This window comes from Herpailurus yagouaroundi, unplaced genomic scaffold, assembly GCF_014898765.1.
Source record: "Herpailurus yagouaroundi ecotype Mexico unplaced genomic scaffold, PumYag 246, whole genome shotgun sequence".
In the NCBI taxonomy this organism is placed as follows: Eukaryota; Metazoa; Chordata; class Mammalia; order Carnivora; family Felidae; genus Herpailurus; species Herpailurus yagouaroundi.
In genome coordinates, this window is record NW_024412463.1 from 5,423,463 (window position 1) to 5,495,551 (window position 72,089).

Consider the following 72,089-nt stretch of genomic DNA (forward strand, 5'->3'; position numbering starts at 1 on the left):
CCTTAGAGATGGATGATCCACATCCGTTGGTGACTAAACAACCCAATCGATTGTAGGATGGGAGGTGGGGGAGATGGGAAAGTGGGGGATGGGCATTGAGGAGGGCACCTGTTGGGATGAGTACTGGGTGTTGTATGGAAACCAATTTGACAATACATTATATAAAAAAAATAAAATGCCATAAATGAAAAAAAAAACCCAACTGAGTTCTGGAGAAGTTGATTTTAGAGGCAGAGAGAGAAGCACAGGTCACAGAAACATCTATAAATCTTTTATAAGACATAAATTTAAATCATAATCTCCCATTTACTTTGTAATCTTGATCACATTAGTTGAACCCGCTAACGTGGAGAATATTTATACCTGCCTCATCCAACTGATAAATGAGGATGAATGACAAAATTCATCTAAAGCATGTAGCACAATATCTAGTACATAGTAAGGACTCAGTGAATGTCCTCCATTAAATACCAACCCTTGGTAAGGAAGAAGTGATTACATTTGTTAACTCCTTCATTTACTCGTTCAACCTCTGTCAAAGATACCACAGAATATTTTTTTGAGTAAATGAATGCCTTAAAAGCAACACGATTGGTGGAGTAATCTCAGACAGATGGTTGGGTCTTACAGAATCTGGAAGGAAATGTTTTTAAGGAAAAGATTTATCCATGTGAAAACCTCAAAAAATATGTAAAAAATGTGAATAATTAGGAAAATAATTCAACATATACTATTTTTAAAATGTAAAGCATTATATGGGTACATAAATTACTAGAAACATGGACATACCCCAATTAAAAATAAAAAAACAAACATCGACTTAGAATTCAGATATAATAGGCTTGTTACAACTTGAATCAACTTGACAAGATTCAGAGCACCTAGGCTTATTTGCCAAACTAATATAGTAGGCTCTCTTAACAGTATTTGCATCAGTAAATGAAGACTTCCTAAAAGAAAATCATTCCTTGGAAAGAAAAATGTATCAGTTAGCTCTTGCTGCATAACAAACCACTCCAGAACTCAGTAAGCTGAAACAGCAAGCATTTTTTTTTCTCAAGTCCCTAGGTTGACTAGGGATGGTTGGTCTGGCATAGTTGTACTCTTTCCTGTGGTTAACTGCAGGTTGGGTTTTCTCAGCATGGCTGGGGTCCTTCACAGGTCTGGAGCCTTGATTAGGAAGAATCAGCAGACTTAACTTTATTCCACATGGTCTCTCATTTCCAGAAGGCTAGATATGTTCATATGATTGTCTTGGGGGTCCAAATAAAAGCAGAAGTATTAAAGATCTCTAGAAGACCAGGGTCAGAACCAGCAGATAGTCATTCCTACCACATTTTATTCATTTAATTGAAGGCAGAATCATCTCAAATTCACGGAGTTGGAAATACATTTCACCCTTGATGGAAGAGCTACAAAGTCACACTGTATAGGGCATAGATACAGGAAGCAGTGGAGAATTGAAAAAAATTTTATGAGAAATTTATCCTTAAACATCCAGCCAAACTAGAGGTGGGACAGCTCATTTGCTCAACCCTACCAGGGGTTGTTAGTTTTCACTCTTGGGGGAAGTTTAATAGGTTAAAAAATTACTAAGACCTCTATATGATTTGGGGTGAAGTAAGTTGATATCTATTTGAGAAAACCTAACTGAAAGGGACAGAGCAGATAGACCTTTCCATCAGTCAATGGAATGTCATGAGGCTCTGATGTACTAAGAATGGCAGAAACACTTGATGCAGGACTTGGCTTCTCCATGGTAGTGGTGCCATGGAGAGAAGGTAGCAGCATGTACAGGTAGTGGCATAAGGAGGTTGTAGGTCCTCTGTGTGTACTGGAGCAGAGGCAGCAGAATGTAAAAGTAACTAACGGGAAGGTGCACAACCCTAGCTATCTAATGGGATGTTTTTGTAAGTATATGTAAGAAGTCCTAGTGGAACCCCAGAAATAATTTTAAGATAAACTATCAAAAATAAAAGAAAAAAACCTGTTGGTCATGTAAGAAATATAAATAGTGATAATATTAACAACAACAAAGACTTCCTCCCTTCCTTCCCTCCCTTCTCTTCCTCCCTCCTGTCCTTTCCTTCCTTTTATTCCTTCCTCCAAACCTACTTTCCTTCCTTCCTTCCTTCCTTCCTTCCTTCCTTCCTTCCTTCCTTCCCCACCTCCCTCCCTCCCTCCCTCCCTCCCTCCCTCCCTCATTTTTTTCCTTCTGTTTTTTGTTTCCTTTAACATCTAGGCACTTGAAACTTAAGATCTTTGAGAGGTGCACAGATAATTTGTGGCTAGATAATTGGGCTAATGAAGAATTGTAATTTTCATTTTGAAGGGTAGAAGAATGAGACATGGGTTGCATTTTTTTTTTTTTTTTTTTTTTTTTTACAAATGAGGATACAAATACGCATAGCTTTGCATTTGGCTGAATGTTAACATGCAGCTTCTTATCTCTGAAAATGTATTCAGGTTAATAAACAATGGCCATCATTGCATGATGGAGAGACTACAGCAAGGGGAACCAATAGTGATGATATTTTTATGGTCAATTGTTCTTAATTTGGGTCTAAAGATCCCAGGGACTTTAATTAATAGGCTTTAGGGATCCATTTCTTTTCATTTTGTATTCGAAGTTTTTGTATGTAAAAATGTGTTGCCTAGGAAGAAGGTTTTATCAGGTTCTCAATAATCTTGATCTAACTTTTAAGCTTTAGATGATTTTTTTTAAATATTAAACAAACAACAACAACAACAACAAAAGATTAAGGACGATTGCTTTAGTGGCTGCTGATAAGTAATCGTGGCATCTTCTACAAGCTATTTACCTGTACATGTTTATGTTTTGATATCTGTGTAATGGATATCTGTGTAACTCATAGAATTGTTAGGAAATGATAAGATGGAATCTATGGAAAAATGTGTAAAATGTAAACTACGTGCAGAAAGGTCTCCTAGGCTCTTTACTTTTTGGTATCAGGACCAAGCAGTCAAACTTTAATTGTATGTCAATCTCCCCTCCAACTAGTTAAGTGCTGATGAGTTTCCAACTCAAAACATTCAGAGCCCAGCAAGCCTGTGGTTTGGAGTGCCTGAAATGTTCAATAATCACAGTATGATTTGATTTCTCCCTACTGGGTCTCTTTAAAGTTAGAAAGGTAAACATCCTGGGCTACTTTTTATCTCAGCTTAAGCCTAATGGGGCCAAAGCCATCTTATTTTTGTATGACATTGATGGCTCGGTGATAAGTTTTATGGTGTTTTATTCTTTTTTTTTTTTTTTAGCAACTGAATTATTTTAATGATTTACACAAGATAACGGCTGTTGATAGACATCCAGATCTTTAGAACAAGGAAATATTCATTCCCATGTCCAGTTTTTGTCTTCCATTGATTGAAAGCTTTTGCCAATGATGAGGTGTCAGAGGCTGAGAAGTGTCAAGGGGGGGTGGGCAGAGAGTAGACAAGCAGGGAGTAGAGATTGAAGCATGAAGTAGACAAATCACCCTTTAGAAAAGAAATTTGTACATAAAAGCAGAGATGATTTGCATGTGTTGTCCGAGACTCTTGGTTGAAATTCAAAGAAACTTAAGCAAAAAAAGGGATTTATGTCACTTAAGCAAAACAAGGGATTTATCAATCCAAATGACCTAACAGTCCAGTGTGACCTAAGCTCAGGTAGGGCTGGTTCCAGGGGATCTAAGGATTTTGAGAGAGTGTATCTCTCTTTCTGTTTCTTGGACTTGCCTCCTTATCTGTGTTCCCTTCATAGGCCAGCTCTCTATACATGGAACTCCCTGGCAGCTGCAGACATATAAATCTTGTAGCTTATAATCCTGATAGAATGTGAGTTCTTCCTGATCGTTTTCTCTGAAGTCCTAGAATTAAGTCTTGTTGGCCTGTCTTGGGTATTATACCCATAAAAGATCCCATGCATATACTTGAGAGATGGAACCACCTGATTAACCAGATGGGGTCCATGTACTCACAACCAGAACTAGGGGGTAAGGTTAACCTATAGAAATTGCATGGTGTCCCATATAGAAATTGAGGTTTTATTCCAAGGCAAACAGGTCAGACAAAAATGAGAATTTGTGTACTGAATTGTGCTTAATAATTAGCCTATATAAATTATCTTGAACTTCTGTTGAATCATCATATATTAAGAATCAGAGGGACTTTTTAAACATTTTTATTTATTTTAAGAGAGAGAAAGGCAGAGAGAGAGGGAGAGAGACCATTCCAAGCATACTCCACACCATCAGCATGGAGCCCGATGCAGGGGCTCAAACTCACAGAACTGTGAGATCATGGCCTGAGCCAAAACCAAGAGCCAGATGCTTAACTGACTGAGCCACCCAGGCATCCAAAGAATCATAGGGACTTTGGATCATCTATATCAAGTTTCTCTTTTCACAGATGTGATTTCAAGAGCACAAAAGACTCCAGAGGTGTGTCTAGAGTTGCCCAGTGAATACGGGAGCCAGGAAAGGAATCCAGGACTTGAAACTTATGCCATATTGTCTACAGATAATGTGCGCATTTGTGGAGATACAGCTCCTCTATTTTATCTTGGAGCAAATGTTTCCCCTTGCTTTTTCTTTCTGTCTTATCTCCCTTCCTCTAATAGGTATTTATCGGAGACCTACTCTAATACATCGTCCACTCCTAATTCTTTTTTGTTTGTTTGTTTTTGAGTTGTCGCACAAAGAAGCTCTTTTTTTTTTTTTTTTTTTTTTGCTGCAGCAAATAAGATCATGGGGAATGGCTTCCAAAGCTGTGACTCCCCGAGAGAAGGTGAATGGATTCCTTTTGCTTAGGGGTAGGATGAATATTTAGATAGGGAAGCCTGGTCATTGTATATAGAGGCGGGCATAAGGCTGTTCATGCACCTCAAGGAACCATGCCTATACATATACCGCGTGTTATGTAAATGAGGCTGAGGGGCCTCCTTGGGCAGAGATTTTAGGATGATACTGTGATCAAGGTGATCGTGGGTCACTCCAGAGGTCACTCCACGGTCCCTCCGCACAGGCATGAGTTGGGTTTAGCTCAAACCGTCTGGGTGGTCTGGGCTGGCAGGTGGGTCTTCTGAGAGCAGTTGCCATGGCCTTTCGTGCACAAAACAAGCTAGATTCATTGCTACTCATAGTCTGAATGCTCGTCAGGGCCAAGGCACAGGTGTACTCCTGCTGACGGATTTGGCCTTGGGTTTAGCAGAAGAGGGGTAGCCGAGCACAAACAAGGCATCAAAGTATGGCAGTGAGGACTGAGGGGAGAGCCCACCCAAAAAGAAGGGGAGACAAAGACCCCCCTACACACACACACACACACACACACACACACACACACACACACACAAACACTCACACTGTCAGTCTCAGAAGCTCCCAGTCTTACTTCCTACTGGAAGTTCTTTTTTTTTTTTTTAATTTTTTTTTCAACGTTTATTTTTTTTTATTTTTGGGACAGAGAGAGACAGAGCATGAACGGGGGAGGGGCAGAGAGAGAGGGAGACACAGAATCGGAAACAGGCTCCAGGCTCCGAGCCATCAGCCCAGAGCCCGACGCGGGGCTCGAACTCCCGGACCACGAGATCATGACCTGGCTGAAGTCGGACGCTTAACCGACTGCGCCACCCAGGCGCCCCAACTTCCTACTGGAAGTTCTGAGGGAAATGAAAGCCTTGGTCGGAGGTGAGCTAAGTTCACCAGAGGAAGAAGTCCCAGGCTCTCCCTGTCAGGAGTCAGGAAAGACCCCTCTTTGAGTTCTGCCTAATTCCTCCACCACCAGCACTGAGAGGAGGCCCCTGTTATCCTGGGCAGCCCAGGTGGCTGTGGCTGGAAACCCACTCCTAACTCTTGATTGAGAATTTGCTGTGTACTTGGTCTTGATTCAACATATATTGGATAAGCAGTTTGCATTCCAAGTGTGCTGCTGGGCTTTGGAAATAAAATTACAGGGAACGCATTCTAGAGGGGGAGAAAGAATTAATCCAATGATTGTAAATTGTGACAAGTGTGTTTAGGCAAATAACAGGTAAGACCTAGTTTAAAGAAAGGAGATATTCAAACCATACCTGAAGGATGAGAGGAACTAGTCAGGTAGAAAGCCAGAGGGGAAGGGGAAGGGATCCAGTATTTCAGGGGAAAAGATTTTCAGAAGGCATGAGCCTAGATTTTCAGGAAACAAGAGTTTGATTAGAACTTAGAGAAGGAGTTAGCCAGTTTTGTAAACATTCATGGTACTGTAGGCTAGCAGGTCTCTGCTGCTGAGCCGTGCTGCTAAAAATGGCCATAGGCAATGTGTAAGGAAATGAGCGTGACTGCATTAGAAAAAACATGTGGTGACAAAAATCCCCTGATCCCGGGGAATAGAGATTGAGAGGGAGAGACAGGAGTCTACGTTGAAGGATAAGCAGGAAACTTGAAGGCTAGAGGGGTATGGTGTCAGTGTAGAACTAGCTTCATGTCTGGAAAGATTCAGGTTTTTGCTATAAAATGTCATGATTTGAAGAGTCTTTTCTTTCTCTTAAAAAAAATTATCATTGACATTCAAATACTGAGTCAAGTTGGAAGCTGTCTCCATGGTGCAGTTTGGGGATGACGGCAGATTCTCTCTTCTCTGGCTTCAGTTGTATTTTCCCATATATCTTCCTTGTTTTGGGTCCTCTCCCTTGACATTCGACTCCACCATTTTTCTGGATTAGATAACAAGAATAGAAAATTATGGGGGCACCAGTGTGGCTCAGTCAGTTAAGTGTCCGACTTCCACTCAGGTCATGATCTCACCGTCCTTGGGTTCAAGACCTGCATCGGGCACTGTGCTGACAGCTCAGAGCCTGGAGCCTGCTTCGGATTCTGGGTCTCCCCTTCTCTCTCTCTCCCTCCCCTGCTCACTCTGTCTGTCAAAACTAAATAAAATGTTGCAAAAAATTTTTTAAAAAGAATAGAAAATTATGTCCAAATGAAGAAAATAACAATGACGACAGTAACAAAAATTTAATCAGAAAATACATGACGGCTCTCAGTAGGTCAAGCACGGTGACTCAGGAAAAGTACCCTGTGTGTCATTTCCTTGGGATTTCCCTGAGGTGAAATGTTAAAGAAATTTAAGCCTGCCTTTTATTTTCCAGTTAGGAAGTTGTCATTTGATTTATATTTCAGTCATATGGTGGTATTTTTCTGACCATGGTAGTATCATGTTGGAAACATCTACTGAATACATCAATTTTTCTGAAATTTTGAGTTTAAGGGAGAATGGTATTCATATTTACTCATGGCACAGGGGAAAGACAACATAAAAGGACCAGGAGAAATTCTGACGAATGGTAATCACAAAAAGAAAGTGGGTTCAAAACAATTAGGGGCCCACAGTTCATTCTGGAGACTTCCCGCAGGAAACAAATGGCTGGTCCACAGCTCCAAGATTCTTCAATCATGTCAAAATATATCCTGATTATCAGTAGCTGAGTTGATTGGTACACTTTGCCACTCTCCTGTTTAGCAGTTTGGGGAGAATATGAAAGCAATATCAATGTAAAACCCTAGTAACATTCATCAGCTGAAAATTGCTCATCAAAAGCATTGTTGTGCTAATGATATTGTTGAAATGGATTTACTTGTCAAAAAGAAGTATCTCCCTCTGAAACTGAAAAGTTGAGCCCTTTGAGGAGAAAGTTTAAGCAGGCAGATGCAGGGGAGCCCGAGCTGTGTGCCCCACTCCCAATATCTGTCATTTTAAAACCCTTCCGGTCCCCTCTGTTCAACCGTGTTGTGTCAAGTTCAAGAGGAATTCTCATTGTTTTCTCTCAGGAACTAAAATATATGATTATAATTCATCTTGAAATATCAATGGGTACTTGATTGATGGCAGTTTGAACCAATGCTGTTTTGGGTTCTGCGGTTTTCACATATTCTGTACCTTAGTGATATTTTAGAGTAACTTTTCCCCTGGGGGAGGGGGCTGGGGGGCTCAGTCGGTTGAGTCATGATCCTGCCGATGGTGCGTTCAAGCCCTGCATCGGGCTTTCTGCTGTCAGCACAGAGCCTGCTTCAGATCCCCTGTCTCCCTCTTTCTCTCTGCCCCTCCCCTGCTTGTGCGCACTCTCTCTCTCTCTCTCAAAAATAAATAAACATTAAAAAATTAAAAAAAATAATAAACTAACTTTTCCCCACCATATACTAAGAATGTATGTTTATTTACCGAGAAAATAAAATGAAACTATTAGGAAAGTGTAAAGCAGTCATAAAACTTTTGTCAGTCAACTGTCGTAACATTTGATGTAGATTTGTCTAGCCTTTTTTCCCCTTTGTGTATATGCACCTTTATGAATATGCATACGCTTTTTCTCACAGGCACATAATACTGGACACACACTTTTACGAACTGTATTAGAAACTATATTTTCAATGAACATTTTATAATATTTCCCTTGTCAATAATAGTAGTATTCTGGTTGATAGATACATCGATGTTTATTTTATGAGAAGTGTTTATTGCTTCCAGTGGTTTGTTATTATGATAGCATTCCAACAAACATAATGCATGTTATTTTTTTTCAATTAATATTATTCTCATTAAGCCAAGAAATGCCCTCTCCCTAAATCTTTAAAGAAAAATTTAAATGTAAATTTAAGAACTTTTTTGAATGAAAATGCACAGTTGATTTGAAAAGCTCTTTATAAAAGAGATATGGGTAAATGACAAAAGAAAATCCAATAAACTTAAATTTACAGTTATTTCTGTCAGTTAATTCCTCAATTTATGTATAATTTCTTATAAAATTTCTTTAAATGTATAATTTCTTATAAAAATTTAATGCATAATTTCTTATAAAATGTATAATTTCTTATTAAGTTTTGCTTGAGGATTTTTCTTCTTGATTGCTTAAAAAAAAGTCACAAGATCATGAAAGCAGAGTCATTGGCATATTTTGAATGTTTGTTAAATTTGTTTTCATGTGTGGAAAGAGCTACATTTTGCTGGCACTCTGGAGAAGGAAGGTGAAAAGTGTATGCTGTAGGCAATTAAAGAATTATGAGGTAGTGTCAGTTTTGCCTTTGTTGACCATGAGAAAATCACGTTATACAGTGCCCAAATCGATTGAGTGGGATAATCATACTGAATGCTAACTTGGAGACATATGGAAAAGATCTAGAAAAAAGATGGGAAAATGTGTGAACAGTTTAGCGGTAGACACATTTTTAAAAGACTCATTTATTTATTGTAAATTTGTTTTAATGTTTATTTTTTGAGCGAGAGAGAGAGAGAGAGAGAGAGAGGCAGACTGCAAGTGGGGGAGGGGCAGAGAGAGAGGGAGTGACACACAGAACCCGAAGCAGGCTCCAGGCTCTGAGCTGTCAGCACAGAGCCCGACGCGGGGCTCGAACCCATGAACCATGAGATCGTGACCTAAGCCGAAGTCAGACGCTTAACCAACGGAACCACCCAGGTGCCCCAAGACTCATGTATTTATTGTAAGTTGAATTTTGATCTTAAGAGAATTAGCTTTTATCATGCAGTTGTAAGAAGTGCTACGGAGGGATCCTAGGTCCTCTGTCCTCACTTTCCCTCAGTGTTGTGCTGCTGTAAAACTGCAGCACAAGAGTAGGGCCAGGGTGTTGCTATTAACACCAATGAGATCCAGGATGCTTCCATTACCATGGGGACCCATCTTGGTGCTGTTTTCTAGCTCCACCCATTTTCCCCCTACCCACATCTCCATCCAGAACCCTTGGCAACGAATAACAAATGTTTTCCATTTCTATAATTAAGGTACATCAAGAATGTTATATAAATAAAATTATATAGTCTGTAATCTTTTGGGACTGGCTTACATCTAGCACGATTCTCTGGAGATTCATCAAGGTTGTTGCATAGGTCGGTATGAGTTCCTTTTTGTTGTTGAGTGGTATTCCATAATATGGCTCTCAGTTTTGTTTAACCATTCGCCTTTGAGGGACATTTGGGTTGTTTAAGTTTTGGAGTCTGACAAATAAACCATCTTTAAAACATGGATCTTTGGATTTCTGTATTGACATAAACTTCCATTTCCCTGGGATAAATGTCCAGGAGTACAAGTGTTGAGTCATATACTGATTGCGTGTTTCTTTGTTTAAGTAACTGACAAACCATAAGCCACTTTTCCAGAGTGGTGGTCCATTTTTACAATCTTACAATAATAATAATTTTACATGATACGTGAGAGGTTCATTTTTTGGTCAATGGATGCCCAATTGCCCTAGCACCATTTGTTGGACACATAATCTTCGCTTCATCATATTGCTTTTGTAACTTTGCAAAATATCAGTCGAACATATTTCTGCATTCTCTATTCTGTTCCACTGATCCGTGTGTCTCCCCTCAGCCAAAACACACAGTCTTGATTCCTGTGGCTACAAATAAGTTTTGAAATTGGATAGATTCACTCTTCCCACTTTTTCTTCGCTTTCAAAATTGCTTTGCTATTCTTGTCCCTTTGTCTTTCCAAATAAACCTCACAATTGTATATATCTATAAAAAATTCTTGCTGGTATTTTGATAGGAATTATTTAAAATTTGCAAATGAATTTAGGAGAATGGACATCTTTACTCTGTTGAGTCTTCAAATCCATGAGCCTATGTATTTCTTTAGATGTTCTTTAGATTGTATTTGGTATTGCATTCTTAATTTTGATGGTCATGAGTTCATTTACAATATATAGAAATTTGTTTTATACTTACGTTGTATCTGCAACCTTGCTGAACTCACTTATTAATTATAAGGTTTTTTTTGTTTTTTTTGTTTTTTTTTTGTTTTTTTTTTGGAGATTCCTTGCGATTTTCTATGTGGGTATCTGTCACCTGTGTATAGGGACAGTTTTACCTCTTCCTTTCTGATCTTGTGTACATTTTATTTCACTTTCTTCCCTCATTGTGATGGCTAAAACTTCCAGAACTATGTTGAATAGTAGCGGTGAGAGTGGGCATCCTTGCCTGTGATCTAACAGGAAATGCTTTAAATTTTTCACCATTAAGGATGTTATCTGTGGATTTTTTTTTTTACATTTTATTTATTTTTGAGAGAGAGAGAGACAGAGCACAAGTAGGGGAGAGGCAGAGAGAGAGGGAGACACAGAATCCAAAGCAGGCTCCAGGCTCTGAGCTGTCAGCACAGAGCCTGACGTGGGGCTTGAACTCACAAACCATGAGATCATGACCTGAGCCGATGTCTGACGCTCAACCAACTGAGCCACCCAGGGGCCCTCTTATCTGTGGATTTTAAGATGCTTGTTATCAAGTTGAAGAAAGTGTCATCTATTTCTATTCATCTCGTGAACTTTTATCAAAAATGGATGCTAAATTTTGTCAAATGCTTTGTATTGATTGATATGATCATGTGCTTTTTCTTCTTTAATCCATTAGTACAATGAATTGCATTGAATAATTTTTTTTAATATTAAACTAGACTTGCCTCTTAAACACCTCTTTTTGTCATAGTTTGATGTATATTTTATATATACTTATATACTATTACATATATTTTATATATTTATATACTATATATATATGATATATAGTAGATATATATTAAAGGATATATCATATATAATATATTTAAGAATATATGTGAAATATATATTTAAGAACATATATATTCTTAAAACTGTATGGACATGTGATTTATTTACAAAAAAATAGCAGTAAAACTTCTTTAGGGTGGGCGGTGGGGGTCTGTGCATGGAGAACTTCTAACCTTGCTTCCTACCTGTCTGGTAGGAGATTCTTCTTGTCAGTGTAACTTTGATTAACCTGACAGTATATAGCACTGTTGATGTATTCACAGTATCACCATCATCATCATTACTATTATTGCCATTGTTACCATCATCTTCAAGGTCATCTACCATAGATGTGAGTTCAAATCCAGACATCCATGCATTGATCCTAGCCTTCTCCATTGAGCAGCGGGTCACTGACATCACCAAGAGTACTCCCCATGGCCATGTCTTGCCTCTCAAGTCTGCAGATACAGAAGTGATTGTGGTTTCTGATGTCTGCCCCCAAATTTTCTGTTCCTCAAACATTATGTTCTTCCATAATATGTCATCATTTCACAAGTTAACCATTTAACTAATTATTATTATAATTTCACATCTCATTTCAGGTGATCATTTTTCGTAAGAAAACTTTACAATATTATGATGACTTCTTTTTAAAAATTTTTTAAAGTTTATTTTGAGAGAGAGAGAGAGATAGAATGAGTGGGGTGGGGGCAGAGAGAGAGAGGGGAAGGAGAGAATTCCAAGCACTGGTAGCGCAGAGCCTGATGCAGGGGTCGAACTCACAAACCATGAGATCATGACCTGAGCCGATATAAAGAGTTGGATGCTTAACTGACTGAGCTACGCAGGCACCCCTCTTATGATGACTTCTTTGGAAATTTGATGTGTATGTGATGCAGAGAAAAAGAATAACAAAGCTCAAGTATGGTACTTGCATAGGAAAACTGAGTCGGGGGGGTGGTGGTAGTGAGGGGCATGTGCTTCTACTTAAGCAATAGGATCCTTCCCACCAACCTCATCTTTACTGAGACATGACTTTGTATCTTGGTAAAATTACATAGTCCTGGGGCATGCACATTCAGGTCATTTATGAATGATTGAGATTGAAAACATCATAGTCATTGCTACCTAATTTGTACTGAATATAATTGGAAAAAAAATACTCAATTCCTTAATCACTTTAGAACTTAGTGTTTTTCCTACTAAATTATTTCAGAAAAATTATGGAAGCAAGACTTGGAATTTATATTGAAATTCTTTATTCCCAGGGCTCTTGTATACCAAGAGATGTTCACGATCTTTTATTAAACGAGAAAAGGGCAAACTACTGACATCTTAGCAATCACTAGCTTCTTTCGGACAAAACTTTGGGAAAAAAATGATACTGACTCTTAAAATGTTCATGGTATATAAAGCATTTTCATTGCAATGAATAACTGTCTGTTAGGGCCTTGGAACTTAATTAAATGCCATGAATTATAACTGTCTTCACTGGCCATAAAGGTGTTTTTCCTTGAGATCTGTGGCTGTCTCTTTGCCATATTTTACTGTGTAAATTTGAATGCACATTTTTGTAAATTAGGGTCACAATTATTTATATGGCTGAATTTCAATGATTGGGCATTGCCTGCACTATTTTAAGTACAGCTGTATGTGAAACTGGGCATTTAATAGCAGTCTAAAAACTGTCAGATGATTTTTTTTTTTTTTTTGCATTGCTAGGTATTACCACCACATACCATTTATTTGAATTACCTCCTCAAAGATAGGTTCCAAAGTGGAAGGTTTGAAAAATCACCTGTTTTTTTGTAATTACCTTCGGATTTGGGGGAAGTATTCCATACAGTCTGTCTCTTTTTTATACCTCGAGTTGTTTCAATCAACCCGGCTGCCAACCGTGTTTCACCTGAGAACACAGATTGTTCTGGGCAGTTCTCATTGACATTAATGTTAGTTTAAAAGCTGCCCTTAGGTACTGCTTGGAAAATTTAGGGACTCTGTTCTCTGCCAGAGCAATATTTCTTCAGGATGAAATCGAAATATGGTCTGATACTGAGAAGGACATTTCAGTTTAAAGCCTGTGGAAAATTTTGTGGACAAGACTTTAAACAGTAGTTTATTTTCAGATCAGCTGCAGAAGGGGCGTGGTTTTGCCACCCAAAGTTGACGGGCACTGAATGTTTATACACGAGTCACACCATAGTAAAAGAAAGTTAAAAAGGTAAATAGATGAGCTCCTGAACTGTGACCTGTGGTACAAATCCAGATTACCGCCTGGTTTTGTATGGCTCATAAGCTCAGGATAGGTGGTTTTTTTCCATTTTCAAAGACTGAAAGTTAAAAACATAATGATGTGAAAATTATATGATATTTCCATTTCAGTATTCATGAATAAAGGTTTACAGTAACATAGCAGTCGCTGGCTACTTTTTGTTGCAACAGCGAATCGGCAGTTGCAAAAAAGACCACATGGCCCACAAATCATAAAATATTGACAATCTGACCTTTTACAGAAAAAGTTGGCCATAATTACACGTAAGATCCTCATGCTGTTTGCATCCTGTAAGCAACTTTGTGTATTCTGAAATATTTTGCAACTAGTTGCAATTTTTTATGTGACTATCTTTGTATTTATATATATTTTAATATTAATATTGGTCATTAAAGATTTGAAATAATCTTAATTTCTCTTTATATGGTCAACGTTTAAAAATGTCTATGAATATGGTCTTTTATTTTTATGAGAAAATATTATGACAAACATTCTCTATCATAAAATTGATATATTATTAAACTATAGAAAATACAGGTGGTAAAATAAGAAACAAAGAAGTCATTCAGTCTCCCAACTTAGAGGTAACAATTGCTACATGTACACACCTAAGTTTTAGAAAGGAATAAACAAATACGCATATATTGTCTTTAAAAAGGCAATATATATTCTTTAAAAAATGGAATAACCAGGGGCTTCTGGGTGTTTCAGTCAGTTGAGCATCAGGCTTCCGCCTGATGATCTCATCGGTCATGAGTTCAAGCCCCGCGTTGGGCTCTGTGCTGCCAGTACAGAGCCTGCTCCCGCTTCAGATACTCCGTTCTCCTCTCCGCTCTCTGCCCCTCTTCTGCTCGTGCTCTCTCTCTCAAAAATCAATAAACATTTAAAAAATGGAATAACAATTAGGTACTTTTGTAATCTCTCTAAAAACAGTCATGTTACAAGTTATACGTTTCCATTGTAGGAAACTCAGAATATAAAAATGGCAATGCCATTTACTGGATGGCCTCCAGTCAGAGATCAGCAATAGTAAGTTTTTAGTGTATTATTTTGTCATCTATCCCATTGATAAGTTATCTTTATTTTGTCAATGCACATCTTTGGGGCGCCTGGGTGGCTCAGTCGGTTGAGCGTCCGACTTTGGCTCAGGTCATGATCTCACGGTCTGTGAGTTCGAGCCCCGCGTTGGGCTCTGTGCTGACAGCTCTGAGCCCGGAGCCTGCTTTGGATTCTGTGTCTCTCTCTCTGTCTGCCCCTCCCCAACTTGCACTCTGTCTCTCTCTCTCTCAGAATAAATAAATAAGCTTTAAAAAAAAATAGAGGGGAACCTAGATGGCACAATTGGTTAAGCGCCTGACTTTGGCTCAGGTCATGATCTCATGGTTCATGGGTTCGAGCCCTGCATGGGGCTGTATGCTGACAGCTCAGAACCTGGAACCTGCTTCGGATTCTGTGTCTCCCTCTCTGTCTCCCCCTCCCCCGCTCATGCTCTGTCTCTCTCTGTCAAAAATAAATAAACATTAAAAAAAATTTTATATTGTAAATGCACATTTTAAAATATCTGTTTTCACAATTACGCTGTCAGGTTTACATCTCCTTGATAACATTTTTCATTTAACATTCCATTATTAGCATCTTTCCACATGAATAAACATTTTTATATCATTTTAATATTCACATAAGGATATAAATGTTCTTTAGCAAAGCGTGGACATCTTTTTATGTGAATAACTGTAAATAAGAAAAGAGCGACCTAATTGTTTACCCATATATGTTCTGACACCATATAGTGCAATGACTTTTAGTTAATATTCTATTTTAGATGAATATTGATTGACATGGTTGATGCCGTACTTCCCCCTTGCTAGCTACCATCCTTTTCCAGCTATTCTGAAGACTGACTTCTTATTGGGCTTTCAATTTGTCCATAAAACCATATGACTAGTATGTTACCATCAAGACTGATACACACATATACACATGTGTGAGCATTTCCGTGTGTGTGTGTGTGTGTGTGTGTGTGTGTGTGTGTGTGTGTTTTATGTAAAGCGATATGGATATCTGGCTAGATGAATGGATGGAATATGGAAAGGCAAACAGAATGATAGCTAGCCATCTATCCACATAGCCAGCTTGCCTGAAAGCTCGAAGGAAATACATCGGACACTAACAATGATCGTCCTTAGTTGGCAGGATTTTATAGGACATCTTTTTTCTTTTTTCTTTTTTTTTTTTTTAATTTTTTTTTTCAACATTTATTTATTTTTGGGACAGAGAGAGGCAGAGCATGAACGGGGGAGGGGCAGAGAGAGAGGGAGACACAGAATCCGAAACAGGCTCCAGGCTCTGAGCTGTCAGCCCAGAGCCCGACGCGGGGCTCGAACTCACGGACCGTGAGATCGTGACCTGGCTGAAGTCGGACGCTTAACCGACTGCGCCACCCAGGCACCCCATATAGGACATCTTTTTAATGGATTTTCTAATTTTGTTCTCAACATTATTTGAAAAATGGCAGAAAACAGTATAGTAAAAAAAGACCTATGTGGTTTTATACTTATATCTTAGAGAGTTTGGGGAGTTTAGTCGCCCATGTGCTCAGTATTAGACATCCTTGACAAATCCAGCTTTCTTCAAATGTAGCTTTTAAACTCAATTTGTTAAAGCACCACAATGCCAACGAGGTACTGTCACAGGTCCCATCTGTCTGTGGTCCCGGTTGTTTGAATCCACATGTGTGAATAGTGCTCTTTCCTTACTGAGCTCTGCCATTGGGCACTTTGCCATTGGACGCCATTTCCTATTGGGGACTTTACTCGGTCCGTGTATCCAATGGTGACCTAGAGATACGTGGCCTTTGCTGTCCTTTGTGAAAGAATAAAAACTGGGTGTGGGATAAAGAATAGCAGGGGAGGTGCACCGATCAAGGTACCTGGGGAAGGAATTTTTCAGAAAAGACTGAGCTGAGTGGAGACAAGAGAGGGAGTCAGCAAGGTTGAGAGAGATTCAGGTGGAGGAAGTGATTTTTCTGACAGGAAGAACCAGTGTGTTTGAAGAACAGAGAACAGAGGGAAAAGCAACGGTGCCAGGAACTTGCAGAGTGATGGAGAGGGTTTCAGGGGAGTCTCCGGATCTTTTAAACCCCAGAGAGGACTGACCCCTGCACTCGGTGAAGTGGGAGGAGCATGGCTGTCCTCAGGGGACTGTGATAGGACCCAAAGGGACACGGACACACGTAAGGTCGTGAAGTTTCTTCACAAGTAGTGGAAGTGGAACTTCAGAGCCGCATGAAGCAGGAGTGACTGCTGAATGTCCCTCCTGTGGAGGAATGGCTTCTCAGATCCCCATTTCCCATGGTGAGGAGCACTGCCCCGGACCAGAGAGCCACTGTTCTAGACGGGTGAGTTGTATCTTCCTGGCCCTCAGCAGCTTGCCTGGGTGGCGGTTTTCTTTCTAACAACTGTGCCACTTGAACTATCTTGACGGGAGTCTCTCATAGTCCCAGTGTGGAGGAGACATTCTAAGCTCAACCACTACTACTAGCCTTTTCTGATTGTAAAGGCAATAAATATCCTTTGAATCAAGTTTGAAACAGGGAAAAGCAAATATCATCTGCATTCCCTTCTCAAAGATATCGTTAACTGTAAAATATACATCCTGCTCCTGCCCTTTTTGGCTATTCTTCTTCTTATCAAACCAGGCTTATGATTTAACTACTACTGTAAAACCTGCTTTACTCTTTACTCTGTAACCTACATGTGGACCAGCCATTTTGTGCCTGTCTTTAAACTAGATTCAGCATGTTACTGCATCTGTCACATAACTGCGCACATGTGTGCGTGCACACGCACACACACACACACGCACACACTTAAATGCGTGCACACACACACGCACACAAATGCATGCACATACACACATACCTGACTTTACTCAGTGATACAGACCTTTATTTTACTTTTTTATGTTTATTTATTTTTGAGACAGAGAGAGACAAAGCATGAGCAGATGGGGGGTAGAGAGAGGGAGACACAGAATCCAAAGCAGGCTCCAGGCTCTGAGCAGTCAGCACAGAGCCCGACATGGGGCTCAAACCCACGAACCGTGAGATCATGACCTGAGTCAAAGTCGGACGCTTAACTGACTGAGCCACCCAGGTGCCCCCAGATCTTTACTGATGATCCTCAGGGAAATAAAAAGGGAGATTTTGTTGCACTTATCACAAGACTTAATGTTCAATATTTTAATAATTTCTTTCCCTGGACAAAAGGCAATGTTCCTGATAACTTTCTGGTCTTTGTTTCCCTCTTGCCTTTGCCTCTTCCACTTTTCCCCTGCTTCTCTCCTCTAGCATCTTCTTAAAAGTATAAAACAGCATTTACAAACCTCCTCAGGTTTGCCCAGTCCTTGGAATTTTGACAAGAGTTGAAAAGATGTATTTTGTGAAATCTCCCTATCTTTCAAACAGGTGTGGGTCAGACCATTCCTACGATCTGTATTCTAGACTTTATATAGTTTTGTTACTGAATCATTGCTTTTCTTTATGTTTCCCTTCATCTTTTTAAAAAAATTTTTTAATGTTTTTTTTTAATTTATTTTTGAGAGAGAGAGAGAGAGAGAGCATGAACAGAGGAGGGCGAGCGAGAGACAGAAACAAAGAATCCGAAGCAGGCTCCAAGCTCTGAGCTGTCAGCACAGAGCTCGACGTGAGGCTCGAACTCATGAACCATGAGATCATGACCTGAGCCGAAGTTGGACGCTCAACTGACTGAGCCACCCGGGCACACCTGCCCCTCTTCATCTTAAATTCATGTTATATGTTTTTGAAAATCTTGCTTCTAACCTTTAATATCCTCATGTTGTTCATTTCAATATCTTTATTCTTCTCTGCTTTATGAGCTACCTTTTGAGCTTTTTCTCTTAGGAATTGAATGACTTATAGATTTTAATCTCTTGTTTTTGGTGCCATGTAGCCTGTCTACTCTCATGTAGTTGAGCTTTTGCAGAATGTCACGTAAATGGAACTCTACAGTTGTGTAGCCTTTGAACACTGGCCTCATTCACTTACCCATATGCATTTAAGATTAATGCCTGGCTTTGTGTGGCTTTATTGCCGAGAAGTGCATTATGTGGGTCTACCACAGTCTGTTTATCCGTTCACCTGGAACAGGACCTCTGCCCCTTTTTTTTGGACATTTTTTTTTCTTTTAAGGAATGTTTTCTGACTGCTGTTTAAATGGAAACTTTCCACGATAGAAAAAATAAATGGAATTTCTGTCTTTAGTTTCACCACTTGTTTCAAAACTGAATTAATAATTATCTCAAATTTCTTCTGCTTATAAAGTAACTCTTATTTGGATGACCCTTTCTTTGAACTCTCTTTTGAGATACCAGCAAGTTTTCATTTGCCTAATGATTTTTTATGTCTATAATTCAGCAATGTGTTGTAACTTTACAGACTGATGCAGCTGTTGCCACCACCGAAATTTAGATTTCCATCTCCCCCCCAAAAGGTCCTCAGACTCATTTGCAGCCAGTCCCCTGATCCGTGCCAAACTCCAGCCTGAGTCAGCCACGGATGTATATCATCCCGGTAGATTTGCCTTTTTTGGTCATTTCATATAAATGAGATCATAAAGTATATAGGTTCCCACACCCCCGACCCTAGTTTCTTTTACCTCTTTTTGAGGCTCATCTCTGTTGCAGTAGATGTTAGCAGTTTGTTCCTTTCTGTTTCTTGATAGGATTCCATTGTATGGATATACCACATTTTGTTTTTGCATTCACCAGTTGATACTTGGACTGTTTCCACTTTGGGAATATAAATAAATAATGCTGCTATGAGCATTTATATATAAGATTTGCATGATGATCTTTTTTTTTCTTCTTCAATTTTTTTTTTTTTAAATTTTAGAGACAGAGTAAGCATGAGTGGGGGAAGGGAAGAGAGAGAGAGAGAGAGAGAGAGAGAGAGAGAGAGAGAGAGAGAGACAGAGAGAAGCTTAAGGAGGCTCCACACTCAGCACAGAGCTGATACAGGGCTCGATCCCACAGCCCTGGACTCATGACCTGAGCTGAAATCAAGAGTCAGACACTCAACCAACTGGGCCACCCTGGTGTCCTTTTGTCTTCATTTCATGTCTGCATTCCTGGCCAAGGTGTATGCATTTCCAGCATTGGCTATGGAGAGGAAGTCTCCACGATTACGTGGACTTTATCTTCATTTTCTTAGGCTTAATTTTTTAGGACTTTTTTTTAGGAAAGTGGGAAAGTTTTTATTTATTTACTGTATTTTCCCCTGTTGAATTGCAAACAGCCTGGGAAGAGTGTAGGAGCAAAGGTGAGGGCACAGCCAGCAGCGGACTTTGAAGCTTTTACAATTCAGAAAAGTGCCTTTTAATATTTAATGTTATAGGTTGTCCTCCCAACCCTATTTGCAAAACACATCCCATCTAACCACTTCTCTCCATCTGTCACACCCGTCCAAGCCAGCAGCAGCTTTTGCTTCGGCCATTGCAAAGGCTGCTTCTTGGCTCCCTGCCCCTGTTCACAGCGTAGGTGGGATGATCTCTTAAAAACATCAATGAGATTAATTTTACCCATAAACTTGAAATCTCCTAGTGGCTTCCCATTGTATTTGACATAAAATCTAATTTTTTTTTTTTTTTTTTTTTTTTTACCATAGCTTATGAGACCCTTTGTGGTGTGGCTCTTAATGATCTCAGTAGCCTTATCACCTACCAATCTCTTTTGCTTCCTGTTCTGAGTCTAGAGAGGCTTTCTTTCCCAGACTTGTTCTTACCTCCTTACTCAGGAAATGCCCCTACTGCCTAAAAGACCTTCTGCTGCCCCCCCCCCCCCCCCAAGGTACTACTGCTTGTCCCATTTTATTTTATTTTTTTATTTTTTTAATGTTTATTTTTTTATTTTGAGAGAGAGATAGAGAGAGAGAGAGGCAGAGAGACAAGAAGAGAGAGAATCTCAAGCAGGCTCTGCACTGTCAGTGCAGAGCCGGAGATCCCATAAACTGTGAGATCAGGACCTGAACTGAAACCAAGAGCTGGATGTGAACCCACTGAGCCACCCAGGCACCCCCTGCTTATCCCTTTTTAAAGTACACTTTTCAACTTAAACATCTTCCTCTGGCCATGTTTGTCCCCATCACTGTCAAGTTCAAGTTCATCTCCGTTTCGCGTAGCTCATCCATTTTTTAATTTATTGCTCTTCTTATGGTTTAGACTGGAATCTATGAAAGGAAGGACCTCACCCTTCTCATTCTTGATTCCATTCCTGGTGCCTAGAACCATGTTTGGCCTCCAATAAATATTTGCTGATTGAATAGCTGTTTGCTGGGGCCTGGTAACCTCAAGGACACACAGTCACAGCTGAGTTGCCTTTGTAAGTTTAATTGGATTTTCCCCATCAATGCACACCGAGAGTCAGCACTGTCATAGCCCTCCTGTTCAAGGCAGCTGACCTCACCTGATTTAGCCTGCACCTCCAGAGCTGAGGAGATGACCACGGAAGCCCCATGACCATGACCCCGTTCCTCCAGGTTTTACCCCTGAAGTTAGGGGGCATTGGTAGGATCTTCATTCTCATGATTTGCTTGTCTGGGTCATGTTGGGTCATTGTTTCTTAATGCAGGCACAGCTGTAGATCTCACAGATTAAGTCTTCTCACGTAGGAACTGATCCTTCAGTGGTGCTCACTGAAGTTACAGGGTTTTTCCTATTTTGGTGTTTGTTGTTCTTTATAATAGGAGCCCGGCAACATCAATGTGCATGTGTAAGGATGCATGTGTGGTCACTCTTATGCTTAAAAATGTCAGATAGTGGGGCAGAGAGAACTCTAGATGGCCCCAATGACCTTTGCTCCCCCGTGTTATTGCCCTGATTCCTTTTGTTATATGATAAAAGGGATTTTGCAAGTGCAATTAACAACCCAGTAGAGGTTATGAGAGGGAGATTACTGATGCAGGCTCAGTCTAATCACATAAACCCCACAAAAGCAGACTTTTCCACTGGCAGCAGAAGAGAAAATCAGAGAGATTCATAACATGAGAGGGATCTGACATGGGAGAGAGAGTACCCACTACCGAGATGGAGGAGCCCAGAGGACAAGGACCTAGGAATGGCCCCTGAGAGCCGAGAATGGTTCCCCACCAATAACCAGTAAGAAAACAGGGCCTTTGGTCCTACAACCAAAAGGAACTGGATTCTGCCAATAACCTGAATAAACGTGGAAGGAGATTCTTCCCCGGAACATCCAGAAAAGAACACAACTCTGCTGATCCTTTCATTTTGACCTTGTGAGACCCGCCAAGGCCACCCGGGCTTCTGACCTACAGAGCTACGAAACGATGAGTGGATATTGTTTCAAGCCACAAAACGTGTGGTCGCTTTTCACGCGGCGGCAGAACACGAATGCAGATACGCTTTTTTGAGTCATTGTCTTACCCAGATAAAATATGTTTATCTTTACCGCAGTTCAGTCATGTGTATTCTTCAGGGGAAGTGATGCTTTGTTTCTCCAAGTGTTTTAGAAAAAGTAAACTTCCATTTCTCACAGTAATTATTAGGTGTAACTGCCCAGATGAACTTTCTGTCAGCCGTCTACTTTTTGAAACTACTGTTGCGGTGGTGTGAAATCTTTGCAGACCAGGGGCCACTATTAAATTGATGATGCTCATCGGACGGTACTTGGCTGTAAGAATGAACACAGAGATGTGTTGCCTGCTTGTGAAATACCCACGTCTTCTGAAATTCAGTCTCATGTCCTGCTCAGGCCCCAGGGTAGCTTTGGGTTTTACATTTATCTTTCAAGAGTTACACTTTCTGGGGCGCCTGGGTGGCTCAGTCGGTTAAGCGTCTGACTTCGGCTTAGGTCATGATCTCACTGTTCGTGGGTTCGAGCCCCACGTCAGACTCTGCACTCATATTGCAGAGCCTGGAGCCTGCTTCGGATTCTGTGCGTCTCTGTCTGCCCCTAACCCACTCATATTCTCTCTCTTTCTCTCTCTCTCTCTCTCTCAAAAATATATAAACATTCAATTTTTTTTTTTTAAAGAGTTACACTTTCTGTTGTTCTTCTGAGTCATGCGTCGTTCATTTCTGACAAGCGTGTCTTTGGATTGTGCTTCTGGTCTTGTCCGCAATTACACTGAGGTGCCAGGATAAAGGGTCAGGAGATGCTCGCCCTTCAGTGTAGCACTGCTTTCATTTTATTGAACCAAAGATTGCTTCAAAGTTTTCTAGACAGAGGGAAGTTCAGTGGCTATATTGCCGCCACAAAGAGAGAAGATCGTGGTGTATAATTCCTGTTACTATACGTAATCCAGTCTCCGTTTGGTGCTCTGGGAATCTTAAAGCAAAACAAGATGCCTGAGATCGAAGTAAAAATTCTTGGTCACTGACGAGCTGTGCATTGTAGGTCAATTATTTATGCTCTGTGATTTAGTTTTTTCATTTATAAAATGACGTAGCTATGCATTAATTACCTAGAAATCTGGTGCCTCTTAAATTTTTCATTCATGTAAAGCTTCTCAAAGTGTGATCCCTAGACCAAAAGCAGAAGTATTACCTGGGAACTTGTTGGAAATACAAATTCTCAGACTTAATAAATCAGGAACTCTGTGGTGGGATCCAGCCATCTGTGTCTTACCAAGAGCTCAGCGACTCCGTGTGAAAATATGAGAACCATACTAGTGTGTCCATACTAATGTACAATATAATGTTAACATTGAACCTGGCATATATTTTAAGAAACATTAGTTGACTTATGTAATGTGTGTATGAATGAAAGCAGCATTGTATACGAATGGTAGAAATTAACTGGGGTGCTGGGACGTAGCACAAAGGAGTTCTATGAAACTTGTAATCTGTTTCAAAAATCCATGGAGAAGTTGTTTGGCATTTTTGCTTGTTTTAATATAAAAATACTTCTAAAATTACTTTTAAAATGCACAAAAGAAAAAGATTTCCTATTCTAAGTCATTTAGTGGAATTAAGAAAAATGAAAGCTCCAGAAAGAAATGCTATGCTGTTCCTAAAGCATTCCTGGCCCGCCTCTGGTAACTCTCAGAGTACCTTGAGTTTGAGGTGCGTGGGCCTGTGCTTAGTGGAATCATTTGGGGCTAAGTTTGGTTTCTCTTCTGAGTAATTATGCTGTTTATGTCTCATCTGCTTTATAAGTTCTTATTTCAAAGCTTTCATTGGTCAATGGCTAGACATTGCCGCAGTGTTCTTTTTGTATTGGTGCCTTCAGGCTTACTGTGGGAAGCTATATTCTGGTATACTCTGGCTGCCACTTTCTCTTTGGTCTCTGTTGAGTCTCTCTCTCTCTCTCTGTCTCTCTCTCTCTCTCTCTCTCTCTATGTGTGTGTATATATATATATATATATATACCCACACATATAACACATAGATATATGCATATATATATACATATACATAGGTATATATGTACATATATACAGAGGTATATACATATATATATATATATATATATATATATATATACATATGTGTTATGTGTGTGTGTATATATAAATTAGAGGGTGTCAATTTCATAGCATGCTTATTACTTGGGAAGCCATTTCAGTTGGTCCTTCATGTCTAGTAACCCACTGGAGTCTTGTCAAAGAAATCTGCTTAGGTTTAAACTTAAAAAAAATTTTTTTAATGTTTATTTTTGAGACAGAGAGAGACAGAGCATGAGCAGGAGAGGGGCAGAGAGAGAGGGAGACACAGAATCTGAAGCAGGCTCCAGGCTCTGAGCTGTCAGCGCAGAGCCCGACGCGGGGCTCGAACTCACAGACCGCAAGATCATGACCTGAGCTGAAGTCGGATGCTTAACTAACTGAGCCACCTAAGGGTCCCACAATATTTATTTATTTTTGAGAGAGAGGGAGAGAGAGAGAGACAGAGAGAGACAGAGACACAGAATTGCTTAGGTTTAAATTTTTGAGGCAAGACCATTATCCTTTGAACCAGAGTCCTAGGGTTATGAAGGATTAGTAGGAAAATTAAGGCAGGGCTGTAGATTTTGTTTGTGTTCTATAGTTTCTTCTACATTTCCCCCCTTATATATCATAGACTTTAGTATCAGAAAGCCATGGATTTGAATCCTGGCTTGACCGCTTACTAGCTATATAACCTTGGCCATGTTACAGAAGTTCTTTCAGCCCCAATTTTTTTCATCTGCAAAATGTGGCTAAAGACACTTATGCAACTAGGTAGCGTATGAAGATACCTGGTATCTGGTAGATGTTCAGTAAATTTCAGCTAACACTGCAGGCAACAGGTAATGAAACTGGCCAGATATTAGCCAGGTGACGTCACTGTTCACACGCAGTGAGGCAGGAGAAAAATGGAGGCATGGTGGTACATTTCCAGACACTCCCACCCACTCACTTATCTCCTTACATTGCTCCTCCTATTATTTCTTAGACGTGCCAGCATCCTTCCCACAAGTGATCTCTAGTTTTTATGTCTTCCTGGTGTACTTCCCTCCTAAATTCCTCATCATTGAAGTACTTCATTTAGGTCCTTGCTTGACTGCTGCCTCATCAGAAGGCCCTTCCCTGAACCGTTCCTACACAATGGCTCTTTTACCCAAGTCTCTCCTTGTCACTTACTCTGCCTTATTTTGCCCTATTGGACTCACATCCAGATTTATGTATTGATCTGTTTACTTTTACTCACTTTTGTTGTTGTTGTTGTTGATTTTTGTTTCCCTTAGGACATGATAACGTGTTCCATGAAGACAAGGGACTTGGCTGTTTTTTTACTGCATTATTCCCCATCAACCAAACCAGGGCCAAATAGAAAATAATAATTTAATTCAATTTTTAAGTGAATAAAGTATTTGATGAATGAATGGATGAATGTGATTTATTCAATATACCATGGCACTTGAGGTAGAAGGGAGATAAATAAGGCACCTGTTAGGATCTCTAAACCCCCCAAAATATTCTAACTACAGATCGTGCTTAGTATATGAAAGCATGCATATTATGGAGTCTAAATCTGAGGCCACTTAATATAGAAATAAATTTCTATTTTTTCCAGATAGTAGCTTATTTTAAAAAGTATTTTTAATCATTTGGAAGCTGAAAACAGGTAAAATGTGGGATTGTGAAAAAGAATTTCAATTTTAAAAATTCTGTTGAAACTTTCAAGGAAGGAAAAAAACTTTCAACAAAAAATACTCCAAGATTGGCAATAGTTGTACCGAGATGAAGCTCCCTACATATCTGCAGATTTCTTAAGCATTTACTCAATTCATTCACTGCTATTGGCTATCCAGGCAAGTGACTTTGTTCACATTGTTGTGGAGGTTGGATCTCCACCATAGGTGACCTTGTTCCAAGGTTGATAATGGTCTCTTAATGACTCTTTAGGTCTTTTTCAAAGTTCTGGGAGCTTATGGGATCATTATACCAGGTGATTTTGTTAATTGGGAATTATCTGGAAGGATTGTTAATAGTATAGGCCATTAGTAAATCTGCCAGATGACACAGGGAGTGTTTCTTTATTCTGTTTTTTTTTTTTTCTTTATTTTTCCATTTGGCTTTGACCTTAACTGCGGGTCAGCTTGTTAATGTTTGGAGTTGCAGTTTCAGAGGTAGTTTTTAGTTGACAGGGGCAAGTAGGGTGGTTGGATATGGTACAAATAAATACTCCATTAGAGCTCAAGCCATGCTTCCACAGTGTGCTAAGGCTGGATGGAAATTTATCAGTCATCTGCTGGAATGATACAGTTGCTTGCAACCCCTTCCCAGCTACTCAGGGCAGGGGAAACAGATAAATTCTTCCTGAATAGCAAGAGTGTACACATGATGGGCAGTTCCTTTAATGAAGATAGGTCTGCATAATTATATTTGGAAAGACCCAAGAGTGAATCATGAAAGAGGATAAAAGCGTATTTCATAGGACGCTGTATAACTTTGGCTTCAAATTCTAGGTCTAACATTTAATAACTTTATAGCCCATGGAAAATCCCTTACAACATCATGGTGCCTCCATTTCTTCATCTGTAAAATGAGAACAATGATAGTATCTACTTTGGAGAGTTGTGAGAATTGAATATGTGCCTATATGTAGAATATTTAGCACAACACATCTCATGCAAGTGTTCTGTAAGTTGAATTAGTTATCTATTACTGCTTAACAAATCACCTCAAAATTCAGTGTCTTGAAACAGCAGTAAATGCATATGTTTTTAATCTCACAGTGCCTGAAAGTCAGAAGCCCAAGAGGGGCTCAGGTGGTTGGTTTTGGCTCAGGACATCTCATGAGGCTGCAGTCAAGATGCCAACTGGGGCTGGAGTCATCTGAAGTGAACCTTGGGTCTCTAGGATCTGCTTTCAATATGGCGCCCTCACACACAGGGCTGTCCACTGGTGCAGGCTATTGTCAGGGGTTCTCAGTGCCCCATTTTGTGGCTCTATCCACACAGCTGCTTAAATGCCCTCACATAATGGCAGCTAGTTTCCTTCAGAAAGAAACTATCCTTTCCTTCAGAAAGGTAACAGGAAAGAAATGACAATGGCATTTATGACAGAAATCACACCATTACCTCAACCACATTCTTTTGGCCGCACAGACCAAACCTAATTCAGTGTGAAAGGGCGCTATACAGAGACATGAAGGCCGGAAGACATGGATCTTTGGAAGTCATCTTGGAAACTGGCTACACTAACAAAGTGTTGACTATTATATTTTTTTTCTAAGAACTAAAAAATAATGAATCCAGTTGAGTTGGAACATAGCATGTGAAGAAAGCAGAGATGGGGTTAGAGGCAGATATGGGTCAGATCCCTGAGAATCTTGTTAGCTGTGTCAAGGAGTTTAGACTCTTAGTCTAAGAGCAATGGGAGAACATTTAGGAGTTTTAGCTGGAGGATGAAGGTCAGACTTGGTTTCTGTAAAGGTTTCAGATTTACACTCTGACTGCTGGGTAGAGAATGGACTAAAAATCATGAGCAGTCCTGACGGTTTGGAATGGAGAGAAATGGAAATTGAGTGAATTATAATGAAATGTGGGTAGTGGAGTCAGAAGATGTCAGTGTGTGATTGAATGTGAGGTGTCAATCTAAGGGTGATAATGGTTCTCAGAATTCTTGTTTGGCATTTGGGGGTGTAAGAGTTTTGTGAATGGAGAGTAACAACAGGTGTGAGAATAAAAGATGAATATTTCGGCTTGGATACTGTTAAATTTGAGGAGAAATGGAAAGATGTCTAAATGAGAAGGTACTCTGTTGATACGAATAATCAGGTGTACAAATACAGGTCTTCAGTGGTTTCCTTACCAAGAATAGCCTCCAAGGTTGAGTAATAAAATTAAATTTGCAATGACACCGAAGTCTTTGCAAAACGAAAATGTAAATCCTGTCCTCACTGGTTTTGGAAAGCACTTTGGATATCTGCTTCTTTTCATGGTTTCTGGTTCCAGGAAGGTAGGGAGGGCATCCATTTAACCCTTAAGTCTAGGGGTGCCTCCCCAAGGAGACCTACATTAAAAGAAGCATGTCTTGCCTCAAACCCTGTGACCACGAAGACAAGGTCAGAAACTCTGCCATGAGGCATCAAGAAGGGTAGGACACGGCTGGTGACTTCTTCTGTGCCAGGAAGGTCACGGGGGTGCGGCAAGTTGCCCCTACCATCTGGCTGTGGCCTCAGCGGGGTAGGAATGAGGGATCTCACAGCTGGGGCGATGAGACAGCCAAGCAAGTGATCTTGCTGCGTGGACAGAATGTGTGAAAGATTTCACTGGTGCATCTCCCTGACAGTTCCTGGCGTTAAAAGACACAGTTTGCTATACTCAGCTGTTTGAAGAAAAACAAAAAACCAACACTCAGTTGTGGGCATTCTTATTTTCCCCAACAGGACAGCATTCCCCTGCTGTAGAAGTGAAGAGTACCTTCACCTCTCTGTTTTTGAGACCTGGGAGATGGTTTCCTAGGTGAAGATTTCAATGGTGTGGCAGGATAGCTTATCAGAGGGAATATAAAAAGAGCCACACGCTGTAAATCTTTCCTGGATATGAATAAATAGGATAGAAGAGAACTAGGTTCCATTGGGTTTCTAGGGACAAAAAATTGAGCAAGTATTTATTAATGTGCTCTGTGCCCTGCAAAGCCAGACGGACTCTTCACAGTGGTGAGGGGAATACGTGAAAGATACAAGGAACGAGTGGTCTGTTTTTCTGTTTCTACTATTTCTAATATCACTGAATAGATTTCTATTTGGCCCTTTCTGTTATTTCTGTTACTGCAACCACAGCTGCGCCTTCTTCAATCACTAACACCATTATCACCCCTGCGATTACTTGCATTTCCTTTCTCCTAGAGTTTTGTAGAGATTCAAGTGTTCAGTAAATAGTAACAGCTATTATTTCTACTGTGATCATGACAGTAATGGCAATTAGTACTGTATTTGTTTTACTAATTATTGCTGCTACTTATTTAGTATATTCTGTGTGCCATCCATTGTACACAGACTTTTGTGCATTTTTCTTATTTCATTCTCATTTTTACTATGTGCCTCTGGTTGTACTAACATCCACACTTTCTAGGTGGAATGTTCTAGCATAAAAAAAGTTGAACATTTAAAATCAAAGGTTGAGGGGTGCCTAGGTGGCTGAGGTCGATTAAGCGACTGACTCTTGATTTTGGTTCATGTCGTGATCTTATAGTTCATGAGTTCGAGTCTCACGTAGGGCAGTGGGCTGACAGCACAGAGCCTGCATGGGATTCTCTCTCTCCCTCTCTCTCTGCCCCTTCCCTCCTCTCTGTCTCTTTAAATAAACAAATAAACATTAAAAATTGTTTAAAATAAAATAAAATAAAAAGCTGAACATTTTCCCCTAGTGGTAAAAGCAACGAACCCAGCCCGTGGTGCATTCATTAAACATATCTGTAAGAAATATTTGCCAATTGACTGATTAACTTTAAAACTTCTACTTTATATCTAGGCTTCTAGACAGAATGGGAGTTCTTTAGCCAGAATTATTCCATGGATATTTTATTTGGTCTTCACAAGCTTGTTTTTTTTTTTTTTTTAATTAAATTAGGGGACATCATTTTAAATTGGGAGAATTCATAACACATATATACACAATCTGAATTTATGGCTTCTTTTGAAAAAAACAGTAAGAAGCGGCCACTCTGGTTCACATTTTGGTGTGGAAATAGCTGCCTTGTGTGGAGAAGCAGCCCGTTCAATCATCGGAGGCTGTAGTCGCTGCCCATCCTGCTTCACCTACTCAACGCCTGTGGTCATTTCCGTTTGAAGCCTCTGAAGCAATGCCCTGAAGGGACACACTGTAGAGGCCCACAGGTTTGGTCAGGAGGTGATGACTCAGAAATGAAGCAGCCGGAATATAACAGATCAGGGCAGGACGCAATAGTGTGAGACTGTGGTATAGACAATAGGTGATACAGAAATTTGAGCATGGAGGTAGACCTTTGTCCTGAGTAAGCCGGGACAGCTTTGTGACAGCGCTTGAACTTGAGCCATGATTAAAGAACAGGCAGCCTTTGCAAAAGCAGAGAGGAGAAAAAAGTTGTTTTGTATGATACCTACAAATAATAAAATGCACAACTTCTAGCCAAAGTACTCTACTGGGGCCTCGTATTCACCAGAATTGTATTGGCTTTTTAAACTCTTGAAATGACCTGAGAGTAGAGAAGTGAAGCCAGGAATGACCCTAGTCCCTGGAGTTACCTTTGGGATTAATTATCACTGCAGAGATTCCAGAAGAATCTCTGTGGTACCACTTCCTGCCTCACAGAACTGATTGCACTCACTGGGCCGCGCTCTCTCTTCCTCTCCCTCCAGATGCTCCCAGAAGGAGAGGCAGGCAGGCAGCAAGGTAGATATTGGGAAGTCCAAGGACCTCCCAAGGACATACCAGTGATCATCAGCTCCATACATGGCCTGGGATGGTCACAAAACCCCTCAGGCCTCCCAGACAGCAGTCTCTCTGGGCTCTTGGCATCAAAGCCATAATTGTCCAGCCCAACTTCCCAGGGTCACAGAAATCCTTGATTTGCCTATCCCCCTAGTTGTATGGTTACTGGGCTTAGAGGTACCAATGCCAAGTCTACCAACTTAAGTCTGTTTCTCTTAGCCAGAGTATTTTCCGCCCCTATACTACACCAATGCAGTGTGAATAGTGCATGCTAATTAAAGTATGTATTCTGGCATCAGATAGACTTATATTTGAGTCCCTTGCGTGATCTTGGGCTCATTTCCTAACCATCTAATTTGTGGTTTCCTTGTCTGTAAAGTGGGGAATATAATTGCTAGGGGATTTAAATCAGATCAGGCGTGGAAGGCATCCAGCGCGGTGCCTAGCGCGTATTGGGCACTCTCCATTCATCATTTCCCTATTCTTGTTATCATTGCCACGAGGAGGTAATACGAGGCAAGAGAAAAATAAGGAGTAACATGAGAGTTCCAGTGGAGCTTGGTGGCTGGCTTGCTTTCTCACGGATAATTATAAGTCATGGGCATGGATGAGTGGTCCAAGGAGACTCCGATGCCAGAGGTTGGGGAAGAAGTTGTATGTGCGCCTCTTGGAGAAGTGTGAGAGGTAACATTCCATTCTGTGCTTCAGCGAGTCACAGGTAAAAGTGCTGGTGACAAGTGCAAATGGTTTGCTCAGCACCTGGAAAGCACAGGGTGTGAACTTGTTCCACAGCTAGGTGCAGGCTCCTAGGGGTGAGCAGAAGTGTGAATGAAACAAGAGACCGATTAATTCAGTGGCAGCGGGAGCAATGGAAGGCTAATTGCATTCCTGGAAGAGTCACATTCCGACCACCTTCTTGCTGCCTGTCCTCCCTTATAGCACTCAGCTGCTTCCCATGCACCCCAAAGGCTCCTAGCAGCAGATAGCACTCTTGAGTCACTCAGTATCCCCCGTGGCATGTAGACCAGCCTGGTAATCATTTCTAACACAGTGCCTCATTAAGTCAGCCTGGCCGAATTTGGGTGCTTGGAATCATGGTAGATTCACTGACACTCCAAAAGGCTTGGGGCTGTCCCTCAAAGCAGGCTTCATTAGCAGTATGGAAAACCAGAGAATCCTTCCCGGGCTCTACTCCTCGACAGTCAGGTGGTGACTAGAGTCACCACAGACCCTTGAATAGTCTGCACACTTTACAACCCTGGCAAGTGGTTCAGTTTGTACAATTGTTGGAGGAGTCAGGGAGAGGGGAGAAAAAGAACTTCAGATTTTTCTTTTCTTGTCTTTTACAGATTCAAACCACCTCTCCCTGGGTTTGACAGTCTCTAGCAGCAGAATTCATCACAATGCTGGTTTCTGTTGTACTCCCACAATAATAGGTTTTGCCTGCATCACTGTGAAGCACTCAACTTTCAGGATGGGTAGGGATATAGCCATCAAATACTCTATTCTCTTATTTCACTGATGAACAATCAGAAGCTCAGAATGGCTAGGTGAGATTAGGAAAACCAGAGTTCAGTTGACATATTACTGTTTCTGTCTCCTTCCTAACAGAATAGTCCCTCGGTTTTTCTTTTTAGGAAATAGTCTTCCCAGTTCTCAGCACATACGGTTTGGGTGAGGCTGACCAGAGTATCTCTGGCCCAGCCAACAAATGCCACGGTCCAGTGGTTGACATGGAACCCAGGTTAGATGTGTGCTGTGACCACAACGAGGCTGACAACATTTAATTTGCGGAATTGACTTAGAGTAGGGAAGGAGAGCTCTCGTTCCCATTGGGGTGGTTGAGATGGTAGGGGACAATCCTGGAACTGCTGGAGACTATTTGCTAATGACAAAGGAGAACCCACGTACCGATGAAGCCAACACAGCCATCAACAGAGAGGAGAAATGAACAAATATCGATTTCTAATGGCATTGTTGAGGCCTTGGATCAGTTTACTGGAATTTTCAGTTGCCCAACACAGTACAATCTCTCTCTCTCTCTCTCTCTCTCTCTTTCTCTCTCTCTCTCTCTCTTTTAGTTCAAGCAGTTTTTAGTTCAGCTTCTTCACTGGTAAACTCGGGCTGCATTAGAACCTGCTAGATAGCAGATCATCTGAGGCCTGGACCAGGGCCCTTTCTATTTTGTCATGAAGAATAAAGGAAAAGAATAAACAGTGGCGATTATCAAAGAGCATGAATAAGTTCAACTATTTTAATTATGAACAAGAGGCTGAACTTGTACAATCTTTTTTAAAGTATATATTTCTTTTTTAAAGTTTTTATTTATTTATTTTTGAGAGAGAGAGAGCACATGTGTGAGCAGGGGAGGGGCAGAGAGAGAGGGAGAAAGAGAGAATCCCAAGCAGGCTTCACACTGTCAGCACAGAGCCTGACGTGGGGCTCAATCTCGTGAGATCATGACATGAGTCAAAACCAAGAGTTGGATGCCTAACCAGCTAAGCCACCCAGGCATCCCTGAGCTTGTAGAATCTTAATCAGAGATGTCCCTAATAGAGTCAGACGTTAGGAAACACCAGTTAGCAGTAACATTATGCCGAAGCATAATCCCCAACCAAAAGTGAGTGGGTGTGTAAAATGCATCTTCTCTTCAAGTTGGCCTCTGCCTCACTGATGTGACCTTGAAATGCATTGTCTTCCTTTGTGTTCTGCTTATCTATTTCTGCACAACAAACAGTGGGTAGTTTGGTTTCTACCACCAAACAGTGGGTTAAAAACAGTAGTAATCATTTATTTTGCTCACAAATCTGGGGGTCGATTGAGCTCAGGTAGGCCTGGGGACTCTCATGTGGTTGCAGTCAGATGTTGGTTGATTGGGCAAGCCGCTTTACTCAGTCTCCCAATTTCAAATGTCAGTCTCATGCAGAAACACCCTCTCCCACCCACCCCCCCCACAGTTATGTTTGATCAAATATCTGAGCACCCTGTGGCCCCATCAAGTTGACACGTAAAGTTAACCATCGCATGGAGTAAAATGTAATGGCAGATAGGAATGCAACAGAATCAACCACTAGACTGGATTCACCAGCATGAACTTTGAGAGTTTCTAAAGGTCTAAATGGTTTTGAACAAATTCTGCATAAAGTTTTCATGTTGTTTACTCTTCTCAAATGTAAGCATGTGCATATTAAATTGGGTGTGTGTGTGTGTGTGTGTGTGTGTGTGTGTGTGTGTGTGTCCTTAATAGGCCACTTGAAGTGTTTTTTTACATTCTGAATATAAAAAACAATTTCCAATACATACAAAGATAGAATAGGATAATAAATCCCCTCATATCCATTACCCAGCTTCAGTCATTATCAGTATTTTTCAATCGTGGGTTTATCTACCCACCACACTTATAGTTTTTGCCACCTTACTTTAAATCAAATCTTACACATCGTGTCGTTTGGCACACAAGCTCTCCAGGATGCATTTCGAACTGACAAAGGTACTTTATTTTCCCTACATAACCCCATTCCCTTATCACATCTAACATGTATAATAAATCCCTAATATCATCTAATATTAAGAGGGTTTGAAAAGTGATTTTGATTACACAATATTTTTATCTCATCTTAGCTAATCATCTTGCCCAATACCCAGGTGTATGTGAGATGATCAAAATCTAGTAAGGCAAATAAGAGTGACACAGACGAAAGCACTCAGCAGGAAAATGTGACCACAGAGAGGTGCATGTTGGGCTGCGTGGTCGAGGCTGGAAGCAGTTGAAGCATCCAGGGAAGTGAGAAAGCAGAGTGGGCTGCCTTGGTGGGTACGGCAGTGTCCTGTCAACCTGTCATCCATAGCTCCTGCTGTGCTCCCCGGTAGCGGGAGCAGAGATGATCACATTCACAACAGAATCCTAGAAAGCGATGGTTTCTTTTTTCACGGGGAGCGTGATGGCTTTATAGATGAAACAAGGTGCCTGCCAAAGGAAATAGCATTTTTGCTTCTAATTGAAACAGCTTAATAACATAAGGGATGGTGCACAAAACTCTTTAAAATTCTGGGCTGATGCAGACTTGTGCTGGGTCGCTGCCAACCCACCACACCTGCAGCATTTCCCCACTAATATTTCAAAGTGTCAGCCTAAGTGGCCCGAGAGCCGCCTAAAGAACTACGGTAATTGATGAGCTATGCTTAGACCAGCTGAGATAATAGGGCGCCAAGAAGCAGGGGAAAATGTCAACAGCTGGGGTTCATGCTACTAATTTTGTTTTCTTAAAGCTAAACTTGATGGAATGACAAATCCTACCAAGAGCTAATCTGGAATTATACAATTACCAGTTCTTTTATTTATTTTGGAATTCATGCGTTCAGTCATGAAATGCATTGCAAATAGGCATCAGAGGTCACGGATGTGTTCTCCCCCTGCACCTGTGGTGGGTGTCGTGAGTGCTGCCCTCTTTCCGGTGAGCCTGACCACGGACACTGCATCCTTCTCAACACCAAGCTCCAGGCACAGAACATGGTTAGCATGTGATACAGAGTCCATTCCCTTTTATTCTAGCATGATCTCAGTACTCAGGCTCTCTGGGAAGGCAAAACAACGTGCTGACCACTCTATGTGACTGTGCTGTCTCACGGTAAACAGGCTAGCAAAGGCACAGAACTCTGATCAGGGCCGAGACCATACTGTCTTGTTATAGGATACGCTCCCGAAGGCGGGTTTGTGCAAGCACGCCGTGAATGCCCCTGTTAATCACGAGCTTGAGAATGTGCAGACCCCACCCTCCCTCTATATTCCCATCAAGCAGAATGTGTAGGAGAATGTGTAGTTCAGCGTTGGAGGTCAGGGACTCTGCGGGTGGCCAATCTGGAGCATCTCCTTTTGTAACAAAGAATGTCTGGATGGCAGGCCTGATCTCCTTGGAACGCAGCCTGTGCAGGGGAGAGAGGCTATGGATAGTTGCTAGGCTCAGTTGCTATGCCATAAAAGCTCACTGCATGTAGATCTCAGCAGCAGGTGCTTTGGCCAGTCGGCTGCTCCTGGACTCCCTGTACGTAGGTTCTCCCAATAAACCTATGTCTCCATCACTGTGTCCAAGTCTTTGGCCTCACCAGGCCCTCATCCACCCTTGGCTTAGAGTCTGCTGGGATACAGCAACACACTCATTCGCCACTATAGTTTTAGTATGAGGAGTAAGGGAGCTACTCAAAAAATATATATATATATATTTTTTTTAATTTTTTTAACGTTTATTTATTATTGAGAGATAGAGAGACACAGAGCGTGAGCAGGGGAGGGGTAGAGAGAGGCGGAGACACAGAATCCGAAGCAGGCTCCAGGCTCTGAACTTTCGGCACCGAGCCCGACACGGGGCTCGAACTCCCCAACCGCGAGATCATGACCTGAGCCAAAGTCGGCCGCTTAACCGACTGAGCCACCCAGGTGCCCCTCAAAATACATGTATTTAAAAACTTCAATGAGTAGTTGAACAAATGGAATCAAACGTGGAGACTGATGCGTATGCAAAATAAGAATAACAATAGCAATGATAGCGTAAAATATTAATAGGGCAGCCGACACTGAGTGAATCTTCTTGTGCCAGACCCTGAGCCGGTCATGGATATTCTCTTGCTTATTACTCACAGCAGCCTTTGGTGACAGTTCCTGTTATTGGCTGCATGTTTCCACTGGAGAAACTGAAGCTTACAGAAGTGCAGCCAGTTGCCCAAAGAGCAGGGAGGCAAGCTGAAGTCACTGCCTGGATTCTTCTCTTAGCCACTGCAACATGCTGATTCTCGTGAAGACAAAAGCTCGGCCAATTTTAAGCGCTTAGTATCCCCTCTTGACATCTTTGTAAAACAGATCTTATAGGGTCATTCATTTTTTTCCTGGGTGTAAGAGCATTTGATGTAATTTCACTACTTATTTCAAGGTTTGTGTAATTTCACAAACCTTCGTTTGCGAGCATAATTCACTCTGGAATCACGCTTGTAATCCAAAGCACTTACATATCAAAGCAAATTTCCCCATAAGAAATAACGGAAACTCAGATGATTCGTTCCACAACCCAAAACTGTTCATATAAAAATGATTCCGATACTGTAATATAATACAAAATGATAAAGAAAATGCAAAATATAAAGAAAAATAAATCTGTGCTTCCCTTTGAAAACCTTCGTGGCTGGTGTGAGAGAGACAAGAGAGAAAGAGGGTTAGTGTGTAGGACGACTTTCACGGAATTACTGCTATCTGTGGGCTCATTGGAATCTTTTTCTGCATGGGGGCCATTGTATACACTTGCACGGATGTAGTCTACAGTATAGTATTAATAAACTCTTGTCATGTACTGTATGCAATGTGACTGGCAATAAGGCAGCAGAGGAAAGGGTCTCTAGGTCTGTAGGCAGCCTGACCTAGAATGAAGCAAAGCATTCCTAGGCTGACTCTTGTCTGGAAGAGCAGAGGACTGTCCACAGGTGCTTGGAAGTGACAAAAAATACGCCAGTGCCAGTTGTGGGCATCTTCCAATGTTCTGAAAAATCACTGATTTCTGCCAAACACCGTGGCCTGAGACTGATCACCCAAGCATGGGAGATGGTCATCCACAATCCTGCAGTGAGAAAGACAGAGAGAGAGAGAGAGAGAGAGAGAGAGAGAGAGAGAAGAACCATTGGCTTAGTTGTGGTCATGTGACATTCGCCATCATGTACTACTCGTATTGGCAGACATCGCTCTTTTTTCAAGTTAAAATTTATTAGAAATGTTTGCTCATCCCGCAGAACACTCACAGAACAAGTTACTCACCATCCAAGGTTTTACTGTATTTTTAATTCAGGGGAGAAGTAGAATTCTACCACAAGAAATAATAGCAGTTATGTCCCAGGAAGAATCTTTAGAGAAACTAGGATCAGGAAGAGAAAGGAGGGAACCAGATCCGGAAATAACTTGTCAGATAACAACAGAGCTTCATTTTATGGCTATTCCCGCCAGAGCCCTCTGTGTTTGCTTGAATTACTAATACAAATAGAAACACTTCAAGGGTGGGGTGCTTGAACCTTTAAACTCCATAGGACCCTGGGATTTCAGATCTTTTATTAAATTTAACTGAACAGTTTTAACACTGGCTGTTTGTTTCTGTTTTGTCTTTGAAAACATATGTATACATATGTATACAAACATGTGTATATGCATATGCATGTATATACATATATATGCATTGTGTATCCCGTACCGTGTGTGTGTTTGTGTGTATAAAAAAAATTAAAATTAGGCATATTTCCTTTGGCAAGACTTGGGTACAATTATAAAAGAATTATAAAAGGAGGTGGTGTTTTTGTAACTTTATTTATCTTGAGACACAGAGAGAGAGAGAAAACTTGCGAATGGGGGAGGGGCATAGAGAGAGAAGGAGGTGAGAATCCCAAGCGGCCTCTGGACTGCCAGTGTGGACCCCGATGTGGGGCTCAAACTCTTGAACCATGAGATCATGACCTGAGCCAAAGTTGGATGCTTAATGGACTGAGCCACCCAGGTACCCCAAAAGGAGGATTTTTTTTTTTTATTGAAGTATGGTTGCCATACAACATTACATAAGTTTCAGGTGTCCAACATAGCGATTCAATAAATCTATCATGTTAGGTTGTGCTCGCCCCAAATGTAGTGAATACCATCTGTCACCATACAACACTATTGACTATATTCCCTATCTTGTATCTATAAAAGGAGTTTTTCATGCCTTTGTTAATGTATTTAAGTTTACGAGATCAGTAGGTATTAAGTGACGTCTTTTATACAGTAACAGTCAAGACAGCTGTCCTGTTTGCATTTCATTGCCCCTGAATGATGATGTAATGGCACAGCCTACCATAGATTGTTAACTTCTGTGTACCTACTGGTCGATCTACCTACTTCCCTTGCTTTTGGTGAGAAAACGTGCTCACCTCTTCCTATGTAGTCCTGTATTAGTGGTTGCATTGGCAAGATGGATTCCACATAGTCTCTCTTAGTTCTATATCCTAACACAATAAACCTCTTTGATTAGGGAAAATGCTCTGTAACAATTTTTGTCTAGTGAGACTTATCAAAAGTTCTTTCTCCCTTTCATATTTGAAACTATGGCATAATGATCCTATAGAACTTCTGGAAGGCAAGTTCCTAAGTGACGCTACCCCCAATCAGTTTGGATCAGGGTGGCTTTGACTGAGCCCCAGCGACAGTGAAGGATAATGAGATTGCTCAGATGAATTTGTCTTGGGGAATGGGGGATGTCTAGGCCAAGGGTATGGGCTAAATATAAGAATGTCATGTTTTCAGGAGGATAACTGGCTTCAGCACAGCATGTGACTGATTCTAGAAAAAAAATATCTAACTATAAAGCAGTAGTTATATGATGAGAAGCAATGGTTGAGCTTTGGGGTGTAACTAAATCAAAAGGACCACCTGACAATAAAAATAAAAGTAAAGCCTGGGAATAAAAAATAAAAGCTTTCCATAATTGCTCATTAGTGCCATGAACTGTTTTTGTGGGTTCTTTGGAACTTTCTACATAGATGATAATACTTCTCTCTTGTTGCTCTCCTGTTGTTGTTTTTTTTTTTAATTTCAATTTTGTTTTTTAAATTTACATCCAAATTAGCGTATAGTGCAACAATGATTTCAGGAGATTTCTTAATGCCCCTTACCCATTTAGCCCATTCCCCTTCCCACAACCCTTCCAGTAACCCTCTGTTTGTTCTCCATATTTAAGAGTCTCTTATGTTTTGTCCGCCCTGTTTTTATATTCTTTTTGCTTCCCTTCCCTTGAGTTCATCTGTTCTGTGTCTTAAAGTCCTCATATGAGTGAAGTCATATGATATTTGTCTTTCTCTGACTAATTTTGCATAATACTCTCTAGTTCCATCCATGTCATTGCAAATGACAAGATTTCATTCTTGTTGATGGGTTGAGTAATAAATACTCCATTATATTTATGTGTATGTATATATATGTATATGTGTACATATGTATATACATACACATATGTATACATACATACATACACACATATACATATACACACATATACATATTTATACATATACATACATACACACACAATATCTTCTTTATCCATTCATCAGTCTATAGATATTTGGGCTCTCTCCAGAGCTTGGCTATTGTTGATAATGCTGCTATAAACATTGAGGTGCATGTACCCCTTGGAATCTGTATTTTATATCCTTTGGGTAAATACCTAATGGTGCAATTTCTGGGTCTTAGGGTAGTTCTATTTTTAGATTCTTGAGGAACCTCCATACTGTTCTCCAGAGTGGCTGTACCAGTTGGCATTCTCACCAACAGTGCAAGAGAGTTCCCCTTTCTCCGCATCCTCACCAACACCTGTTGTTTCTTGTGTTGTGAATTTTAGCCATTCTGACAGGTGTGAGGTGCTATCTCATTGTGGTTTTGATTTGTATTTCCCTGATTATGAGTGACGTTGAACATCTTTTCATGTGTCCGTTAGCCATCTGGATGTCTTCTTTGGAAAGTGTCTATTCATGTCTTCTGCACATTTCTTAACTGGCTTATTTGCTTTGTGGGATGTTGAGGTTGATGAGTTCTTTATAGATTTTGGATACTAACCCTTTATCTGATATGTCATTTGCAAATACCTTCTCCCATTCTGTAGGCTGTGTTTTAGTTTTGTTAATTGTTTCCCTCCCTGTGCAGCAGTTTTTTATCTTGACGAAGTCCCAATAGTCCATGTCTGCTTTAGTTTCCCTTGCCTTTGGCAATGTGTCTAGTAAGAGCTGCTCTGGCTGAGGTCAAAGAGGTTTCTGCCTGTGTTCTCCTCTAGGATTTTGATGATTTCCTGTCTCACGTTTAGGTCTTTCATCCATTTTGAATTTATTTTTGTGTATGGTATAAGAAAGTGGTCCAGTTTTATTCTTCTGCATGTTATCATCCAGTTTTCCCAACACCATTTGTTGAAGAGACTGTGTTTGCCCCATTGGATATTCTTTACTGCTTTGTCAAAGATGAGTTGACCATATAGTTGTGGGTCCATTTCTGGGCTTTCTTTTCTATCCCACTGATCTTTGTCTGCTTTTGTGCCAGTACCACACTGTCTTGATAACTACAGCTTTGTAATATAGCTTGAAATACGGAATCATGATGCATCCAGTTTTGTTTTTCAGAATTGTTTTGGCTTCTCGGGGTCTTTTGTGCTTCCATATAAGTTTTACAATTATTTTTTGTAGCTCTGCAAAAAATACTGGTAGTATTTTGATAGGTATTTAGATTAAAACATTTGTTTTAAATGTGTAGATTGCTTTGGATAGTATAGACATGTTACCAATATTTTTTCTTCCAGTCCACGAGCACAGGATGTTTTTCCCATTCTTTGTGTCCTTTTCAATTTCTCTCATAAGTGTTCTATAGTTTCCAGAGTATAGGTCTTTCCTAAGTATCTTCTTGGTTTTGATACATTTGCAAATGGGATCAATTCCTTAATTTCTTTTTCCGCTGCTTCTTTATTGGTGTATAGAAATGCAATAGATATGTGCTCACTGATTTTGTATCCTGTGACTGCTGAATTCTTGTATAGTTCTAGCAATTTTTGGTGGTGTCTTTTGGGTTTTATCCATATAGTGTTATGTCATCTGCAAATAGTGAAAGTTTGACTTCTTCTTTGCCAATTTGGATGCCTTTTATTTCTTTTTATTGTCTGATTGTTAAGACTAAGGCTTCCACTACTATGTTAAATAGTAATGGTGTAAATGGACATCCTTGTCTTGTTCCTGACCGTAGGGAAAAGGCTGTCAGTTTTTCCATTGGGGATGATATTAGCTGTGGGTCTTTCCTATATGGCCTTAATGATGTTGAGATATATTCCATATATCCCTACTTTGTTGAGGGCTTTTATCAAGAATGGATGCTATATTTTGTCAAAATGTTTTTTTCTGCATCTATTGACAAGATCAGATGGTTCTTATCCTTTCTTTTATTAATGTGGTGTATCACATTGATTGATTTGTAAATATTGAACCAGCACTGCAATCCAGGAATAAATCCCACTTGATCATGGTGAATAATTATTTTGATGTACTATTGAATTCAATTTGCTAATGTTGAGAATTTTTGCATCCAGGTTCATCAGGGAAATTGGTCTATAATTCCCCTTTTTAGTGGGATTTTGTCTAGTAATGCTGGCTCTGTAGAATGCATTAGGAAGTTTTCCTTCCATTTCTATTTTTTTGGAACAGTTTGAGAAGAATAGGTATTAACTCTTCTTTGAATGTTTGGTAGAATTGCCCTGGGAAGCCATCTGTCCCAGAGCTCTCATTTGTTGGGAGATTTTTGATAACTGATTCAATTTCTTTCCTGGTTATGGGTCTGATCAAATTTTCTATTTCTTTCTGTTTCCGTTTTGGTAGTTTGTGAGTTTCTAGGAATTTGTCCATTTCTTCCAGATTCCCAAGTTTGTTGGCATATAACTTTTCATAGTATTCTCTTATAATTGTTTGTATTTCTGTAGTGTTGGTTATGATCTCTCCTCTTTAATTTGTGATTTTATACATTTGAATCATTTCTCTTTTATTTTTAATAAGTCTGGCTAGGGGTTTGTAATTCTTTCAAAGAACCAGCTCTTAGTTTGGTTGATCTGTTCTGGTGTGTGTGCGTGCGTGTGTGTGTGCGTGCGTGTGTGTGTGTGTGTGTGTGTGTGTTTTCTTCTATATCATTTATTTCTGCTCTAATGTTTATTATTTCCCTCCTTCTGCTAGTTTTAGGCTTTATTTGATGTTCCTTGTCTAGCTGCTTTAGGTGTAGTTAGGTTGTGTACTCGGGACCTTTCTTGCCTCTTGAGATTGGCCTGAAATGCAATATACTTCCCTCTTAGAACTGCCTTTGCTGCATCCCAAAGGTTTTAGACTGTCATGTTTTCATTTTTATTTGCTTCCTTGTATTTTTTACTTCTTCTTTAATTTCCTGGTTAATCCATTCTTTCTTTAGTAAAAAATTTAGTAAAAATTAAATTTTTTTTTGTTGTTGACTTCAAGTTTCATGTGTTTATGATCTGAAAATATGTATGCTGTGATCTCAGCCTTTTTGTACTTGTTGAGGGCTGATTTGTGACCCAGTATGTGATCTGTTCAGGAGAATGTTCCATGTGCACTCAAAAAGAATGTGTATTCTGCTGCTTTAGGATGAAATGTTCTGAATATATCTGTTAGGTCCATCTGGTCCAGTGTGTTATTCAAAACCATTGTTTCCTTGTTGATTTTCTGCTTAGATTATCTGTTCATTGTTGTAAGTGGGGTGTTAAAGGCCCCTACTAGTATTGTATTAGTATCAATGAGTTTCTTTACATTTGTTATTAATCAATTTATATGTTTGGGTGTTTTCATGTTTGGGGCATAAATATTTACAATTGTTAGATCTTTTTTTTTTAAGTTTATTTATTTTGACATAGAGAACAGAGGAGGGGCAGAGAGAGAGCATCCCAAGCAGGCTCTGCCCCAGCCATGCAGAGTCCAACATTGGGCTTAAACTCATAAGCCGTGAGATCATGACCTCAGCTGAAACCAAGAGTTAGACACTTACCCGACTGAGCCATCCACATGCCCCTGCAACTGTTAGATCTTCTTGATGAATAGACCCCTTAATGATGATATAATGCTCTTCTTCATCTCTTATTACAGTCTTTGTTTTAAAATCTACTTTGTCTGATAGAAGTATGGCTATTCCAGCTTTCTTTTGATGTCTATTAGCATGATAGAATGTTCTCCAGCCCCTTACTTTCAGTCTGCAGGTGTCTTTAGGTCTAAAATGAGTCTCTTATAGGCAGCCTATAAGTGGATCTTGTTTTTTATCCATTCTGATACCCTATAGCTTTTGATTGGAGCTTTTAGTTATGGCAAATACTTTTTTATGTTCTCTTTAAGTTCATGAAGATATTTACCCCTGGCTATCTTCTGGCAAACTTCTTGATTTTGCCTTTCACATTTATATCTGTAATCCTTTCACATTTATATCTGTAATAGTATCTATATTAGAAGAAAAAAAAGAAGCTAGATACACTTGTATTTCCAAAAAAAAAAAAAAGTCTCGTTTTCCCATGTTGACTTATTTAAAAGAAAATCAAAAGCTTCTTTACTCTGTTACTTTTGTCCATACAGGTATGTGTCTTCTTCTGGATTCTCTATTTCCTTGTTTCATTTGTCTGTTCTTAAGCTGCCACACTTTCTTAATGACTATAGCTCTGGAGTAAATCTGTTGATATGGTAGCATAAATTCTCTTGCTTTGGTATAGCTTTCCAGAATCATGTTGAATAATTTTGATCCTTTCTTTTCCCTGTAAATGACAGAATCAGTTTGTAACTTTCTCCAGAAAAAGACCTGGTGGCATTTTTTTGGGATTGCGACAGAAAATTATTCATAAATTCTAATCTACGTCTATAAGGATTAACAAGGACATTGCACTACATGAGGATCAAAACTTGAGACTGCAATGAGCACGTAAGTCTAGGTGAGGTGTCAGAAAACATCAAGTCAATGAAGTAGGAAATAAATAAGAAGCTAAAAAACAAAAAGAGAAAACAAAGGAAGGAAAAATGAGTTGTAAGAGGATGAATTCAAGAGTGACAAAATACATTGAAATGTTTTATTAAAAAATCAGAGCTGATAGGAATTACGGAGTAAAAAAGCAGAAGAAAGGCTTTCCTAAACCACTTGAAAGATCCAGTAGACAATAAATGAATTTGTAAGTCATTTGAAAAAAATGTAACAAACAAGGATAATTTCGAGAATAATACCAAATTTCCACTCCATCCTTTGTAAGAATCCTTGGATAGTAAAAAAAAAAAACAAAAACAAAACAAAAAAAATAAACTTTTCATAATATAGATTCAAAGGAAACTTCTATAGGTGCACAAAATAAGTTCTCTTTAGGCCGCCTTTACTAGTCTAATGCAATATAAATTAGGTAGAGAGTAATTATGTAAACAATATATCCAACCAAAAAGGAAAAGAAAACATTGTTCTCAACAGTTTCTGGGTTCAAGAGTAAATTTCTGACATAATTATCAACTCTTAGGAAAGTAATGTTCATGAAAACAGTATGTATATTAACATGTTGAGTATAGTAAAAATTGTGGTCACAGGAAAATGTATGCCCTTAAGCATGTGTATTTCTATACAAGTAACAATTACAATGAATAGACTCAGAATAAAAATGCCAAGAGAATCCTGAAGAAATAACATTGACATTTAAAATGAGAAACTAGTGATGAGGTTCATATATTAAAAAAAATATTCAGTACATGAGAAAGAGAGATAAAAGTGAAAACAAATGTTTAGGTATGCTAAGATGGGTATGATAATTTTAAAATATGTGACAAATCGATTTAGTACAGTATAAAATTGTGATTAAATATCTGTAAATCTTTCTATAAGAAATGTAAAAACATCAACAAAAAGATTATTTTTCTTAAATGACTTATCCCTAGTACTAAAAGAAATAACTCAAAATATTCGCAAACTTAATGGACATTTATGGAAGATACTCAAATTATCAGGCTTCGGCTATTCTCCAGGACCACATGATTTTATAGTTGCATTTAAAAATCTTTCAAGGATCACATAATTCATAAACAATTCTCTAAAACACAGATAAAAGAGGAAGTTTTTTGTGGGCATTAAGCAGGTTAAGTAACTCACTGAATCTTAAGTGTATAGTAATATCCTAAGTAAAACATTATAAATAAAACATTAACATTGTTCAGTGTAGAAGATGATATTCAAAGCAGAATATCTTTTGTATCTAATTCAGATGCTGTGGAATTTTAATTATTAAACTTATTAGCAGAACTTTGGTACTTCTAGGAAAATAGAGTGCATAGATTGTATGAAATCGTTACATTTAAGAGTGGTGAGACCTAATTACCTTTATTCTTCTGATATCGAACTGTTGTTACCACTGTTCGCTTCTGGATTTGACTTTCTATAATCCAAGTGTTCCTTGGTTTCTTCTTGAGTATGGCTAGTTAAATAAATGGCCAAATATTCAGATAACTTAATGATGTACATTAAGTGTCATCAGTTATATGGATTTTGATCAGGGACTTCCAAGGACTGTTTCTCTGGGCTTTCTAATGAGGAGAGTACACATGTCCCTTCATACCATGTCTGCAAAGACTGATATTTCACTTTCTCCTTGACTCCACCCTGTATGGATAACACTCTAGTCCTATTCTAACCCACACAGAGAAGGTCCTGGCTTTGTGGGATCTGAACCTTACACAGTTTGAGTGTCCTTCTTTAAGAAAAAGAGCACAACATGACAAATTTAGGCATAGGAACAAATGTTTATTTATAGTAATAAAATAGATAACCTTGAGTTAGAATTGTAAAAAGCTGATAAATGTTACAAACATCCCGAATAGTTTTGGCTTGTATCAGATTGGGTTTCTTGGAAACAGACCTCAAGATTAGGGTTTTCCTGTAAGGGATTTAAAGAAGGTATTACCTCCAGGAAAGAGGAGGAGGCCAAGAATGTGTGGATTTCAGGCAGAGTCCCCAGAAGATACATGCCCTGACCTCACAGGTTTCCTGCCCAGAAACCTAGGGATCTGGGTGCTCCTCCCCCTACCCAGGCCAGTCAGAAATTGGTTGAATTTTTAGACCAGGCAACTCTGGCTCTCCACACCAAAGAGAAGAGATGCACAAAGTGGCACGATGGGATCTGAAGAAATTGGAGAGGGGGTTTGACATGATTTGCCACTTGGTCCCCTATATTGTCAGCTTTGTTTCTTCTCCACTACCCAAAGTGTGTGTGGGGGGGGGGGTACTGTAAACATGGTACCTCTGTACCACATGGGACGACACAGTTTTGGGAAGGGATGTTCCTGAAAGCCATTCATGGACTTAGACTTAGCGATGCTATAACCACTGGTGGGAGTGGCCGCACACCAAACGAATGTCTCCCCCTAAAACCAAACCAAGCGCATTCCTGGGTACACTTTCACTTACATGGGGGTCCGCAAGAGAAAGCGACTTCAGGTATACCCTACACAAGTGTAGACGTGATGAAGGGAAGTCGGAATAGAAAATGATGGGAATCTTCATGGATTTTAGTTAAAAGAGCTAAATTATTTCTACAAATTTTACAAAAGATGTGATTATGAGGGTGCTTTTCTAGGACCCCATCACCCCGCCCCCAGATTCTTAGGAGGGGCCCATAAATACAAGGTGTCCTGAAGCTTAATCTTCACTAACTTCATCATGTATCTGTCTCCCTATGATTTCATGGTAGGTGAAATCTACTTTTTATGGACCACCCAGGAATTTTTTTTCTAACTTTTAGTGGAACCAAAGAGTTTTATTTGACTGGTGTGAGATTAATAAGAAAGGAAAGTGCTGAGGAAGATCACACCTCGACACTAGACACTCAGCTCTCCCCCTGGTCCTGACTACGTCATGAACATTTTTTGTTGTTCCCTTGTAACTAACTATGACCCAAATTCCAGGAATCTTCTTGGCCTGCTGGCCTCTGTCAACTCAAGTTTATATCTGATAAATCCTAAAGGTGAATTGTTTTCTGATCTGATGTTTAAGGCACATCTTTGATCTAATTATGTATATTAATGTATAATATCCTATTATAAACAACCTCTGCTCTCTTGTGATGAAGATGTGACTCAGAACCTGAACTATAAAACATTCTCCCACATCCCTTCTGCTTGAGAAAAAGCTCGGAGGTGACTGGATGACAGGAACCAGAGTGTTTCCATTACGTACTACAACCACAATCTGACATTTGGACCTCCGACCGCTCACCCAGTAGATCCTAAATATGTAATTTGTATAATTTATATATAAATTTGTATACTTTCCTAACCTGGCTCACTATTACTCATTCTTCAGAACTCAAAAACTTGCATTTCTCTCTCTAGGAAACTTTCTTTGATTGTTTAGGTGAGGTGAACAGTGTATATACCCACACATCACATATACTTACACATCTCGCATGTATATACTTACACATATACACTTACACACCACCCATTCTTTGATTGTCTGTTCGTGTGTTGAAATTGAGCTCCTTGAAGCCAAGACTGCATTTTTTTAAATGTTTATTTATTTGTGAGAGAGTGTGAGTGGGTGAGGGGCAGAGAGTGGAGGACAGAGGGTCTAAAGCCGGCTCCTCACTGACAGCAGTGAGGCCGATGTGGGGCTTAAATTCCTGAACTGCGAGATCATGACCTGAGTCAAAGTCAGATGCTCAACCAACTGAGCCACCCACGTGCCCCAAGACTGCATTTTATTTAGGTCTGTCTCTGTACTCAGCACGGTGTTACACACAAAGTAAGATCTAGGGGCACCTGGGTGGCTCAGTCAGTTAAGTGTCTCACTTTGGCTCAGGTCATGATCTCACGGTTTGTGGGTTCGAGCCCCGCATTGGGCTCTGCGGACAGCTCAGAGCCTGGAGCCTGCTTTGGATTCTGTGTCTCCCCCTCTCTCTGTGCCTCCCTGCTCATGCTCTCTCTCTCTCTCTCTCTCTCTTTCAAAACTAAACATTAAAAAATTTTAAAAAGTAAGATCTCCAAATGTTTAAGAATTGACTGATGAATTAATGCAGGAGTTTTTGACTGGTAGAGATTTTTATCCTTTAGGAAACATTTGGCAACATCTGAAGCCCCTTTTGGTTGTTAAAACCAGGCCTGATCCTGGAATGTGGTGGGGAGAGGCCAGAGATGCTGCCGGAGAACTTACGATGCATGCGGGACAGCACCCCAACAAAGGCTGAAAAACCTTGGGTGAAGTGAATGAGTGAATGTCCTTCACACTCAATAATAAATCAAATGTGTTTTTATGTCATGAAGGAAAATTGTGAAAGGCAGCTTTCATACCCAGACCCCAAGATTACAATTTGTCTCACCCTTTTTACTCCTAAACAAACTCTTCATTTGTTCTTTAAGAAAGAAAACTCAGAGTGATTTCATAATTTTGGAATATTCAGCATCAATACAAGTCTTCATAATCATTTCAAGTAAACTGAAGCATAAAGGAGAGAGTGGCCATGTTTGCCCAAATCCTTTTTATCAGCCTTGTCTACTGTGTTAGAATTGGGGATGCCAATATCTGTTGAATAAGACCATTGTGTCTCATTTTAACACATGCGCAAGTGATGCTACTTATACTCATTTTCTACAACCAAATCCAGGATCAAACTCTTAACTGGTGACTCATGAGAAGAAGTGTGCACATGACACGGCATTAAATCTGTTGCGATGGCCATGTAAGAGTAGAAAGTCTCTTCATTTGGACTCCCGTCCATTCCTTTACTTTGGACTTACTCAATATGTGCGCTTTGCTAATTGGTCTCCTACTGTCTTTACCTCATTTCAGCTGGTAGGAAGACAAATACAGAGCCTTTATTCTTGAATTAATGAAAACAATGCCTCCCGACAAAGTCTTTTGGTTTAAATTGCAAATGCAGAAAGAAAATATGATACAACATGCATCTAATGTAGCTAAAATTAGCCACCCATTTCAAGTCACGTTACAGAATAAATTAATTAGAGTTCAGTGCATGCCTGTGTCCATGTTGTTATTAATTACCCAGTGGTCCTTCTACAACTGTTTGTACTTTAGATATAATTGAAAAATTCTTTTAACATTCTTGGAACACAAAGTGGTTTCCTTTAAAAAGAACACGGAAGAAAAAAACTCAAGAGCTTTTACTTAGCATCATAGAGAAATACATAGCAATTTCATAACCAAGGAAAAAAAAATGACCACGAATATGGTCTCTAGAATAACCAATATAATGTGTGTGTACATGTGTTCCTCTTCTGTAGCTAATAGATATATACATAGATGGATAGAGATGAATCTGAATAAAATCTATGTGTGTATATACAAATATATATTCTAGAGAACACACACATACATACTCCATAAGCACACACAGGTAGTATATTCAGTTTATTCTCCTGGTCATTAAGCTAATTCATGCTCACTGTAAAAATTTTAAAAACACCAAACGAAACTATGCAAAACATAAAAAAAAAGGCACATGAAATTAATCTAACCACTGAGCAAAGATCGTTGTTGGCCATTCGTTATATTTCCTTAGTATTTATTCTGTGTACTTATTTCTCCAGTAAAATGCACATACGCATTTATGTTTATTTTGTGTTACAAGAAACATACTCTATATGCAATTTATTATGCTGACTTTTCCCACTTATTATATTATGAGCAACTTGTCAATTCATTAATTTTTTAACATGATTTTTAGTACATACATAATGTTACATGCTATGGCTATCCTCTAGTACAGACCTTTGTGCTGGAAACTTAGCAATTTTTTTCATGTTTTATCATTGGAAATAGCACTATAGTTATGAATATACATAAAATTTCTTATTTTTTAACGTTTATTTATTTTTGGGAGAGAGAGAGAGATAGAGCGCTAGCAAGGGAGGGGCAGAGAGAGAGGGAGACACAGAATCTGAAGCAGGTTCCAGGCTCTGAGCTGTCAGCACAGAGCCCAACACAGGGCTCGAACCCATGAGCCATGAGATCGTGACCTGAGCTGAAGTTGGACACTCAAACTATTGAGCCGCCCAGGGGCCCCCATAAAATTGCTTTACATGTAAATCCATTTTGAAATTGGGATTGTACTAAAGGTTTTATCCTGATTTTTATGAGAATGCATTGTGTTATATACATTATGCCAATTCATAAAATGTTATTTAAAATTTGGCATTTAATGACCACATAATATTTCTTGATATGAATGCACAAAAGTTACATTAAATATTCATATATTTGAAAATTTATATTTTTTATGATTTATTGATAATATAAATAAGGTAACTATGGAAAATATTATACATGATGCCCTTTGTATTTCTTTGATTATTGTCTTAGGACAGAGTTAAAAAAGTGACATTACTGGCCAAAGGTATAATCATGCATAAGGCTCTTTGTATATGTCAGATAATTTCCCACTAACTAGGGCATTTTTTAATTTTCATCATTAGCACTTAAAACATTTATCTATACTACTGAAAACTCTGCATTTAATACCATAAAATAAACTGACAGTTTGATAAAGTATAATGTTGTTGTGTTTACCTTACATCATTTCTTTGATTACCAATGAAAATTTGATGTTTTTACCTTTAAAAAACAATTTTCCTTTTTTTTTGGTTGGGATTAGACAGTATATATGCTAAATTCCTTTTATTAGTGGAAAACTTATTCTTAGATATTTCTGAAAATCTTGGATTTAATTTGTTTCTATTAATATATTAAGGGTTTTCTTCCTGGAGGGATTGGAGTGATATTTATTTACTCTGTTTTACTATTTCTTTCTCTTAACTCACGTGTGTACGAGGAAAACTTTGTCCAGACTCAGTGTTTAGCAACAGACAAGGTGACTGGATTACCCGTGACTCAATTCACTCCCTGTCAACCATGCAGGATTTACAGAACAGTTTCCTAGAAATTCTAGGCACCATAGTTTCGGCTGTATCCAAGCAAAACATCAGCAGAATAGCATCTAGTATTCATCTAGAATGGGTAATAGCATTGTTGCTTCAGGTGCTACCCTGCTTTTCTCAGAAATTCAAGTGTTAGAAGCAGCTAGACAGACAACACTTAAAAAGTGGCATGGAGGGGCTCCTGGGTGGCTCACTCAGCTAAGTGTCCAACTTCGGCTCAGGTCATGATCTCACAGTTCTTGGGTTCAAGCCCCGCGTCGGGCTCTATGTTGGCAGCTCGGGGCCTGGAGCCTGCTTCGGATTCTGTGACTCCCTGTGTCTCTGCCCCTCCCCCGCTCATGCTCGGTCTCTGTCTCTCTCTCAAAAATAAATAAACATTAAAAAAATATTTTTTTAAGTGGCATGGAATTTGTTTCTCTCTGTAATCATCATGGTGGTTTGCCTGTTTGGGAAATAATTATCAGCATTTCCACAGGTATGTCTACAGCCATTCTGTTGGACTGAACAAATTCCATCAACTCTTTAACCTTTTCAAGTAGTATGAATGGGTCCTTGTAGTGGAAGAATTGAAAATTCCAATTACTTATAGGAGTTACAGAGGAAAACTACAAAACATCATGGAATTGAATATTTCCTAATGCAGTGTTTCTCAAAGGTGGGCCTTTTGTCCCTCTAGCCCAGTAAAAAGGAAAAACTCATGATACGCTTAACTGTATGATTGCATTTACATAACATTCCTGAAATGAAAAAAAAAATAGGAATACATTAGTGATTGCCAGAGGTTAGCAGGGATCAAGGGTGGGGTAGGAGTAGGGAGAAGTAGGTAAAGGGATCCAAGGGTGACATTAGGGGACACTGGTCTCAGAACTGTTCCATAATTATCATATAATTGCTGTCATTATAATTTTGTCTCAAAATATAAACAAAACGTCCTATTTTTTCCATTATCAAAATTATTAAAAAATATTTAGGCAGGATCTTGATAAATTTTAGTCCCTTTTTTTTCTAATTTTCTTATTTTGAGGAAGAGAGCATACGCATGTGATCAAGTACAGAGGCATAGAGAGAGAGGGAGAGAGAATCCCAAGCAGGCTCTGTGCTGCCAGTGCAAATCTACACAGGGGGCTCCATCTCACGAACCCAAGCGTGAGATCAGGACCTGAGCCAAAATCAAGAGTTGGCCACTTAACCAACCGAGCCACCCAGGTGCCCCTTGATAAATTTTAGTCCTAATTCATGATGTGAAGTACCTATCAAATTGTTCTGTTATTATACACTGAAAATGTGGTTCCTAGGGGCACCTGGGTGGCTCAGTCAGTTGAGCGTCTGACTGTGGCTCAGGTCGTGTGATCTCGCAGTTCATGAGTCCAAGCCCTGCATCCAGCTCACTGCTGTCAGCCTGTCAGCACAGAGCCCGCTCTGGATACTCTGTCCCCCTCTCTGTGCCCCTCCCCTGCTTGCAGTCTCTCAAAAATAAATACTAAAAGAAAAAAAAAAAAGAAAACGTGGTTCCTATTATCCATGGACTTATTTTAAAGGTGAATTCTGGTAATTATCATAGGATAGCAAAGACCTCCTTAAACAGAACGCAAAGGCCTTTGACAGTGTGTCTCTTTAATGTCCTGTGGTTCTCTGGGGGGGTCATTAGAGTGGGCTGGGTGGGGGCCCAGGGAACCAGTCTGGGGAGGGCAGTCAAGGCCTGGTGTCCTGCTTGGGGCCAACTCTGGACTTCCGAATAAACCGCAGGCATGGGGGAGGGGGGAGATAGAGCATCTACCTACCAAATCTGTTCTTTTTCAAAGAAAAGGCTTGTTGCAGGGCCAGCTACCTGTCATTTTGTCAGTTCAGTCCCATAAGTTAGATAAACTAGTAAGCAATCCTCCAGGATTCTGGTAATATGCTGGCTGTCAGTCTTGGGCTTTGGTATTATCCTTTCTGTGGCTTCAAAGAGTTTGTAAGGGGAAACTGGGAGAGGTTCGGTGATGGACTGATGGCCAAAGAATGTATCAGAAGTCAGAAAGCCGCTCATTGCCTTTCAGATTTTACATGATGCCTTTTTTCCTTTTAAATTTAAATCCAAGTTAGTTTCCATACAGTGTAGTCTTGGTTTCAGGAGTAGAACCCAGGGATTCATCACTTACATATGACACCTAGTGCTCATCCCAACACGTGCCCTTACTAATGCCCATCCCCCATTTCGCCCATCCCCCCCACCCAACAGCCCTCCAACAACCCTCAGTTTGTTCTCTGTATTTAAGAATGTCTCATGGTTTGCCTCTCTCTCTGTTTTTATCTTCTTTTTCCTTCCCTTCCCCTATGTTCATCTGTTGTGTTTCTTAAATTCCACATATGAGTGAAATCATATATTTGTCTTTCTCTGACTTATTTCGCTTAGCGTAATACCTTCTAGTTCCACACATTGTGGCAAATGGCAAGATTTCATCACCAAGCAGTATTCCATTGTGTGTGTACAGACACACACACACACACACACACACACACATATGGCACATCTTCTTTATCCATTCATCACTCAATGGACATTTGGAAGGAAAGAATATCCAATGGACAAAAGACAGTCTCTTCAACAAATCGTGCTGGGAAAACTGGACAGCGACATGCAAGACAATGAACCTGGACCACTTTCTTACACCAGACACAAAAACAAATTCAAAATGGATGAAAGACCTCAACGTGATACCAGAAACCATCAAAATCCTTTGGGAGAAAACAGGCAGCAACCTCTTTGACCTTGGCTGCAGCAACTCCTTGCTTGACATGTCTCTGAAGGCAAGGGAAACAAAAGCAAAACTGAACTTTTGGGGCCTCGTTAAGATAAAAAGCTTCTGCACGGTAAAGGAAACAGTCAACAAAACTATATGGCAACCAACAGAATGAGAGAAGATATTTGCAAATGATGTATCAGATAAAGGTTAGTATCCAAAATCTATAAAGAACTTACCAACTCAGTGCCCAAAAACAAAGTAAGCCAGTGAAGAAATGGGCAAAAGACATAAACAGACAATTTTCCAAAGAAGGCATCCAGATGGCCAACAGGCACGTGAAAAAACATGCTCAACATCATGCATCATCAGGGAAATACAAATCAAAACCACAATGAGATACCACCTCACACCTGTCAGAATGGCTAAAATTAACAACTCATGATGCCTTTTGATCAAGAGAATATTTTTGTCTTTGGTGCCGTAAGTTATGCTGATTTTCCCTTGTGATTCTTTGTTATTTTTATGAAAATCACACTGATGTTGCTATAGAGCTTCTAAAACACTAAGATTATACTTATTTTTATATTTAACATACCTATGTTTCAACTGGCCATGTTGTGTTTATTTGGTGAAGAATTGACATGAAACTTCATTTGAGCCTCTCCTCCCCCCTTTTTTGTCAAAATTTACTTGACGTCTCTGCAATATATGGAGTCTTTATTTTTAACTGATCTGTGATGCCAAAATATTATTATTATTATTATTATTATTATTTAATGTTTATTTATTTCTGAGACAGAGAGAGACAGAGCATGAGTGAGGGAGGGGCAGAGAGAGAGGGAGACACAGAATCCGAAGCAGGCTCCAGGCTCCGAGCTGTCAGCACAGAGCCTCACACGGGGCTCGAACTCATGAACTGTGAGATCATGACCTGAGCTGAAACCAAGGGTCGGATGCTTAGCTGACTAAGTCTCCCAGACACGCCTCCTTGAATATTCTTATTCATTTACTCTGATAAACTTACGAGTTACCGTAAGAATATTCCACTCAGTTTTTAATTGGATCATATTAAACCCACACACTGATTTAGAAAGAACCATTATTTTTTGCAACATTCCGCCTTCATATTCAGGACTATCATATATTTCTCCATTTATTCAAGTTTTCTTTTATGACCCTCAGTAAAGTTTTATGATTTCTTCAGAGCAATATGGAAATTACTTGTTATGGTTATTCCTAGGAAATTGTTGTTATTTGCTGGCTATTTTAAATAGAGTCCAAGTGTATCATCCCAAAGGTTATTGATTTAAATATGTGATATATATAAGAATACATTTAATTTTCCATTTATACTGATGATGAGTGAGAGGCCTAAATTGCATTGAGAATATTGCAGTTTGGACAGTTTGAAGAAGTTCCTGACTATAGTGTTGATTACACAGCACCCATCAATAGCAGCCTTCAGTCAATTCACTGAGTGAAAATAGTTACCTTTGAGTGCATCAGATGGAACATTTCTCATTAGTATATATTGTTATTTAAAATGTATTTCTAGTTAAACACTTTCGACTCTATTTATGTTTCTCTATGGACGGGGTCCCAAAGGGAGTATATTTATACTCGTATTGTTGAGTCTATACATTATAAAGAAAAAGCACCAAAATTTCCTGGAATCAGGGAAATTCAATACATAATTGGCTCAGGATGCCACTTTGCAGTTTCTGAATTTATCCCAAGTTTCTTTCTTTCTAGCTCATGTTGACTAACTGAACCTTGGACTCTAGGGTTTATGATGCCAAAAAGGAACCTTTGTAGACCAGGCTTTTCGATGTATTATCTTTTTGTCTTGGAAATCTCAAAGTATCAGGATGATGTGCAGGGACTTACCTAAGAGAATATTAATTGTAGATGGCTCCCAAGGAAATAAATTATCAATTGTATCTGAATATCTCTGTTCTTCCTCTAAAATAGCAATAATGTACCTCAAGTTTCAGTGTGATCTGATAGGATGCTATAAACGCAGCCGACACTTGTCAAGAGGCTTGTGGCATCTTTCAAAATCACAGATCTTAACAAAGGCTTTGTCAGGACCCAAGGTAAGTAAATTTGTTTCAAGTATCAAAGAGAATTACATTTCCTTTTGTCTCTGTAGAGTCAAGCTAAAAACAAAGGGAGAATTAACTTGGGGAGTTAATTACTTCATACTGAGTTTGGATAAAAATCCTAACAGTATTGGCCTAAATACTTTTTTTGGTAACCATGTAAGGACATTAAGCTAATTGTAACCAAAGTGAAAAATCAAATTTAAAATTAGCAGTGAAATGTGAATCATCACATCAAGGAATTCTTTATGTTCGAAGCAGACGCCAAACTTGAAAACTATACTATTTTAATAGAAACATTAAAGATTTCACTTGAGGGACACCATCCTGAAGATAAAACTTTCCTTCTTCTCCAAGAGCAGAGCCGATTTGTCTTGAAGAGGGCACAGGGGGTCATCCTGTATACTCTTCTTCCTCTCCTCTACTGCGGCTATTAGATATTGCCATATTGCAGCAAAGGGCGAGGAAAGAGGAAATGACTAAACGTTCCTCCAGCTCCCCCCTGGGTTGGTTTTTCCAGCTTCTTGGCCTTGTAAGGAACTGTCCACGTGGACCTCTGTGCTTTATCCTTTTGTTACAGGTTGAATTGTGCCCCCCCCAAATGTATTGTTGAAGTCCTAACCTTCATCACCTCATAATGTGACCTTAATTAAAAATAGGCCCTTAGAGAAGTAGTCAAGTTAAAAATAAGATTATTAGGTGGTCCCTAATGCAACATGACTGGTGTCCTTATAAAAGGGGGACATTTGGACACAGAGGCAGAACTGCACAGAAGGAAGATGATGTGAAGACAGGAGAATACTGTGTAAAAGTGAGGATGGATATTAGAGTGATGCATATACAAGCCAAGGACTTAACAAAATTTGCCAACAAATCACCAGAAGTTAGGAGAGGGGTGTGGAGCAGATTCTTTCTCATAGCATGCAAAGCCACCAACCTGTGGACAGCTTGACATTGGACTTCTGGCCTCCAGGACTGTGAGATAATAAATTCCCATTGTTTGAGCCACACGATTTGTGGGACTTCGTTAAGGCAACCCCAGGAAACTAAGATACCACCCAAAATGCTAGCTGTTTTGCAAGGGTGGGTCTTTTGAAAGCCCTGCAGAAAGTCCTCATGCTTGTTCTGTGATGTGAACATTCTGGCCTAAGTGTGACCTCTTTGACCGTTCCCTAACCCTTGTAGGATAGCTCCCATCTTCTGAGGTTCCTCGTCTGGGTGATGGCCCTATTGGTAGGGTGCCAGAAAGATGGTCCAAGCCCAAAGATCTTCGTCAGTCAATGCTCACTCTTCCCTTGGAAAATTCCTACCACATAAGATACTGAGAATGTAGTTTCTTCACTAGTAAGCATCCATCCATCCATCCATCCATGCAAGCAGGGAGTAAAATGCTGATCCTTCATTCTTGAAGCCATTCTTGATCTTCAAAAGTGATTATTTTGAACCATCCTGCTGTTGAAAGGGTCAGTGGCTCCTTCTTCCTCCTCAGAAGGGTGTGATGATGGTCTTCTTAGGAGCACTCCATTCTCAAAGAAGTGTCAACCTCCTTGACTTCTCAGTCCTCCCATTGGGTTGACTTGGGGGTGGGAGACGGAGGTCAGTGGCAGGACCACATTTGCTCTTGCATGGGTCACAGAGTCATCTGTGAAATGTCTGACTCCAACTTCTGGAAGCTTTTGAACCTAGACTATGTGGTGCTTAGCTCCATTTGCCCTCAGTTTTAGCCACAGTTCTAAAACAACAGGAAAGATGCCACTCAGTATCTTGTCATATATGGATGGTGATTCTGCTGTTAAAATATTTTCTTGTTTTCACTCTCTGTCCTTGTCACTCTTTTGAAAATACCTTGCCTGTATCTGAAAGTATGGAGGGTTTTTTTAGACCTGTTATAAATAACCAGTCATTTGGTGGTGTTGAGGTTGAAGAGATACCGAAATCAGTGAAACATCAAACAAAATATTTCAATTACTTTACCTCATCCTGACATCTACTGTCAGTGTGTGTCATGCAATAATGCTGTTCCTCCAGTATTTCTGGATCTCTGTCTTCTGGGCATAGGCTAATATAGCACTTGCTTGGCCCTTTGAAGTCTATCATGGCCTTGTGACTTGCTTTGGCCAATGAAAATGTGACACTGTGACTTCTGGGTAGAAGCTTTAAGAACCAGTAGATGATTTGCAAACATTATTGTTTGTTCTCTGTCATGGCATCTGGCCATCTCGAGATGATGGAAGCTCTATCAGGTTGGGTCCCGGAGTAAGGGCGATGTAGAACTAACTAAGACAATGTGCTTGTCTGCAACAGTCTCCATTTGATGAGTATACTAATCTAGCCAGTTATCTACTTACTCTGTCAACAAATACCGTTGAGTCTGTTTTCAAAAACCTACCCAGTTCCCACATACTTCTCACTATCTCCGGCACTGCCATCCCAGTGTAAGCCACCATTACCGTATAACTGGGCTTCCGTGATTACCTGCCGAATACCTCCCTGCTCAAGTCTGCCACCTGCTGCTACATAGCAACTAGAATAGCCAGTATTTTCTTTCTTTCTTCTTAAGATTGCTTTAATGTGTATTTATTTTTGAGAGAGAGAGAGAGAGGCAGAGAGAGGGAGACACAGAATCCAAAGCAGGTTCCAGGCTCTGAGCTGTCAGCGCAGAGCCTGATGCGGGGCTTGAACTCCCAAACCGCAAGATCATGACCTGAGTTGAAGTTGGATGCTTAACTGACTGAGCCACCCAGGCAACCCCCTCAGTCTTTTCTTTAAAATATAAAGCAGATCATGTCATTTCCTGCTGAGTCTTCCAATGGATTTTCATGAAACTGAGAATAAAATGCCACACCCTGATATACAAGGATTAACACACTCTAGCCCTGTTTCCTGACACATACTCCCTTATTCACTGTGTTACAAGCACACTGACCCATACTCTTCTTGCAACTTGTGAAGTACATGCCTGCCTCAGGGCCTTTGTAGTTCTTGTTCCCCAAACTTAGAACATTCTTTTGCCTTAGTGCCTCACTATTTATTTAAATTAATCAATTAATTAATTTATTTTTAATGTTATTTTTGAGAGAGAGACAGAGAGAGACAGAGTGCAAGCAGGGGAGGGTCAGAGAGAGAGAGGGAGACACAGAATCTGAAGCAGGCTCCAGGCTCTGAGCTGTCAGCACTGAGCCCGATGCAGGGCTTGAACTCACGGATTGTGAGATCATGACCTGAGCTGAAGTCAGATGCTTAACCGACTCAGCCATCCGGGCTCCCCTATGCCTCACTTTATATTGATCTCAACTCAAGAATCAACTGTTGAAAGATCTTCTCTGATTATCCAACAAAAATTATCACACTCTTCAACTCTCTATATCATTTTAATCTGATTTATTTATTGCACAACAATTCCCTGACATTATATATTGATTAAAAATTTTTGTCATGGTCCACTTCCATGCAATCTGTATGAGGTCATTATTTTTGCCTCCATTATTTACCTTTGTACCTCCCATGCCAAGAACGGTACCAACTCAATAAATAAACAATAAATATCTGATTATTGACAGAACAATGAATAAGTGGGCTAAGAGACGGTAAAGAAGATAAACATAACTGTTTTCCCTCATGAGGACTCTCAATATAATAAACACAGGCAAATAATTATAATCAACCATATAATAAGACTAAATATATATATATATATATATATATATATATATGTATATAGTCTTTTTTTTTAGAGAGGGGGAGTGTCAGAGGCAGAGGGAGAGAGAGAGAGAGGGAGGGAGAGAGAGAATCCCAAGCAGGTTCCACACTCAGCACGGAGCCCCACTCAGAGCTAGATCCCATGACCCTGGGATCATGACCTGAGCTGAAATCAAGAGTCGGATGCTCAACCAACTGAGCCACCCAGGTGCCCCAAGACTATATATTTAGATATTAAATTAACACATAATTTCTGTCCCATATAATCTTCATTATCCCCAAATTCACTCCCATTGAAACAGTGGCATTAGTCATTTTAGCCAAATCTAAACAGTGGATATACTTGTTCAGCTTTGAGCATCAAATTTTTATTGTTGTGAACAGTATCACACAAACAGATAATAGATGAGAGAACAGTATATGGTTCACTGAATCACTGAAAGGCAAACATTCCTGTAATTACAACCTAAGTCGTGAAATGGAAAAAGACAGTGCTGTTATTACCCACCCCCCGATTATATAACAATTGAAAACAATTCCAGATTTGATTTTTCTAATAGTATGTTTTCTATAGGGAATATCCCACTATGGTCATACAGTCAGCTTGTCAACTGAAGGCAGAGCAGAGGCTAAGACGATGGAAGGCGAGGAGGGAGTCTCAGGAAGGAAGGGGCCAGTGAGGACAGACCTCAAACTCTGTGTGTAAATTCCTCCCTGATCTCTGGTGGGTCCTTGAAACACACATGCACAAGAAAAATAGGTAAAAATGAATGAATTGGAGTGACATTTGAGCTTCATCCCCAGAGACAGAATTTGCAATTTGAGTCCTATCAAGAATGCCCTATTAACAAAACATCAACAGCCTTTCAAGAAAACAGCAAAGTCCAGAGTCACACCATGTGTGGGTTGTAGTTCAAAATTGCTTGCCACACCAAAAACCAGGGAAATAAAGGTGAAGACATTCAGCTGAGATGAACCTGAAATTGACCCAGATGTGAGTTTCTGGAAAAGGGTAATGAAAGCTGTTATAGCTTTGTGTTTAGCAAGTCAACTAGTCTGCCGATGAATGAAAAGACAAGAAATATTAGCAGAGAAACAAGAGCTATAAAAATAAACACATGGAAATTCTAAAACTGAAAAAGGCAACGTCTGAAATTAAACAAAAAATGGAATGGCTGAACAGAAGAATGGAGATAAAAAAGAAAACAGACATTGTTTTTGAAGTAGTATGCCGTTGGATGCGAATTTGAAAACAGGTAAATTGCAATTTGCCACATTCTCAGTAAAACTTAATATTGCTTTTCTTTTGTCTGTAAGCTCTTTCTGTAGGTATGTGACAGTATCTCTTGGTGGCCTTAATTTGTATTTCCCTGATGGCCAGTGATGTTGAAAAGAAACTTTCCTGTGTATACTTGCCATCCATTCATTCTCTTTGATGACGTGGCTCTCCCAGTCTTAACACCCATTTTCTAATTGGATTGTTTGGTTTCTTACTTTTGGAGTTTATATTCTGGGTACAAGCGCTTTGTTGTGGATGTTACCATCCCCCCCACCCCACTTCCCAGCCCCCAGGATGAAAGCAGGTCTGAATTAGCCAATGAACAATCAGTGGAAGTAACAGTATGTATCTTTCTTTTTGAGGGGTGTTTTGCATGTAGAATATCTAGGTTGCTAGTTATTTTCTTCCCACACGTCACATATATTATGCCAAATGGCATCAGGCTTTTCACATACATATACAAAACTCTTTCTGTATTTTTTTTTTTTTTTTTTTTTTTGGCGCAAGGAGTTCAGGGTTTTAGTATCAAGTGGCAGAATCCAGAGAAGTAACATTTCCTTCCTTTATTTGTTCCCTCCCAGATTTATCACTAACTGCTGTTGGACCACACCGATATCTCAGGAAGGCTTCCTGAGCCCTAACCTAGGCACTACTTACTAAATATTCCATGTGAAGAGTGGGAAGGTTAAAATTTTAAAACCATGACACTTTTACAAGCTACCATACTCTTTTTAATTTCTTCATCTGATCCATTTTGCTTGATTTCTGCCTCTGATGGGCTTTGCTCTTGGAACACACTTGCCAGTCTGTATTTGCTTTTTCTCCCTTTCTGCTTCCTTCTTTCCAAACTCCCTTGTTTTTCTGAGATCACACCGCCTCCCTCCCTCATGAATCCTCAGAGTGGAAGGGGTGATTCAGACCCTTTTTCTACGGTAATGAGCAAGTAGGTTTGGGGTGAACACTAGTGTTTTGCTGGTGCTGCTGACGTCATCAGCAAAAGCTTCTACACCATCTGGCATTGGACCGTCCCTGCCCTAATGTGTGTGCCCTTCTTTTCAGCCTCCGTGGGTGCGGTGAATCATGTAGTGACTCTCGAATGTGCTCCGAAAGGAGCAGTCGAGAAAAGGCGGGCCCAGGACACCATCCGAAGGTCCCTGAAGCACTCTGTCCTTGGACCCTCGTGGAGCAGGCAGTCTCCATGCATATGGAGGAGGAGGGCGCTTTCCCCACCACTCCTTGAGGTCTGTGCCTTATTTACTATTGATGAGATCTCTTTGCAGAGCATGTCAGGTCACTGCTTTCGCTTGCCTTTTGTTCTCCAAGGGCATTTAAAACAAAGCTCAGTATTCCGGCCGAGTGTTGCCTACTTTGGGAGAGGAGAAATACCCTTTTCATTTCAATGAAAGTTCTCTGCAAAAAAAATTAAGCAGTCTTACTGTATAGGCCTTTCATTCTGTTTCTTTTAAGAGACGGGCTACCTTATGAGTTTATCATATTAACGGAGAGCTCAGGTAGATTTCACATTGTGCTTTTAGAGCTCTAGCGCATTTAAGCAAGTACTGATCACTCACTTTTATACGCCGCGTATCACTAGGCATTGACACGGAGGAGGACACAAAGGCCGTGTGTGGTGTAAGAGCTATTCTCGAATGGCTGACGTTGGGAGAATTGGGGAAGACCTGTTGAGGCGCGTGAAACAGTCAGGTTGCACATGCCTGAGCACAGAACACGAGAGCCAAAGGAAACATACGCTGTCTTTTTGAATGAATGAAGCATGCCATGAGGGCTGCTGAACAGCTGCCATAGGAGATCACTGACTGTGAATGGTGGTGGGCTTCCTGGAGGAGTGAATGAATGAAAGAGTGAATGAATGAATGAATGAATGAATGAATAAATAAATAAATAAATAAAAGAGGGGCGGCTTAGTGGTTCAGTCACTTGAGCATCAGACTCTTGATTTTGGCTCAGGTCATGATCTCACGGTTCATGGGTTCAAGCCCCACATCGGGCTCCACACGACGGTGCAGAGCCTGCTTGGGATTCTCTCTTTCCCTTCCCCAACTCGTGCTTGTTCTCTCTCTTAAAATAAACTTTTAAAACAAATTGAAAAAACAGGGACGTCTGGGTGGCTCAGTCAGTTAAGCATCCAACTTTGGCTCAGGTCATGATCTCGCGGTTCGTATGAGTTCGAGCCCCGCGTCGGGCTCTGTGCTGACAGCTCAGAACCTGGAACCTGCCTTGGATTCTGTGTCTCCCTCTCTCTCTGCCCCTCCCCTGCTCACACCCTGTGTCTCTTTCTCTCTAAAAATAAATAAGCATTAAACAAAAATTTTTAAATAAAAAAAAAAAAAGAAAGAAACTATTACCTGCAAGGGGGAAGATGTAGGACGGACCTTGGAAAATAAATTAGAGCAATGGAAAATGCATTCATAATTTTATCTTGGTTGTTACACATGTATCTTTGGCAAATGAGAAAACGAGTGTATCAGAGTTACGTGTATGGTAGTTTAAGCAAATAGGAAGCTATTTTTAAGATATAATAAGGCTAGAGAAAGTCCATCTGAAGTTGGTGAAATGACCCCACAATGTTATCAAGGTCGTAAGACCCTTCTGTCTTCTGTTCCATGTAGGGTTTTCATCCTCCTTTCTCTGCCTCATCCCCTCAAGATGGCTGCTGCCCCTCGTATTCCTACGGTTTTGGGTGTTGTGGAGCCCTGCTCAGCTCGCCCTTTGGGAGTGGAGGTCGGGAGTGTGGCTAGTAGCCGTCATCTGGCATCCCCCTTCAGGGCTGGCCTCAGCTCAGAGTCGTGCCCCGTCTCTGGGGTGGCGGTCACCCAGCTGCTGCCCAACACAGAGCAGAGACCTTTTGTGCCACGTGGGATGGTCCTGAGTGGTCGTCTTGTCTTTGCTGCTCCTTGTTGATTCGTCTGAGTCTTCTGTCAACATTACCTTGACACGACCCATCCTCCTCCACCCAGTTCTCTGCCTTCCCTTTTGTAAGTTTTGATACGATGAGAGCTCCTAAGAATATTTCGCATGCCACTCTCTTCTGAGGGTCTGCTGCCCGAGGAACCCAGGCTTTGACACGTCTTGAGCAGAGATAAGTTTGAAATAATGGGCAAAAAACATGGTGCCCATATTAGAAAGGCCAAATTTGTTTCAAATACCCAGGAGAAACGTGATGTGTCCTCATCAACAGAATGGGGTTGCATGGCCACCTTCAGCTACAAGAGATCGAGAGCACGCACTTTGGGCTGAATACGTGACTTCCCCAAACAAAATATGAGATTATCTTCCTCTACCAAAAAACCCTCAGAAGCCATCTGCAATGGTGAGAACTGAGCCACTATTAACCATCAGGCAGGCTGAAAGTGTCATTTTTATCTCGGCACGTCATTCCCTCAGGTAAAAAGCAGGATTCTATTACTGAGAATGAAGGTAAGAATGAGGATTGGGTAGGAAAGTATCACTATCTGCCACATTAATAATAATAATAATGATGCTGATAACTAATACTTACAGAGTTCTTACCATGTATCAGGTGTTGTGCTATGTGGATATATGTGTATATATATATACATATATATACATATATACATATATATACATATATATATACACACACACACGTATATATACATATACACACACACACACGCACAGGATGTTGAATTTTGTCAATAACTCCATTATTAAACCCTTGGGAGGGGCACCTGGGTGGCTCAGTTAGTTAAGCATCTGACCAGCTCATGTTACGATCTCATGGTTCATGGGTTCAAGCCCCACTTCGGGCTCTGTGCTGACAGCTCGGAGCCTGGAGCTGCTTCAGATTCTGTGTCTCCCTCTCTCTCTGCCCCTCCCTCACTTGTGCTTGCTCTCTCTCAAAAATAAATAAATAAACTTAAAAAAAAAGCCATGGGTTCTATGGGACTCACAAAGCATGGTTTGCATATGAATATTAATGCACAACTTAAAATGTTTTCTTTCCTTGATAGGACTCAATCCATTTATATAGAGCTATAGATGTTTTCTGTCAGATCCTTTTCATGCTCAATTCTGAGATACGGACATTATTATTAAACACATTTAACAGACAAGCAAACTGAGGCTTACCAGGACTTAAGCTATTTCCTTGAGGCCACACAGCTGCCCAGATTCAACACTGTGAGTTGACCCACGTCTGTGTGACTTTTTCACATCCTCTTTTCAGCATTTTGTTCTTCAGATCTTCTGCTCTGGTTCAGAGATGTCAGCTTCAGGCTACCGGCATTCTGTAAGAAACTCAGAAACCTGTGTCCCTAATATATGCTAGGACTTACGCTTGGTGGTGGGCATAGAACTGAAAACCAACCATTTATTCTTGAAGAGTGTGTTCAAGTGGGAATCCACAAAAATGTATATACCAAGTAAGATACAAGGTGATTGGTGCTATAATAGCAAGACATAAGAATTTTGGGGTAAAGACGGAACATTTAAGTCTACCTAAGATCACAGGTCACTCAGAGCTCGAGATCAAGTAATTTCAGGGCTTTCATAAGGCATCAGTTTAGGTCTTGAGAGGCCTTTAACTAAGACATAACTGCTTTCTGTGTCTTGATGAATATTCACTCTGGGTAAAGTGAGGTAATGTTAGTATGAACAGAGTTCTTATGTTACTATGGCTACCTAATAAATGATAAAGTTTATTTTGCTCATGGGTCTACAACTTCTGGAGGACTCGGGGCTGGGAGTATGTCTCTGCTCCACTCAGCAGCAGCTTGGCCGAATCAAAGGCTGGGGCTGGAATCATCGAAAGGCATGCTCATTCACACATCCGGTTTTGAGGATGGCCTCTGGCTGAAGCTTTAGCTGGGATTGTCAGTATCTAGGTACAGGGCTTCCACATAACGCAGTGGCTGGGTTCCACGGGAGGGTGTCAGGGAGAGGGAGGGAGAGAGAGAGAAGTAGAGAGAGGAAGAGAGGGAAGGAGAGAGAGGGAGGAAGGAAGGGAGAGAGAGAGTCACTTCCTTTCTCTTTATGATCTAGCCTCAGCTTCCATATCACCCAGTGGCTGAGTTCCAAAGGAGGGTGTCAGGGAGAGGGAGGGAAAGAGAAAGACAAAGAGAGTAAGGGAGGGCTCAGTCCCTCTCACATCCGTCACAGACTATTGGTCAGAGCAATCACAAGACCCTGATTCAAGGAGACGAAAATTGATGCGAGCCTTCAGTGGGAGAACCACAGCCACAGTGCAGGAGGAACAAGGAGAATGCAACACAACCACCTCTGGAAAGGACAACCTACCACACTCTGCCTTCTGGTCACAGCACCTCACATCCCTTACCCGTGCAGAAACTCACTGCCGCTCTCCCCCAGGACTCTCAAGAGACTCCCCTCTGGGCACCAGACTCAAAGCTCGAAGTCTAAGATGCTGTTATCTCCATCAGGTCCAGACGGGGCAGAGGCTCATCAGGTGTGATTCCTCACAATTATTTGAGCACAGTTCTCTTGTTCTCTATCCCTGGGCAGCGCAGGGCATTCGCCACCCCTCCTGTGTGCCCAGTATGCGTGCATGGGATGACCACTCTAGAGCCCCCCATTCCAAAATGGGGAGGGGCGATGAAAGGAACAGAGGAGCGGTCCGTAGTAATTCTGAAATCTAGCTAGATGACGTTGGAAGTTCTGCGACTAACATACCATCCCGTGGCCTGGAGACCATTTTCCACGGCCGTTGGGTCCTCCTTGTGGGCTCTTGATGGCTCACGACGAGTGAGCTTTCATTTCCGTAAGAAGTGCCTGGCACTCGCGGATTGGTAGTTTTCTGAGAGCTTTTCTGCCTGTAGTAGTTTCGTGGTCATCTTTCCATTCTGTACTGTGTCTGTCACTTTTAGTCCTACCTGGTCGTGGTTTTGCAAATCGGTTCTCATTACAAACCTCTGCATTTCCTGTGAATTGCATTAGGTATACTTGGTCAGTAAAAAGTCAGCCCTGGCCATCGGGATCAGCCTCTCTCTACCTTGAGCTTCCGGTAAGACTGCTTAGGGAGCACACCTTGCTGATCCTTGGGTGTCTCATTGCTTTAGTGGAGAGAACCTCCAAGGCCTGCTTTCAAGGCCCTCGTCTATTTTAGGCGCCTTCTGAGGTCTTAACAAAGGGTTTTATAATTACATTCTTAGCTTCGTCTTTAGGCCGTGATTCCTGCCAGCGTCTTGGAGTTTATCTTTGCCCAGAAGCCATTTCTTAACTTTAGTGGTGTTTGCCATGGAAGGAGGCTGGACGTGAGAAATAGTTTTGACATTCGTGAACTCAAAAATTCCTGGTTTCTTTATATTTTGTATTTTATTCTTTAGCTTAACTTATATTCTACTACAGGCAGTGGGAAGAAGCCAGGTGCTGCTCGAAACAGTCTGCCTAGAAAGTCTCCTTGCCTGGACCACCCAGCCCATCAGGCACATTTTCCATTTTCTGCATTACTACGGGCGATGCAACGTGTCCTGCCTCTAACGAGGGTCCCTTTGCTCCAGCTTCCAATAATCTTTTCTTCCGAGCCCGCTTTCTCCTAAGCCCTCACTGGCAGGCGTGCCCTGGCTCCTGCTAGCCACCTCTTCACGATGCTTCATGCTGCCTTTTACGGCCCCGTCTCGAAGTCGTCGCGACATGTTTCCATCTGGTGCGGCAGACCCCCACTTTGAGCTACCCTATCTGTTCCAGTTCCCCCGGCTGAGTCACGCACCAGCTCAAAACTCTGTGGCCTACAGCAACGAAAATATGAGTTTTTCCAAAGAATCTTGCAACGTGTGCGAGGCTCCGTGGGCAGGGCTCATCTCTACCCCATCCGTTGTGCATCTGGTAGCCTAAGCTGCACCCAGTGGACGTGCGCCCATGTGACCTCCCCACGTGTTTTGGATTCCTTACGATATTGCTGTGGCTGGGGTGTGAGGGTAGGCACCCAGAGAAAGAGAGAAGGAGGGAGACAGAGACAGAGAGGGACACAGAGATAAAGAAGAGAGAGAGACAGGCAGGGTGGGGGGAGAGAGTGACAGTCAGAGTCAGAGAGAGGGGACACAGGGAAGCTGTTTCCACAATATGACCTAGCCTCAGAAATCACATAGCATCATTTCTGCTCTACTGGTCAGAGCAGTAACAAGCCTTGGAGCAATTTCCAGGGAAGGAAATACACGCATCGACTCCTGGTTAGAGGAATGGCGGTCACATTGCAGGAAGAACATATGGGATAAAACACGCGTGTGCAGGCCATCTTTGGAAAATGCAAACTGCTACAAAGTTACGATGTGGAATAGGAAAGGCTATATATTTGGGGATTATTTTGAAAATCAAATAGAGGTGAGTATGATTCCTGTGCTGCTGCCCACAACCTGTGTGATGTTGACCAAGTGAAATAATGCTTTTGCTTCAGTTTCTTTACCTGAGACTTGTTTTGGGAGAGTGGGTGCATCTTCTCTTATTTCTCTTCCCCTAATTTCCTCCCTATTGTTGAAGTAATTGTTTCCCTGCCCGGGTGGGGGGTGAGGGTGGCGGTGTGGGGGAACAGGTAACTTATTCCTAGCTGTTAGAAGAGCTTTGGGAAGGCCATCACAAGACAAACATGGGATCCAGGCTAAACCAATAAGATGCATCTTCCTGGGAATTTGAGATGTAAGTACAGAAGCAGAGATCCGGAAAGTGGATTCAACAGTCATTTCAGTGGCAGGAAGAATGTAGAGACTATTGATGAATCTTTGACCAATGAATGAGTTAGCCTTCCGAATACTGGTCAGCAGACTTTACCTTCCGTTCTGTGAGGTAGTAAGTAATATTTCAGGAAATGCCTTTTTAGGCTAAAGTTAGCTAGAATTGGTTTTAATTGCTACCTAAACAGATAAAAGTAGATAATACACTCTACCTCCTGGTTGTAAGCGTTAAGTGTGAATCAATGGATGTAAATTGCTGGACACATTGTAAGGATTTTAAAAGTAGTTTATTATTATTATTTAAAAATTTTAGTGTTTATTTATTTTTGAGAGAAAGAGAGCATGAGTGGGAGAGGGGCAGAGAGAGAGGGAGACACAGAATCGCAAGCAGGCTCCAGGCTCTGAGCTGTCAGCACAGAGCCCGATGCGGGGCTCAAATTCACCAGCGGTGAGATCATGACCTGAGCCAAAGTTGGACACTCAACCGACTGAGCCACCCAGGCACCCCTGTTATTATTTTTTTTCTTAAGTAAACTCTACCCCAAGTGTGGGGTTAGAACTTATCACCCCAAGATCAAGAGTCACATGTTCTATGAACTGAGCCAGCCAGTAATTAATTATTAGTAACAGTTTATCAACAGTGAGTATGAGGTTTGCCCACTACACTTTCCTCCTTCCATTTTAGCAGCCAATTCAGGGATGGTCGTTGAAAGGTGGCCCAGAGGACCCTCGTAAGTTGACTGTAGCCACCATGGGCTAGATTCCATCTCTCCATGTGGTCATTGCTCAGGGCCACACTCTCATTAAGAAGGTCTTGGGTCTGTGGGTCAAGTGGACCTCTGTTCCGAGCACGATTACTTTTTAATCCCTTGTCTTTGTCACTGAATCCAGCTGCTGTCTCTGTGGATAATCTTTTCTGTAGGAAAGTGTTCTACATCTGAAGGGAGCTGTACTTAATAGCTTGCGAATCTTCCTTTTCAGCGGGTTTGGTAGGTGAGTCTTCCCTCCTTCTGCATTTTCCACAAAAATAAGCAGTTGGTCATCTCCTTCTCAAGGCAGTTTACGATCCTGTTGAGTTCAGGGGAGCAAGGCACTGTGTCACTGGTCTTTCTCATGGCATCCTCAGTATTTTTGATCACTTCTGACACTCATGGAGGTGGTTTCTGACAAGGCAGCCATCATTATACCCATTAGAAGCTTCTAGAAGTGTAGTGAATATTTCACTGGATGGAGTGGCGTGTGAACATGGTGTCCTATCATTATGATGACTTTGTATCATTTTTTATTAGGAAGATAGGCAGAATACTCATTATCAAGGGATATCGCCACAGGATCAGCAATAAAAGAGAAAATACAAGTTCTTCAGGGAGTAGCAGAGCTTCAGGCCAATTCCAGGTTCGGAGGACACAGTGTGTCTTACTAAAATGTAACATTTTTCATGTAAATATTGGACAAGTTATGTACCCTCTACACCTGTGTTTACACATGGTGTTAGGATAATTATAATATCTATCTTGTAGGACTCAATGAGACCATGCATATGACGTGCTTAGTGCACTGTTTACACAAAGGAGACCTTTGTTAAATATTTTTGATTACTTTATTATTTCACTTCTTACCAGTGAGGGAGGAAGGCAGTTTTAAAACAGACCCCGAGAGAGACTAAAGAGAAAAGAAAAGTATACTGGATATGAGAGCATTGGTTTTGAGCCCTGGCTTTAGACGTGTACCACTGAGGAAATAATTGAACTTAATTTGAACATCAGCTTCCTTGACAGTCAAACTCCGATTAAATAGAAATTTGCACATCTCCTGCCTGGTTGGCTCACACGGTAGGTATTTAATATGTGTTTAGCTATTTCGTTGTAGCCGTGCAGGAACTCAATCCTACTTATTTATGTAACCTTGGGTAATTCCCTCCTCTGGCCACACAGTGTTCACCTACAGTATGAGGAGCTTGGACTGCATTACCTATATTATTCCTTGCAAGCCTGAGGTTGTGAAACTATATTAAGAAACAATATTGAAGTCTGAAATCGTTTATTCAGTAATATTTATTGGGTGGCTCTATATGCCAAACACTATACCACGTTCTGGGGCTAAAAAAATTTTTTTTTCTAAATATATAGTCCCTTCCTTCAAAGATCTCAGACTGTTTGGGGGACACACACACACACACACACACACACACACACACACATTATCAGAAAATAACCAGGCACCTGGGTGGCTCAGTAGGTTAAGCATCCAACTTCGGCTCAGGTCATGATCTCATGACTCGTGAGTTTGAGCTCTGCGTTGGGCTCTGTGCTGACAGCTTGGATCCTGGAGCCTGCTTTGAGGCTCCGTCTCTCTTTCTGCCTCTCTCTATCTCTCTCAAAAATAAATAAAAATCATTAAAAATTTTTTAAATAAGAAAAGAACCTAGAAGGGAGGTGATAGAAATATGTTTATGGTATTATGAAAACATAGAAAGGGAGACCACCTAACCTTTCCCAAGGAGGTGAGGTTATCTTTCCTGGTAGACTTGAACCCTAAAAGGTGCCTAAAATTGAGGGGGCAAAAGTGTATATGTTGGGCGTAGTAGGGGCAGTGAGGCAATTCTCTAATAATAAGGTGAGACATAGCATGACTTATGGCTTATAACAACTCATCTGTGGACATGAACAGGAAAGAACCATTGCTGCAAATGTCAACAGGATCAAATCTTGGTGAACCTCACCACACGAGGGGCTCTTACTGTCTCCATTGGTGCTGGGAAGGGACATGGGCAGGCAGTATGGCATCTAACAGGAAACATGTTGTTATGCCTAAGATCACAGGCTTTGTTGGTACAATCCCTAGGTACAAGCATCGTGGTGATAGGCAGTTTACAGTCATAGACATCTGTCATTTGTGGGTACCTATAATCTTTGAATACTGGATGGCCTCTGACTATTGTATATTCTAGACCCTGATGCTGAAGTTTTATGCAAGTGACTTCCTGAACATTTGGACAATGTTCCCAATGGCATTCTATGGATGTCTTGACTTACTCAGTCCCCCACTGGCTGCAGGACCCACAGACTAATGTTTATTCTCCAGTCTGACAGCTGGATTGACATTCTACTTCACCCTCTTTGCTGAGTTCACCCTTCTCTGCCATTCAGTATTTTCCCTATATGAGAGTCAAAGTCAACGTGGGAGATTTATACCTTAGGGGACTGCTGTGCCTGGCCCAGGTCCTTGTGAAGTGACAGTACCTTGATTGGTTTGAAGCAGCTTGGCAGGTGGCTTCTAATCAGAATCATTTAGGAAGCAGGGGAAGGGTGCTCTCTCCTTCCCAGTTAATACTGGACTTAGCTACGTGACTTTCTTTTGCCAAAAGAATATTGATGGAGTTTGAAGTGCAAGTTTGAAGCTGAGA